At 39.9% G+C, this 72,089-nt stretch overlaps 3 protein-coding genes across 4 annotated transcripts; 2 read left to right on the forward strand and 1 right to left on the reverse strand.

Annotated features, from left to right (window-relative positions):
• Positions 1 to 2,748: 2,748 nt before the first annotated feature.
• Positions 2,749 to 27,134, forward strand: kcnk12 (potassium channel, subfamily K, member 12). The gene is made up of 2 exons (XM_088421670.1): positions 2,749 to 3,417; positions 24,697 to 27,134. The coding sequence occupies exons 1-2, from the start codon at positions 3,078 to 3,080 to the stop codon at positions 25,572 to 25,574; spliced, it is 1,218 nt and encodes a 405-aa protein (XP_088277796.1). The 5' UTR covers positions 2,749 to 3,077; the 3' UTR covers positions 25,575 to 27,134.
• Positions 27,135 to 38,385: 11,251 nt separating this feature from the next.
• msh6 (mutS homolog 6 (E. coli)) lies at positions 38,386 to 48,671 on the forward strand. The gene is made up of 10 exons (XM_088420985.1): positions 38,386 to 38,695; positions 38,915 to 39,120; positions 39,229 to 39,407; positions 40,637 to 43,196; positions 43,737 to 44,011; positions 44,081 to 44,198; positions 44,275 to 44,364; positions 44,444 to 44,598; positions 44,689 to 44,888; positions 44,971 to 48,671. Exons 1-10 carry the CDS (start codon positions 38,445 to 38,447, stop codon positions 45,050 to 45,052), a joined length of 4,116 nt encoding a protein of 1,371 aa, XP_088277111.1. The 5' UTR covers positions 38,386 to 38,444; the 3' UTR covers positions 45,053 to 48,671.
• On the reverse strand, positions 45,310 to 57,081 carry fbxo11a (F-box protein 11a). 2 transcript variants are annotated; one of them, XR_015866352.1, is made up of 22 exons: positions 56,704 to 57,081; positions 54,971 to 55,095; positions 54,814 to 54,895; positions 54,283 to 54,427; positions 53,806 to 53,935; positions 53,107 to 53,190; positions 52,873 to 53,005; positions 52,700 to 52,806; positions 52,506 to 52,617; positions 52,295 to 52,401; positions 52,088 to 52,225; positions 49,924 to 50,141; positions 49,664 to 49,844; positions 49,445 to 49,567; positions 49,181 to 49,266; positions 49,024 to 49,100; positions 48,808 to 48,951; positions 47,789 to 47,899; positions 47,602 to 47,709; positions 47,476 to 47,526; positions 47,230 to 47,328; positions 45,310 to 46,762 (listed from the first exon to the last, which is right to left on the reverse strand). XR_015866352.1 is itself a non-coding variant. In XM_088420986.1 (22 exons), exons 1-22 carry the CDS (start codon positions 56,795 to 56,797, stop codon positions 46,633 to 46,635), a joined length of 2,643 nt encoding a protein of 880 aa, XP_088277112.1. In that variant the 5' UTR covers positions 56,798 to 57,077; the 3' UTR covers positions 45,310 to 46,632. The 2 variants fall into 2 exon arrangements, 1 of the variants encoding a protein (XP_088277112.1); XM_088420986.1 differs by having other exon boundaries at positions 47,418 to 47,526; positions 56,704 to 57,077.
• Between the last annotated feature and the right edge of the window lie 15,008 nt (positions 57,082 to 72,089).

The following is a 72,089-nucleotide window of genomic DNA, read 5'->3' on the forward strand; positions in this document are numbered from 1 at the left end:
AAGCATTCACTCCTGCCGCGTCCCACTTCTCGGGGTGGTCAAAAGATGGCATCTTGGCCATCTGTACAGCCTCAAGGAATGAATTTGGTGTATTCAGCTATGCCAGCAAACGGACCTGTTACAGACACGTAAAAGACATTCCAAGGCCTTGCAAGAGGAACTTCTGAGTGAGGACAGCTTCTTTTTGGTATGAAGAGCAATTAGTGTTATTTAAAGCTGTATGGAAAAGCACTTTATTGTTTTGAGCCTTTTGCATATATGAAAATATATTTAAACATTTTAAAACCAATTGTAATACTCTATATTGGAATATTTTTGTGGTATTTTTAATGTTTGATATAAAAATCACAATATTAAAATTGGTGGCCCTGCAAAAATTCTTGGCATGAAGAAACATGTGTGCATTTGCTTGTGTTTAGGGCAGGAGTCTAGGTACACAAAAAAAGAAAAAGCACCAAGTCTTGTTATGTCACTGGTCATGTCTCAACATTGCGTCTTCATTACTTCTGGAAGTTTTAATAATCAAATAAAAGGCAGAATTTTTTACAAGCACATAACCAAATTTTAAAAGTTTGTTTGTCCCCACTTGTGGGTGCATAGTTTCTTCTGTTTCGGATGCCACCATCCTCTAACGGTCTATCCTGCGTTTCTCAATGCAGAAGGAAAACATTTTTTGTTGCGTGTTTAACAAGCCTCAAAGCGATTTATCTAGGGCATTGTGCAACACTCACCGCATATACAAATATTATGCAAATGAGCTAGCAATCACCCTGATAGAGAGGGAGGGATTGACAAATTTTGAGGTAACCAGAGCAATTCTAATTCATTATCAATCGTATTAATCCCATCAATCATCAATGCCACAAATACAACTGCTATTCTTTCAAACTTGTATAAGTTTGTTTTTAAACATTTTAACTTCCATCCATTCATTGTCTATGGCCGCGTATCCTTATTAGGGTCCCTGGCTTGCCGGTGCCTATCCCAGCTGTCTTTGGGAACTGGTTGCCAGTCAATCACAGGGCACACAGGGGCAAACATGCATGCACACAATAACACCCAAGGGCAATTTTGAGTGTCACGTATACCTCTTTTGCATGTTTTCTAAATGTAGGAGGAAGCCAGAGGAGGCGGAGAGAGCCACGTGGGCATGGGGAGAACATGCAAACTCCACACAGTAAGGCCCACAGTTAGACATGCTAACCCCTCTTCCACCCATCCTCACAATTTAACTTGCATCCATTCATTTTTCTATACAGTTTATCCTTACAAGGATTGCGGGCGAGCTGGAGCCCATGCAGCTAAATTTCAGAGAGACACCGTACAAGTGAGCATCATAATATAACTGATTTGTTTCATGCTTATATTGTTGCTCGTGTCCTGAACGTGAGAAGAGTGTTAAGTGTATTTATTCAATCCTGGAATGACCTTCCTCTCTGTGTGGGTTTGTCCCTCCATATAACCCTGAGAAAAAATTTATAGGGGACCAAGGGTGAGGATTGGGGGTGTTTATAGATTCATGTTTAACATGAAGGGTTATGTCATCCTCCATTATGCTTTGTTGTGAAACAAAAACAGGAACAGTCAAACAACAGTTTATAATAATTCTTCTAATCGAGAGCCTCATTTTGAACAAATAGCTCACACCATCAGTACTTTAAATCAATGACTTGAAATGATGGAGACGGCGATAATGCACAACAACCAAGTGTGTCACTTGCTTTACCTTCTGCTTTGATTTTTGTAAGTAAATTCATGAGATTAGAAATTTAATCCAGTCAATCTATTTATGGAATCCAATTGAGCACTCGTGTTCTCTCTTTATCCTCATCAGGAGGGACTGCTGACACATCAAAAGTATGCAGTATGCTGTTTGCACATGTGCAGGTTGTAATTTTCTAAAATATTCTAAATTCTTTCCAGTCACACAACATACTGCATTAATGATCGTTTTGTTCCTTTCTGTGTGGATGTGGCAGGTTCTTGGAACACACTTACTCACTTACACTCTTGAAAGCTGTCACCAATATTTTCGTGGCCTTCTTCATGGATCGGTAGCTTGGGGTCATCATTCATTTTGTCAGGGTTCAATTACATAAATTGTTCTTTTATATAGGGGACAGCGACACAAAATTCTCCGAACGTAAAGCTGCCTGGAAAATAACTACCATTTTTGAACACGTGGTTTTCAGGGGGAAAAAGATGAATTTAACTCATTTAAATGGTTAAATTTAATGTTTTGTCCAATTTAACCATGGTTAAATGCATTTAATGTCAGTTTTTAGCGCTTACACTAATAACTTGAATACTGGAGATTTCTGCTATCAGTGATCATGTATCCAATTAACTTTATAGCGTTCCTGCAAAACTTTTAAACATGCTTATTGAGCAAACTATACTGTACCTACCCGTTCGCCCCCCCTCCCGTTGCCATCTGAACTAACAGCGGTTCCCCTGTTTTTTTAGTAGAGAGAGCGAGAGAGAAAGAGAGAGAGAGAGCGAGAGAGAGCAAGACAGAGACAGAGAGAGAGAGCGAGAGAGAGAGAGAGAGAGAGAGAGAGAGAGAGAGAGAGAGAGAGAGAGAGAGAGAGAGAGAGAGAGAGAGCAACGTGGAGTAAGATCGCCATTTGCGCGCCAGTGAGCAAATGTGCAGTCTGCGGCTCTTGCGTTTCCCCACGCATGAGACTGTGAAACCTTTTTGGTATAGGACACACAAAGGAAAGCTCGCCTATATCCAGCCTTAGTTTGTGTTTTTGTTTTGTTTTTTTTCCCTCGTGTTTTTTTAAAACTTCATTTGGATTTGGTCAACGACCGCGTGCGGGGATCAAGCATGACATAATGCACCGGTGTCTTTTCACCGTAACTCTTGCTCCTCGGGGAGTCCATACAAAGTGGCGGATTTCCCCATGTGGATCCTCCTTGATGCCCACTCCGCCATGGGACGGGTGGCACTTGAAGGAGAGGCATCCCGTTGAAGTGTAGTGACGGCGGTGCAGTGAGCGCCCACCCGCTGTTTTGATGCCTCCTCCGACGTGGAGCTTGTCGCTGTCCAACGCGCGCGTGGTGCTGAAATTTGGATGATGCCTGGCCAGCGTCTACAAGGCTGTCGCTCCCTGCACTTGAACGAGGACAACGGCCGCTTCGCGCTGCTCGCCCTCCTTATCATCCTCTACCTGCTGTGCGGCGCTGCGGTCTTCTCTGCCATCGAGAGGCCCTCCGAGCTGCGGGCCCACGGCCGCTGGAACGGGACGCTCCGTAACTTCAGCGAGACCTTCAACATCAGCCTGGGGGACCTGAACTCTTTCCTGCGGGAGTACGAGGCAGCCATCGCCGCCGGGATTCGAGCGGACGCTCTGAGACCGCGATGGGATTTTACAGGGGCTTTTTACTTTGTTGGAACCGTGGTGTCAACCATAGGTGAGTGCTTTATGAGCTATGATTTATCATCTAACATCACGTCCTTTCCTTGACCCTGACGTTTTGAATAGTCTCTCTTCCATATCAATTGAAACACCCTTCAATAAGAAACGTGTGGTTACTATTGAGTGCTTAAGGTGCTTCTCAAACTTAATTAGGGCATAAATATATATATATATATATATATATATATATATATATATATATATATATATATATATATATATATATATATATATATATATATATATATATATATATATATATATATATATATATATATATATATATATATATGGTTTTTTTTGTTTTGTTTTGTTTTTTAATAAAAAAAAAAAACTTGGGGGAAAGTGTCAGGTGTGGTGTGTGATAGAAGAGTTTCAGCCAAAATTAAAGAGGAGGTGTATAAGACTGCAATGAAATCAGCTTGCTGTTTGGCCTGGAGACAGTGGCACTGAAGAAAGGCCAGGAGCCAGACCTGGAGACAGCAGAGATGAAGATTTTGAAGCTCTCTTCAGAAGTGACCGGGATGAATAGACTCGGGATGAATAGATCCCAGGAACAGCGCATGTTAAAGGTTTTGGAAGTAAAGTCAGAGTGGCCTGACTGAGATGGTACTGACATGTCCGGAGGAGAAATAGTGAATATACTGTATAGGTAGAAGCATGCTGAGTTTTGAATTGCCTGGCAGGAGACCTAGAGGAAGACCAAAGAGGAGGTTTACAGATGTTGTGAAACAGGACATGAAAGTAGTGTCATGTTTTCTTGGGTTTTGGTTGTGGGTTTATTTTGGGGGGTTTTGTTCTTTTCTGTTTGCATAGTTCCTTTTTCAGCGCCTCTCGTGTCACCACGCATTAGCTGCCCCTCGTGTTTCCACCAATCCACTTCCCCTGCCTATTGTTTCCTTTCCAGCTGTTGCGCATCCGAGTAACTAATGAGTGTGTGTATTTAATACCAGTTTTTGTTACAACTAGTGTCAGATCATAGTAGCTTGTCATTTGTCTCATGTCGTTAGTTTCGGTTGTGTAGTATTGGGTAGCTCGCTTCTCGTCCCTGTATCCCTGTGCATACCTGTCTGTTAGTGTTCTTTTTGTGTTACGCCAGCCCACCTGTGTCATTTGGAGTTTTTGCCATCCTGTGTTTTCCCGTTTCTGTTCTTGCCTGCCCTTTGACCATTAAACATGGACTGTTACACGCACTTCCTGCCTTGGAGCCGCTCTGCATCTGCGTCCAACATCCCTGCAATTACGCTGGCGTTTCTCCCTGCCACGCCGCCTCATGACAGGTAGTTGGTGTGATAGAAAAGGATGCATGGGACAGGCCCGGAAGGACACAATTAATTCACTGTGGCAACTCCTGAAGATGATAGCCAAAAGGAGAAGATGATTTAGAAAAAAAATAATAAAAAACTTGCATGTATGGAACGCTACAAAAAAAAAAATGGTTGCAAAACGTGAACAGCTGGTTAATTAAGTACCTTTTGCCATCAGGGGTTAAATCCTGCCAGTCAATATTCATTGCTAACATAGATAGATAAACAAAGACATATTGTTCATTGTAAATCAATACTTTCAATATTTTCTCTTCCACTGAAATGGAATGGTTAATGTAACCCATGTAATATTATTTTTAGTTTAAAGGGTGAATGAAAAGTAACTTACCATTATAAAATATTTTTACATAATTTATTCGTATGTTATATTTTTCCAAAATATGTGTATTTTCATCCCATTATGTATGAGGGTTAAATCTATGCTTGTATTGTCTTTTCAGATCAATAATTTTGTTTGGATTTTGAAAGCCTCCAAAAGTGTCTGGATGTCTTATGCATTCCAACAGACAAACCCTGGAAACACGTATACTAAGTCCATTGACTACATTCAGCAACACTAACTTGTAATGCAAAAAATATATATTCCTCATGTTACAGATGTGCTCAGCGTAACGATTGAATATCAACTATTATGAAGCCCATTTCCACTGGCTTACATGCAGAATATAACAGGTGCAAGAGTTGCATGCGCCCCCCATGGGTTACATATTGGCTGTGGAAGTCTTTTGGCAGGGGGGCGACATCTGACCGCCTGCCATTTAGAACATCACACTCATTTCTATAGGACAGCACCCATGGGTGCAGTCTTTTGCCACATTTCCATTCAAACCAACTGGAATGTCATCGAGAGCCCCCTTTTGCATTCCCTCCCAAACCACCCCCTGTAACATTTACTTGTGCAATAGGTCAGAAAAGAGCAAGTGTCCCTCCCAGGATATCCCGCGGGCCAATGCTGTGGCGATGGCCTGCATGTATAATGGCTTTTACCTTATGCCCGCTCTCCCACCCGGGGCATAAAGTTAACTGATGAACGGGGTGAGCTCAGGTGAAGGTGTGAGATAGTGAAATGCTTTCCAACATTGCTCTATACGCACAACTAAAACATTAGAGCCTCGATTCTCAAGTTTTCTTTTTTTTAAATTATGTATTCTCTTTAATATTTTTTCTTTAGCCAAGTATCTCCTAACCAGCACAGAGCAATTTTGAATAAAGAAAAAAGGCTTACAACTAAGAGCTTTGTCATCCTTGTCTGATTTGTTAAGCTTTCAATTTACACTTGATGTATTTTATTCAGCAACTCCAGAAGATATGTCATGATAAATACAAAAGTTCACAAAATAATGGCCTATGTTTTGCAAATGAGTCACTTTAACACGATTCAACAATAAGTTCCTTCATGTACTTTGCTCTTAATTCGAAAAGAAAAATGTAATGTTCCAGTCACTGCATTAAAACCACAAACCCTATTAAAATCTCATATACCTCCTGAAGTGTCTTCACATACCTCCAGGGGTACACAAATACATCAAATGATCTCCTTCACACATGTGAAAAGTTAACCAGTTAGATGTATTTACTTTTTGTGTATCTTCTTTTTGTGCACCTTCTGTTTTCCTTACATAAAACGCACAAACAGAAAGCTTCAGGGCAGTACATGCACTCATCTCACTCACTGAGAAGGAAGCTGTGTTTGTGTGTGTCTGCTTAAAATCCTTTGTGCTCCATTTGTCGCACACTTCCCCCTGATAAACAGAACCCATAAACTGACTCAGCCGCCTCTGTCTGGTGAAGGGGGAGGAGAAGGGGTGATTCGGAGGTTCTCTCCAAAGTGTGTTTCAAGCGCTTGCATGGGTTTCTGTTTGGATATCCATCTCCCTTTGATCAGCGTACAACCGCCACCCCTTTGGCTGGATCTGCAGCATGAGCTGCTGATATGAAAGGGATATGGGGCCTCCCCACTCAAAGTGTTATCACTGTGGCATCCCCCTGCAGCTCGAGACAATCCTCCCAAGCACTTCTCGATCCCACATTGTTATGGCAGAGGATGCATTTACACAGTGCTTCTCACCTTCATGTAGCACCACAGTATCGCTGTGAAGGATGAAAGTTTCCTACGTTTGGTCGGCCTACACTCGAGCTGCGTCTTGTGTGTTTGCCAAGTTGGGGGAATATCGTAGCACGCAATCCAAAGGCCATTTCTTGCTAAAACTTTCCCAACAAGGACAACAGAACCTTCTGTTGTGGTAATGGGCTGTTCGCAGTCACTCTGTGATTGGCAACCGGTCAAACATGCAGTGTGCCTTCATGGATGGATGGATGGATTTGCAGCATTGTGCCTGCATGCATCTATCCTTGAGTGGATCCGTGGCTAAAGCACAAACTCAATAGCAACACATACAACACACTCCAAACATGGCCAAAACGATGCAAGCAGGGGCTGTAGTCACGCCCACCTTTATTGAGTCAAAAACAAATCTAAGTATACAAGTCCAAGTACAGTTAAGATCAGTAGTGAACTTAAAGAAAGAGAAACATTTCTTTCATGATACATTTAGAAGTGTCACCTTAAATGGCCTGTGAGTGCAGATAACAAAAACAATTAAAAAAAAAACCCTCAACTAAACTAAGTTTGACATGCACAATTATGAGTGCACAATTATATTCTTACAGAATCTGCAGGTTGCTTTCGGATTGTTCTAAAAACATGGGCCAATGCTTTTAAAGGAGGTTGTTAATTTTCAGGAATACAAACCTAGTTGGACAAAATGTTTCACGAATCCAAAGGCCAAGACGAGTTCGAATCAAAAGCCAAAGAGTCAGAGTCAAATTTGAATATTTGGATTTGAATATTACATCCCTGGATTTAAAACAAATATCATCTGTAGTGAAAAAATTTGGTTTGGAACAAGGTACAGCGTTCAAGTTGTGAGATGCTTCCCTTTGTTGACTCACTAAGACGGCAATTGAATTTGAACAGGCAATTTCTTAGTTTTTTATAAAACAGATATTTTCAGTGCATTCTTATAAGCTATCCTTATTATAGTTTCATTTTCTACAAAAAAGGAGTGAAAAGTCTTTATATACAAAATTCCAACACAACCACAACTAGAAAAACTAGTCAGACAGTAAACTGGGAAACTAGACTTGAAAAGAAACTAGGAAGACAGCTTGACATTCTAGCTCAAGCGCATGACATGACTGTCTGAAAAAGGGTCACTGAGAAACAAAATCTTAAATATTGTCAGACATCAACCCTACATGGCAATAAAGCAAACGCCAGAACTATGGCAACTGCACAGTAACTGATATCAAGAAACAAACCAGTCACAACAGTAAATACAAGACCTTAAAGTATATGACAAAGATCATAAATACAAGAAAATGACAGAAGGTGATAAATACTTGACTATTATTGCAAAGGTAACACATGCATGACCATGCCAAATAAATACCTGATATGACAACAAGGTTAGCAACAATTATTTTTTGTGCCCCATACAAAATGTAAGAATATACCACATCACCACATGTAAAATTATCACCTGGTCCACTCTATTTTGATGCTTATCTTGATATTTTTGGCATAGTGAATTGAAACAAAAAACAGTTCAACTGGAAAGGGTTTATCTAATAGATGTCATAGACCAGTCTTAAAACAAGACGACGATTTGCTTATATGAGATACAAGCTTGATAAATGTCCTGTTTTTTGTTTTGGTTTTTTTATGATTGGTTTCTAGCAAATGATTCAGACTACTGGATGTATTGTCATGGGATTAAGTACATATTCATGGCACCCAGATTAAGCAATCTTCTGTGCAGTCAACAATTGGCTGCTTGGCAGAGAAGCTGACGTTTCCTTTAAGATGACTTCAAATATTGGCAGTCTCTCTTGTCCTTGCGGCAAATACGTTGCTTATTTTCCACAATAAAACATCAAATGACTCCATCAAGGTACCAAACGGCAACTAATATTTATGCTCCCCAGTTCTGCAAAAATCTTAAAATAACGTTGTTTTTGTTAGTTACATCACAGGAGCGAATACAAGTTAAAACACTTGTTCACCAGACTCACAGATGATGCATCAGTAGCACGCGGAAGGCCAGATAGAGCCAGATTGCTCGATCGTTGATCATACTAAAACCTCCTATGTTTGTAGCGCAGTATATGTGGTTGTAAATGTGACAAGTTTCATCTTTTGCCTATTAAATATAAGATAAAAGCAAAGTAAATCAGCCAAATGGTTCGTTCTAGTTTCTTATACAAGACGGAGTGGCAGATTAGTCGACGTTCAAGGGATTTGTTTTGCCCTGCTTTGGTTTTGTTCAAAGAGAATTCACTGTTCATTAAAAGGGGGCACTTGGTGTCTTCAGTAAACAGTCACTTCTATTAATAAATGTGCTATTTATATCCTTTGAGAGTGATTGATAGCTGATGAATGTCAATTAGAACAGCCCTCCAAATCTGTTTATGGAGCTCAAGATCTAATTTCACCTAATTTTTGTGCTTCACTGGCATCCTAGAGATGTTCTTTGTTGTTCACAAGTACTCCTGGTAGGATGCAGGTGATGAAGAGGGTCAAACCAATTAGAGTATTTTTCCATATCTATTCAACTGCAGGTTTGTACATCGAATTATTGCCCTTCTTCTTTTTTGCCCCTGGCAGTCTAATTGCTGCGGACTCTGTCACACTTAAAGCCACCCACGCACAGAAATCACAAGTGCAGACAAGGAACAAAAGCACAGTTCAAAGATTATAGAACTCACTCATTGGCTACATGCACAATTTGATACAAAAATGGTAAAAAAAAAAAAAAAAAAAAAAAAAAAAAAGAAATAAAAAAAAAGAAAGCAAAAAGCTCTGTCTTTTGTTTGGCACTGTTCAAAGTACTAAACAAAAGTCACCATTAAATTTTTTTTTAATAATTAATTTAATTAATTTAATAATTAGCAGCAGTCATTATGACTTGTGACCCATGATAGTACACTATTGACAAATGAATACAAAACTAATGACCACTAAATGTTGTCGAGGAATGGTGCATTACAGAATAACCAAATTACTTTTCAGCAACAAATTAAATTTCATTTGATTTTGATCTGAATACCGGTGCCACATGCAGCTCTTTCATCTTTATGTCGCAGCTATTCTGTGGTTTGGGAAAATAAAAGAAAATGCTTGGTTCAGATTGACAACGTGGGTGGCGTAACAAGCGACGCGTTTGAATTGGAGTCAATGAAATTTGAAGGATTTGGGTGATAGGGCAACATCTACAGTATGTGTTCTGTGCGACGGGACACGAAACGCGACGCCATCATTTTCCGAAAGGTAAAAACAGGAAACACGAATATAGCGCGGCCTTCCAAATTAAAAGCACACATTTTTAAAGTAAGATACAACCTAACATTCAAAACTAAAGTGCTTGAAGAATTCTTAAGACAAAATAAGTGTCATCTTAATGCCCCTGCGCGTAAACAAAAATGGACGTCGGGTCAATCTGCTAGTTCTTTTCTTGAAACCAAGAAGGTAACAACCTTGGTGCTAAAGTAACAACCAAACACAAACGCCACTAAAAGCTAAATGACAACAGAGAACATAAACAGGAACTACAACGTGTAGTATATATATATATATATATATATATATATATATATATATATATATATATATATATATATATATATATATATATATATATATATATATATATATATATATATATATATATATATATATATATATTTATATAAAACACTGCAGAGTTTGAATAGCACATAATAGTTGTTAATTATTTCTACATTTTGTACAAACACATATGCACGCACACACACACCAAACCTATAGTAACTGTCAAGCAGTACCAAAACAACAGTTCAGATATTCTTTAGACAGACAATACAACAAACTACAACCTATCAATTTACGTTAAAGCAATAGCCCTCTGACAGTGAACATTTAAACAGCAGAACATTTTATGCTAAGAATTTGCATTTGATCTCATCTGATAGTGCAGGTGCACCCAATGTAGCAAAGGAAGGAGGATCGTGTAAAACAAGCCCTTGTTAGGTGATGTGATGTAGCAACATAATAACGGAGCCTTTCTATCCTCCAGGTGCACTGCATGTCAGTCAGCTGAATCCAGGTGGATGCTATAATAAAGTAATTAAGGTGGTCTCATCAGGCTATCGGCTCTCGCTGTAATGTGCACTTTCTGTTCACGTGGCATGCGCGCCCCGCTGCAACTGCAGTATATAGCATTTTATGTAATGGTGATGTGCATGGAGCATTTTAATGGCGCTGATGTCAGAAGACAAAATCATACCTACTTAACAAGTAAATGTAGCTTTTCATCTCATTGCTTTGCTTTCTCGGGCTACAAAAAGCCACATTGATTGCGTTGCCCAGCATCTGGCAAAAAGAAACCAGAACAAGGAGGATTTTTACGTTCAAAGATGGATATTAAACAATTACGTGCAGTTTAGGGAAATCAGTTTCTGTCATAGCTATACAACTATTTATCATATATATTACAGTATATTCATACCAGTAATAAATATCCGGCCAAAAATCTGATATAACGCATAAAATATTGAGTGAGTGTATAATGGACCCTCATGCCAAAGAGCAACCATTTCATCGTAAAACGAATGGTGTCAAAATAAAACGGTTGCTCACTCCTACATACAATACATTCTATCATGCCAATTAATTTATCACAGACAACACAGTGAATAAACTAATAAACTAATAAACTAACTAAAAATTAATAAATAATACTAAAGTAGAGATCACGTAATGTAGATCAAGAGATCAAGTCATATAACACATTCATTGAGAAGAGATGAATTGGCCTACCTGTGACAATTATATGCTTGCATGACCCGGGTAAGAAACAACAACAAAAATGACAAAAATCATAAGATTATATAACTTCCAGCTAATGAAATGGGAGATCTGACATTCAAGCTACATAGAAATAGTGTTTGAAAAAGCAGATTACTGTAAAAACAAACATTTTCTAAAATGCCTCATCAATTACTCGCACCAACACCAATAAGCACATAGTTTGCATTATTGTCAGCAAGGAGGCACCAAACCATTCAATTTGAATTAAAAGCATTTGTCATGTGACCAGTTTAATAGCTTGATGCAAGTAAAATCAATAAAGCCAATAAAAATGAAATCTACCTACACATTGATTTTCTATAGTACATTTGCTTATTAGAGTTACAGCTCATTCTGCAAATTTGTTTATGTGATTTGTTTTGTAAAAATCCAAAGGCAAAGGCAAAGGCTCCAAAGGCTTTCTCGGAACAATTGAAAATTTGCCTGGCTCCAAAACTCCCGAGTTTTCTCAAGATGTCAAGATGTTTTTTTTCAGAGGTGGACTTTTTTTTTTTTTGGTGGTTGGTCAGTCATCTGTTCACCGCACCCCTTTCATCATCGTTGGTTCGTCAATTTTTTTCAAGACAAAAATTGTAATAACTTGTAAATAAATAAAAAAATGTCCATCTGTCATCAGCTAATCGTAAAAAAACTCTGTCAACCTGCTAAAAGTTGAAAACAACTAAACCTCAGATTAACTATTAAAGAATACAGTGGACCCCTGTGTTACAGCGTCCCTGGCTTACGTTTTTCTTTCATGTTGCGTCGTTTTCAAAACGTTTTCACCATTCTGCGAATCGTCGGCAAAACGGCAATCCTTCGTACTGACAAACTGCACACCACTGTTTTTTTTTTTCCATTCCCCAGAAAATGTAATTTACAAATAGTGGGGAGTTAGCTGCATTTGACGAAAGAGGTTTTACTGCAATTCATGTAAAAATAATCAATCATTTATATTGACCGAAATAGTCTATGTTTGTTGAGCAGTGTTGCAATCCAAGCAAATGCACTCCACTGCTCACGTCATTCTGCCCTCCTTTTTCTTTAGATGTGCCACGCTGCCCAGTGAAATGACACCGACAAAATGTCACTGTTAAAAATGGACAACAGAGGACCTGCAGTCACAGCAACAGCACTGGGGGTCTCTTTAGATAGTGTGTAGACCTGAGCTCAGCATAAAATAGCTTTGGTATAAAGGAGGCAATGAAGAAGAACCGCAACTAAGTTAAAGGAGAATTTATCAGAGTTTATCGTAATGAGTGTTCACTTGGAAGTAGGCGGATCTGAACTGAACTTTAACTGGACAGACAAATTAAATACAGAGCATTTTTATCATATAATGTATGTTCTTTCAAGAATGTATTTTAAACAAAAGGTGAGGTCATATGGTTCGGTTAACTCAAAATAGTGGAGTGTTGTATAGCAAAATAATACTATTTTTCTGTCCATTAAGTACATTACTTTTAAGTGTCTGTTATTTTGCATTTGTAACTGTGATCCTAGTTTTGTTTAACTCAAAAGTCAAATACAGTAAAACAAGTTGATTACATTACAGTGCAATTTCAAAACTTAACTGTGAAGCTTCAGGCTGTTATTTATTATTGTAACTATGACAACAAAAGTCAACTCATGGATAAGCAGTAAAAATCCAATAAAAGGGTCACAGGGCATGCCATAAAAAAAAAAAAATCCTCCTAGAAGGCCAAGTGAAAACATTCATTTTGAACAAGTGCAACCATTAGTAATTGATGGAAAATTCTGTGTACAGTGATGCAATGCAAAGCTCAGCCATAACCAAACAATCACGAATAATAACAACATCAATTTTGGCCTTTGATACATTTGCCTGGCCAATCTACCATGAGCTAACAAACTGTAGCTTATCATTTTATCCAAAGTGTTCTTAATTTGTTCATTTCAGGGATTTATGGAAGCCAAAATCTATCTCAGCCAAATTATGGCGATTAGGTTTGAAATTCTGGGAAGCCTAGCTTGGCAGAGACAAACAACAATGAACAAAAACATTCACTCCAACAACTCTCCAATATATGTACTACATGTTTTCTGATCATCACGCCAAAAGATTTGAGAATCAATGTTTCTGCTGCTCTGCATCAACATTACTAAAGTAAGATAGTAAGGTAGCAGAAGCTACAGAACAGTCAAAGCTAAGAGCACACATGGGATGCCAAAGGCAGGATATGTGCTGAATTTGAGAAAAGTATATTCAATTCAATTCCCTGACGCCACTTTAAAGGCCTTAATAATGTGTATGTTCCACAATAAAGCCCTATATGTATCTCCACATAACTCTGCAGCATCAATGCGGCGCATCAATCTTTGCTGACGAGCGAGGGCGTCCCCCTGGCCACATATTGTAACTCATAGACTCAAATCATGGCAGAGAAGGGATCCCTGGAACAGTTCAGAGGATGCAGCACATTTTTCGGAACCTCATCCTCTTGGAAATGATTAGCGTTTCACCGATTCTACTTTCTGCATCAGTAGAGCAAAAAGACCACTTTTCTCTGTGTGTCCTTTGCACCCTGCAGTCACCCGACCCATTTTGTCATCCATTATAATCTGGACAGCAAGTTGAGATGTTTTTTTTTTTCTGCTCTTTAAGATGAATCTTTCCTCTGAGTAACTAATATAATTGATGATACAATCCACATCAAAACGCTGAGTTGTACACAAGATGTTTAGCATGCTACGCTGAAATTATATTCTCTTTGTACTTAAGGACATTTTAAAGGGGTGAGATGCAAGTCAATTTCTGCATTATCTGCAGGCATCTCATTATCAAATCCACACTACTCACACACATGACATTACTTGGAAAACACTCTCATCCGACACTTCACCTAATAAGAGAAAAATGCTCATACAAAAACAAAAACAAAACTTTTGCCCAATGTACAAGAGCCTCCTCGGGTCACCCTTAATAGGTATCAGAGGTAATAAGCAAGGAGCTGTTGCCAAACAGCACCATTTGCCAGTCATCCATTTGCCCTATAATGAGAAGGACTGAGTTGCCGTGTGAATGAATGTGAAAGATACCGGCAGATGAAAACAACCATGACGGTTTAATTTACAGGGAAAAGCATACAAATTGATCTGAAATCAAGCAAATTATTACATAAACAAGAACCTTCTTTCATATGAGAAGGATTTTGGACCCAGAAGCAGAAAGGGCATCGAAGCTTGACATGCCAGCTAGAGAGCTTGGCTTGATATTCTGCCAACGTCAATGAACGAGAACCTAGAGCTTAAAACTGTCAGATATCAATCCTGTTTGACATTATTATAAAGCAGGCTAAAAAACCTTAGCAACTGACACATCAATGAACACACCAGTCATGGCAGTAAATACAAGACCTTATCTGACAAAGTTGTTAAATAAAAAAGGTGACAAATCCATGACCATGATGACAAAGGTGACAAATAGATGTCCATAGCGACTGTATCAAAAACTCTGTCAGGAGTTTTACACCCATGGCAGAAAATAGCTGCATTCATTTGTATTGCACACCTGCAAAAGGATAAACACATTTTTTGGGCAATTTCAACAACAGAAGTGGATTACATTCCATAAGATCATTACACAGACAGGAACATCTGCAACAGTACCTCATCAAAACCCTTTTACTCTGCCCGCCAAAAGTGGGATTTTTTTTGTTTGTTTGTTTGTTTTATAAACCGTAATTGCGGGGAGGGACTTTGCCTCAATATTCTGCCTTATGGTTTCGTACCAAACAAGTAACAGGTTTGTTTTTGCTTTAATAGAGGAGATTGTGGTCTGAGTTAAACAATATTAGTGCAGCTGCTGCTATAGCTGCTGCTATAGAATGTACGCGTAATTGCCTGCATCAAAACAAACATCACCTTTCAAATCAGCAATGGTATGAAAAGGTCCCTTTGTAATTTGATACTGTGCAGCTGCAGTTTCAGAAGTTTAACGTATTCTTCCGACACAGCAATTCTAATCAATTAAACCCTCTAACACTCTGCATTGACCATAAATGGATTCACAATGAAGTCATTTTAATTTTTGTAATCAAGTAGTCTGCCTGCTCTTGCGACAAATTACCAACAGGTCAAGCGAGTCGTTTAGAATTCCTTGAAAAAGTGTTTGGGTTATGTAATGGATATTGTTTGTTTGTATAGTGTGTGCTGACATTACTATTGGAAGAATTAGAACATACACATGAGAGGCACTTTGTTACCTGCCTGGTCTTTTTACTTGGTAGGGTTGTGTGCGCTGGAGCTGGAGAGGCGAGGTCCTCCTAGGATGAGCTGCCAGCAAATTGCTAGGCAATAAATGTTACCTACAACATCTACTATTAGATGTAGGTGTGAGTAGACTTAGGATTGCGGCCAATAAATCCGCTTTTGGATACCTTTTGGCACGGGAACTGAGAATAAAACAAAGTGAGTGATGAGAGAGTTAAAAATCAATTTATTGGTGAATGAGCATTGCCTTTTCATCTAACTGAGGCAGCTCACTGTTATTCACTGCTATGACATAAAATCACGTTTAAAGGTGTTTTTTACAGTTACTTTGCAGTCACTGTCCATTTCTTACATGAGCAAGATCTGACGGTCCGATTTTTCATATTGTGCAACTCTTCACATTCTATGTAGTATCACAGAGATGCTGTGTCAACGACTTTTCTGCTGAATATGATCTCAGAGTGCCAGTGTTTCAAAGGCTCCATCAGGACAGGTGTGTTTACTCTGTGGGGATAATAGTAGAAAGCTTTATGACACGGAGCTCATCTTCAAACATGGAGGGCACTGGGTGTGTCATGAAAAAGCCAAGGACAAGGCCACCGGATCACCCCGAGGGAAGCTATTAATCTAATAGTGTCATAAAGAGACATATCCATGTCCCCATTTGCAGTCTTAAATGCACCAGCGCAATCATTCAATACAAAAAGTTACAAATGTTAATTTTTTTTTAAATTATCACTCTTGTGTTCCTGTGTTACTGCCAGGGAATGGGTACAAGTCAGGGCAAAAAAAGAAAACCAAAGAACCTCAGATAGAACTTTGGGGGTCTGTTGTTATCTTGTTTCATTATGCCGAGTGTTTGGAATAACTGACTGTGATTGATTTTGGCTGTTGACACACACACACATACAGTATATATATATATATATATATATATATATATATATATATATATATATATATATATATATATATATATATATATATATATATATATATATATATATATATCATTAAGAAATACATCACCCTATATGTGACCTACTCCACAATAAGCTTGCGTAGTGTGAATGTTCCTCTTATTAAATAGAGTACAGTGCCAGGAATTTTGGCAGCTCCTCAGCAGATGGCCTGGTAATAATGTTCCTTGTCATCTCTTCCTTGGCCACTCTGTCCTGTCCCCCCCACAGACTGCCCATGACTAATGATTTCCTGTTTGTCATCGAAACGTAATCCTCAGAGCAGCGGACACGCCTGCAGTATTCCGTTCCATTTTCCTTCGGACCAATTTAGGACCATTCCCACTGGTGTGTGCAGCCAGTTGGACTGGGAGCTTTTTTTATAGAGCATTCTAATTATTAAAGACACGGGTCACCAATGGAAGACACACTTTGGACAGTTGCGAAAGCTTTGGATGGGGACTGTGGGTTTCATTCCCTTCTATATGGAGATGTTCACAATAACAGACTCTGACCTTAAGATTCTATGCTACTTCAAAAGATGGGAACGTAAACACACCACTTGCTCTAAGAGCTATCAGTAAGAGTATAGTTGGTCTAGCTATATGTTTGATCTGTCATGTCTGACAAACACACTTAGCTCAATGATGGTTGCCCTTGAGAGGCTATTTTTCATCCAGTAGAATCAATGCAGTGGCTGGGGGTGGGGTTAGCACACATCCCTGTTTGTTGATAGACCAAATTTTCAAGACATTATCATGTCCAAATACATTTGAAATTACCGTGCTGCTATTTGTTGAAGCGCAGAGTCTATGCATTCAAATATTGTCACAGTACTCCTCATCCAATCCCACATGAATACACAAAGCTGCCTCTATAGATAGTTTTCGATCACGTGATCAGTATTTGTTTGTCTGCCAAGTTTGCAGTTACGATCGGGAGGATTCTGTCAAACACCTAATAAGCACTGCATCAAGATAATAATGTTCAATTTTCATTAGGTCTGTCTTTTTCAACTCTGAAAATGGCTTTTGATCACTAAGATGTTTGACTGTAGTCAACCTTTATTTAAATAAATTGTATCCCTACCACCTACCATGCTTAATACTGTCAAGGGATTAAAATTTAAGGGATTGTTTAATTAAGACCTGTAAATATTTAATCTAAGTACTTGAGCATCCTTCATTCTGTCTATATTTTAAAATCTGCTGTTGATTTTAACTTTATCAGACAGTGGCAAGACTTATAAACTTTAAAATTCAAAAATAAAAACTTTAAAATCTTAAAATTTCTAAGAAGTGTTACCTGACATGTTTCGGCGTTATCTCTCGGCCTTCTCCAGAGGTAAAACCTCTTAGAAATTTAAAAAAAAATTAAGTTTAAATTTTTGAATTTTAAATGCAAATGCAATGTGCAATGTGTCGTTTTCATGTCTTCATTCTGCCCTCCCACCCACAACAGGAACCTAGCAGGTTATGCCAAACATACAGTAATGACAGCCAATCAGTGTCCACTTCAGGGTGTGATTGCTGTTTGTGATCCAACCCCCAAACAACTTTAACTGACTTTATCTGACATCCCTGACAATATTGAAAGAGTACTTCCAACCGTTGCTTGGTTGCTTGTTGTTTTTAAAGTTGATTAACAAATGACCTGTTTTCAAAGTTTCCATAAGAGAATGAATTGAAACGCACTTCTGGCATTAAAGTGCCCCTTTGAAAGACATTTTGACTGTTTTCATGACCAGCGCAAGCCCTGCATGAGGCATGATGTAAATCTGCCCAGGGCTAGAATTTGGTTTGGTGTTTATGAGGATGTGCAGCTTGACACATTTTAAAACCTATTTGGAGTCTATGCGGGAGGTCAAAGTACACTTATGAGGAACTGAAAGCCAACCTAAATGGGCAGATGAAGTAAAGTTGGCCAGGGAGATCACAGTTGTGTGGTGGGCACAGTATGTGTCCGTGTCTTTCAGTCATGGTCCCTTAGAATCATCCTTACTTTCCCGCTTACCATTCTATCATTGTGATGCTATCGTTTTGGATACAGCTAAGTGATTTCTATTTCTTTGCATTTGCAAACTTATCACCTGGAATGCAAGTTGTGAAATATAGCGTCAGGCAACAAAACGTTTATCACGAGGAATAGAAACTAACTAATTTATATTTTCATGCTTTTAATCAGCTTGTGTTACAAAAAACAGTTTTCAGAAGCTAATTGCAAAAAAAAGAAATTTGAGAATCCAAGAACTTTTTCCTAAAGCCCAATATTGTGTGATGTAAAAACAAAATTGTTTTTTTGTTGTTGTTGTTTTGTTTCACTTCTTTAGGGAGCCAATGAATATAATTTTCTCGTATTGTACATGAGGGAAACATCTGGGTTTTAACCTTCTATGCACACCACCACTAGTTAATGTTTTGCACTTGCGCTTCTCTATTTGGCGCATTAAGGCGCAGCGGGTTCTGCAGCACCATTTTTACACTAAAGAGCTCCCTGCTGGTTAAGAAAATAAACATAAATGGAAGAGAGAGGGAACTAAAACACTAAAGTTTCAAGCTCAATAAATCCAAATGAGAAAACAGTTGATCAATTTGTTACCTTGCATGATATGAAATGTTTCCTTTGGTTATATTCAGGCACATATGCAGTAACTTTACAGTTGGTTGTCATTGATAAAAAAATAATTTGTGATATTAAATATTGCATTTTTTTCAGACAATACCAGTAAAAGGACTCAACACTTGAGTAGTCGCCTTTATCATTTTCAGGTACCAATGCCACTTCAATACACAAAATTCCCCAAATAATAGTCAAATGTGGTCAAATCTTTATATCTCAATATATCACTTTCCTTTCATAAGATTAATTTTCTGGTTTATTTTCCTATCTATTTAAAAGTTCTTTGTGAACGCAAAAGGGCTCTAAGAAGGTGACACTAGTATCAGCTGCAATTGCTGTCATGATCTGTTTTTCGTTGTGGGTTTTTGGGTTGTGTAGTTTCAGTTATAGGTCCTCTGTGTTCCCCTCGTCTGTCATCACTAATTAACCTCACCTGTCGCCCGCGTGTTCCCTCCAGTAAGTTTCCCCGCCCATTGTTGTCCCCAGGTGTCTTGCGTCTTAATTAGTTCGGTTAGTACTTAAGCCCCAGTGTTTTGCCGCGTCCCTTTGTCGGGTCATTGTTCGTCGTCCCCCCGCTGCCTCGTCTCACGCTCCTTGTACGTCTTCCCCTCGCCGTCTTGCCTCGCGTTGCCCTCCTTCCCGTGCTGCCTCCCGTTCATTGTCGCCCCCCGTTCCTTGTCGCCCCCAGTCAGCTTCAGTTCAACGTTTTGGTTTGCACTTTGTATTTTTTCAATTCCTTCAACCCTGCCTGTGTTATTAAATCACCTTACTCGAACCTACCCCAGTCAGCCCTGCATTTTTTGGTTCCGCCTTTCCAACATCCCGCACCTCCTCAACCCGCCATGCCCCAACGTGACAATTGCAAGTACCAACATTTTGAAATAAGGTCAGGCATAGGCCTGATAAAGATATTTGGTGTTGGGACTGAATTTTTATTATTATTATTATTATTATTATGCAAGTATAATGAAGTTTGTGAGGTTTTTTTTTTTTTTTTATCCTGTTGGCAGATGAATGCAAGTTTGCATAATACAGTATCCCGCGATCACTTTGATTTATTTTATCTGCACCGGATGCAGTAATTATGCATTGCTGTTGGAACAACATTGTACTTTATCAGCCTCCCGTTGCTCCAGATAATCTCCATGTATGTTTTGAAACGAAATTTTATGCCTGTGTATCACCCAAGACATTTGTTTTAGACTTAAAGATGATTGATTATTTGGTCTGGGTCAAAATAAATCGAGTTAATCAACACCTCCATCACTATTGCTCTGACATTGATGAAGCATTGTAATTTGTCCATTTGAGTGTAGCAAGTGAGAGCTGCTGTAAACAGTGTCCTCCCTCTAATTGCTGCTGAGCACGTCTGATGATCAAATCATTACAGTCCAGAAATGTGCTTTATTTTGCTACACCGCATTTTCGCCTCGCTTTGCCTGCACAGCATCTTCTTTTGCTCTTAAATCCCTCAAATGGTAAATTATTGATACAAATGGTCCTATCTCCGTTCCCTCTTGAATCTCTGGTGTGTGATTACATTTGCAAGAATCATTAGCTATTAACACCATTCTCATGTGGAGACGAGCATAGTTAATGGTGATGAATAAATATGTTTCTGTGGGCTCTGGTGGCACTAGCACACATGTTTTTCTCATCAGGTTCTGCTGAGTTAAGCGGTTCCTTGTGGCCGACGCAGAGATTATGTTATCAGCAAGGTCTTCAGCATCATTAGTCTCTGCTGTCGACTTCCACATCTAATCAGTGGTCTTGGCGAATAAAGTCATCCTGAAGCATCCAGGTGTCGTTGTGGCATGCTTGTCCTTTGCGTTCCGTTTTTGTTCTGTAGTCACTAATCCATCTTGACACTCTGCTCCAGAGTAATAGCTCTGTAATGCTACGCTCAATCGATGCCTGGTGCCTTTGACTCTCTTAGGTCATTTGCTTGGTAATGAGAGACGGTGCGCAAGGCGGTCTCTGCTCGTTTAGAAGAAGACGTTAAGTTTTCACTTGGGCTGAAAGAGAATTGGCCCACTAATTAATTAAATGTGAAACTCAAAGGTTTTTTGCTGTCAGAGGTTAATTTGCGGAATAGCTCGCCATTACTTTCCCTTGTTGTCCGTTGGTGGACTTTGCCAGTAAAATAATGCTGGCTGGAGCACAGCTGTTGCTTTTGTGCAATAAGTCTACTTGACCCATGTATTCTGACTGAGTGAGGTTTTACTCTCTGCTGTATCTTTGAAACCATCTGTGTCAATCAGTACTGATCTAAATGACCCAGCATATCAACAGCGCTCACGAGAGTGCTTTTCAGTAAGCAAGATAAGGTTGAAAAGGCCATTTTGGCTATCATAAAGGAAATACTGTCTCAATATTGAAGTCATTTACGCCCGGCCAAGGTTTGTGATAAAGGTACTCAATACCAAAAGTAAAGAGTTTCCCTAAAGGAGACATAAATGAAAGGTCACTGTCATGGGAAAAAAAAATCACTTGACATTGGCCCGGAAGTGAAAAGGAACTAGGAAATGCTGATTTTTTACATCATTAGTCTATTTTTTGGACAAAAATACTGTGTGCTGTTTAATGAATAGTCTCAGGCTCACTATGTGTGTGGGTGTACACTCTAAAAATGAATTGGTTAAAAAATTTAAAAAGCGGATGGGTAAATTTCAGTTACATTAACCCATTGCTTCACAATTATATTTTGCCAAGCCCTACAAGAAAGATAACCCCCCCAACACACACACACACTCGACGTACTAACAATAAATAAGAATATCTAAAAAAATTGTATAAGTAAGCAGGTACGGTCAGTCAGGATGGGGGATCAGGGATTGGAATAGGGGCATAAGGTTAACTCAGTTTTATGTGAGTCTGTCTTCGATGTTGGTTGTGTGTCATTTTTCATTCATTTATTTTATCTTTTCCTTTTCCTATTTTTCCCCCCAGGGACATTGATTACAAAAATTAACAACTAATGCTTGTCACTTTCAATTGTATTGTGGTTATTGTTATGATTACATTTCATTTGTGGCTCCTTGTGAAAAACCAATAGATCCATGCCATGTATGTTTTTTTTGTTTTTTTTTTATTAATGTATGTGTGTGCTTAGTTGTTTGTTGTATTCAATAAAATATGACAAAAAAATTGTATAAGTATACTTAAAAATTTATCCTTCTTAACATTTAAAAATGCAAAGAGCAACATAAATCAATTTTAAACCACTGGTCATTATTTTTTACAGTGTTCATACATGTTACAGGTTGGTCTAAAAATGGAAAAAACAACCAAGTGCATCAAAGTGCCTGGAATTAAAAAAAGAAATGATCAAAGTTCTTGTTTTATTGCAATTACACTTCACATGACAAAACCGAAGCACCCCCCCCCCCCCCCCCCCCCCCCGTCCAACTATTTGAACATTTGTCAATGTGGAGAGTACAAAAGTGTGATGTTAGTTTTTATTACATTTCCAAATACTGTATATAATTTCTAATATTATAAAAAAAAACATTGTAACAGCGCATGTTGTCTTTTTTAATTCAAGCTAAATGTTCATCCTTTTGATGGTTGTGGGTGATTTTTGTTTTTTTTTGCACCTTAAGTATGGTACACACATCCCAACAATTGGCTTTTTCCCCTCCGTTGCAATGATGTTTTTGTGTGGGGTATGTTAAGAGTAATTTTTGCTCTTTCTGTCCAAAAACCGCATAGTGCTAACTATAAACATTAAAGCACTTCAATATAACCAATTCAAATCCTGACGTACTGCATATGATCAACACCTATCTTGGCAGACAACCAAACTCTGTAATTGTGACATGAACTACAGCAATAGCCAATTATAAAGTCTCATTGCATACCACGTTTTGCAGACACAATTAGATAAGCATTTGATTGTGTGTAGTGTCTGTATAACATGTCTCAAAAGGTTTTCACCACAGTAAAAATAACAGTTTGCAGCCACAATATACATTTTTTACCGGATAAACCAACAGTAAGGTTGGCACAATGTTGTTGCTCACAGGTCAGTCTGCTACATTTCGCCCCTTAACATGTGCCGAAGCTAGCAATGTCCTGGAATTTTACACGACAAGGAACATTTCTGCACTTAACAACATCAGTCACATAGAGGTTACCTGAGAGCCGCACCTGTAACACTTTAAAATGTCAAGCACGCCTCGCTGCCTCTGCTTGAACACTTAATGTAATTGACGACAAAATCAGATGATAGTAGGGAGCCATACTTTAAAACGGGGCAAAATAAGCTTAGCTAAGATGTTTTGCAGACATTCTTGTCCCTCCTATTTGACCCTTTGTCCTTGAATTTTGCCTTCCCATCAATTGTAAAAGCATACATTCAGCAGGCGCAACATTATCTATTGAGTCATTTGTCAGACATAGGAGAGCTGAAAAGACCACATGAAAGTAAAAAATACTAGACAAGGAATAATGTCAGATGGAGATGCTTCATTCCAATCATCCTATGTCTCACCCATTTCCAGACAAGAGTCCCCTTTCCCTAGAACCATAAAACATAGAGCCTCATAGTTAATAGTCATACATTTCTGAGGAGTAATTAAGTGGAAATGGTTTAATTGTGTTGAAATCCCCAATGCAATATTTACAACCCTTTTAGTGTATTTTTCCCATAAGCATATGAAGTGTATTTTGGGATGTTCATTTACTTGTATTAATTTCTTTAGTATATTTCCTAAGTATTTTACTAAATTCTCATTGTGGTAGTTTTTAAGTGTAACTTCTGAGTTAGATAACAGAGAACAAAGGCAATCCTCTTGGGCCATCCCTGGGGGCTGGGGGTTGCCGGACTCCTCACCATCTCACCTCATCTAACCGTTGAACAAATGAACATTTGCCAGAACATGTCATTTGAATAGTATTGTGAGAGAGAGATGGTTTTGAAGAAAGGAAAAAAAGGGCCATCTTGACCTCATGAGCGAGCCTGCTCTGACATTAGCAGTATGAAACTATGGAATAAATCTTTTTCCAACCAAGATGCCTGAGTCCAAGAGGTCTTCATTTTCATCACCAACCAGCATTGCCTGGTGGCAGATTACAGAAACACAGCTGAGCCAGAACAACTACAAGCTTTAAAGAAATTCACCACACATACATATCTTAATTCATTTTAACACTATTTCTAACCTATGATAAGACTCTCCAAAACTTTCCAGAAGTCAAAGCACAGTAAGAATCAGACTAATGCGGATTTTTTTTCTCTCCCTCTGCAGGTTTTGGGATGACAACACCCGTGACAGTTGCAGGCAAAGTGTTCTTGATCTTCTACGGGCTCCTGGGATGCGCTGCCACAATCCTTTTCTTTAATCTCTTCCTGGAGCGCATAATCACGCTACTGGCCGTTGTCATGAAGGCTGTGAGGGAGAGGAGGATCAGAAACAGTGGCCTCCTTCCACCAGGGGTTCACCGGGACTTCTCGGCTTTCTGTCTCCCCGGATGGAAGCCCTCCGTTTACCATGTGATGCTGATTCTAGGCCTATCAGCTATCACCATCTCCTGCTGCGCTTCGGCGATGTACACTCCCGTGGAGGGTTGGACCTACTTAGATTCACTGTACTTCTGCTTCGTGACCTTCAGTACCATCGGCTTTGGGGATTTTGTTAGCAGCCAAACGGCAGCTTATGAATACCAAGGCCTCTACCGGGTGGCCAACTTCCTTTTCATGTTAACAGGAGTCTGCTGCATCTACTCTCTCTTCAATGTCATCTCTATTGTTATCAAGCAGGTGCTCAACTGGATGCTGGAGAAGATGAGCTGCTTGTTTTGCCAGCGTTGCAATAAGGCCAGCACCTTCCTGGGCAGACGCAATGCTATTCGGCCAGGTTCCAAGGGTCGCCATCCGCCATACATGGACGGACCGTGTGATAGTGACACCGAGGGCCGCAGAATGTCCGGGGAGATGATCTCTATGAAAGACTTGGCTGCATCCAACAAGGTGTCGCTGGCCATCATGCAGAAGCAGCTTTCTGAGTCGGCCAACGGATTTCCCAGGACGGTTTGTAGCAGCTCACGTCACAACGGTTTCTCTGGAGGAGTGGGTGCCCTGGGCATCATGAACAACAGACTGGCGGAGACCAGTAACTCCAGATAGAAGATTAGCACGACACTGTGAGAGCAGATGCGGTGGAAGAAATTCGGTTGTGAAGTCAAAATATAAACCCCAATATCCAGGACAGCTCAGATTAGTGTGGTTTGAATTTCCACTGTGATGGCAGGGATCCTTGACTATTAAATGTTGATGGCATAAAGACATCAAGCAGCAGAGTAAATTACTCTGGATGAATGACAACCAGCAAACACCCAAAATGGAAATCTGCATGCTCTGTTTATGAGACTGACATGCAATAGAGCCAAGGGAAGCATATGGGGCAATGCCTATTGTTTGTTTGTAGAATATAACATATACAGTATATGAATGTCCATAATCAGTGGTGATAGTAACATTTAAGACAGAATATAAAATCTGAATGAAACAGCACATACCAATCTATGCATACATCTCCTGCATTATTTTTGCACCCTGACTACACCATCTTGACTTTACGTGTTATCTTGACATAAGAACGGCAGGAAAGGAATGTATGGGCATGATGTAGCAGATTTGTTAGGGCTTCACTGGGAGGGGCTTACAGTATGGTACCTAAGAGACATCTTTCTTTTTTGTCTTGTTCGGAGTGGTTAAAAAAAAAAAGTCAGTTTCTCGAGAGAGTCACCGGCCTGCTTATCAGCTCTAAACATGTTTCTGCGGCCAGTGACTTTGACTTGAAGGGTAAGAGAGGTACCGTCCAATGTTTCCCCTCTTAGCTCACAGCTTTGTGTGGAAAGGAAAACTTGCAATGCATTAATCATTCTTTGTACTAAGGAAATGTACATGTAAACAAGAATAAATGAGATGTAAGTTTTTGTTTGGCTGAAGGGGATTACGAAGAGGGAAGTGGGTTTATACTGTTGGCACATTGTATTCTGAATGATGCAGATGGAAAGAAGCTGGGCCATTCCAAAGTGGGAAACAAAACCCTGAAGGATCCTCTAAAGCGCATTGATTTCTCTTTTTCTGGGTATTTGCTGCTTTCGTCAAGGGAGGTATCATTGCAGATGCATGTCTCTCTCCCTCTGCCTCTCTCTCCCTCTAAAACAAAGATGACCCAAAAGCCTGCAGAGCTTTATTTTCCTGCTGATTTCAGTGTAAATGTGCTGGTAAGGATTAATGGCTAAGGATGTTTGGAGAGTATATTGTGCCACCTTGTCAGACTTCACGATCAATGTCCTTATTGCCGGTGAGTGTCTTTTCCAAGGCACCCGTGATTTAAAGCTGCGTGATTATGTTTGATGTCCGCATACAGACACAGTGGAGGTTTACAGAGAAGGGGTGGGGGTGGGCAGTGGCAGCAGGGGCCAATAGTGCAGTAAAAGATTCTGTCAGATCTAGATTCATGCCCACTGCAAATCAACAGCCACAGGCTTGGATTTTTCCCAGGTACATTTGGGCTCTATAAAATCCCAGGCCACATGCATCACTACATTCATTTACACATAACACCAGACAGTAAATAGCTGCTTCCTGCATGCTCATCTGCCTCACTGCGAACAGAAGAGCATCCGGTAGACCAACTGTTGATCGAGCATAAGCACATTTCACAGCCTGATTAGATTCACATAAATAAAGGCATCTGAACATTTAAAATAGCTTGGTTTCAAGTCATATTTCAATTTCTATCTAGAACAACAATTTATTGATAAAACGACAGCTAACCGATGATCAACGTAACGGGTGGTTTTTGTGAACCGATCATACATTTGAATACCTTTTTTAATGTATACTTCTCTAAATGCTCTGAACTTCTGCTTCTAAACAAGTAAAAATCTGATTACCTTAGTCCTCCATGAATGCAGACTGATTAGGTCCAATTCTTGTACTGTGGCACTTGTTTGTGCGGTCTATTACCCTGCATAACTTCATTTTTGTCCAGGCACAAGCCTACTTTTCTGTGTTTTGGAACGGACAGAGATGACATTCCCCTAATACATCTGACATTTTGGTATCAAAAAGTGGTCAGCAAAACGTTGCCATTAACCCTCTTCAGGCAGGCATTGGAAACTTTTGAGTCCCCTAAGTATTGCTAAGTTAATATTGATTGAGGCATTTTTTTTTTTTTTTTTTTAGAAGTTTGAAAAAAAAAATTAATAATTTGAGCATGAAAGGGTTAAAAAAAATACCGATAAATTTATGAGCATCATTGTCATCACTTACCATGGTTTTAAGCAACATTTGCATTTGTATGGGTCAGGTATGAATCAGCTACTGTTATTATTGAAACAATTGTAAAATAACCTGCGTTTTAAACAACAAATTTGATGTAGTGACGCGATGACAAACTGCTCCTGCCAATGGAGATTCACATTTTCCTTTTCGTCCTTGTTATCACTAGTTCCCTTTTGTGGGTATTTTTTCCAAAGTATTGACGCAACTGCTGTTTTGCGAAACTCCACTGTGCATAAATATATTTTATTATCGATCATTATTACGTACAAGAATTTGAGAATGCAGAAAACGACTCAGGTGGCAAAAGTATCAGGCTTGTCAAATGTTTTCCATGCTGTGATGTTTAAGCCATACAAACATACAGTACACTGTAAAAGAGTAAAAGATGACATTAGATATACAGTATTTTTATACTTGTTAAATTTAACTACAGGTCTTTGTCATTTCAATAGCAAATGAAAATAACCCTGGTTTAATTGTGATATTTATGAATTATTTCGTCAATATGATTCGGGTTGAAGGTAAATGTGAGCACTGAGTTCAACACAAAAGAAAGTAAAAGGATGCATTTAACTAAATTTTGATTTCCAAACAAATCTCATAAGATGTGGCATACGGTGTACTATGTTGTAATTATATGTGCTGTTGGGTGGGCTGGGGTCATATTTGTGTTGACATATCTTTGAGGGATGTGACCTTGCCCATGGAAAAGTGACATGTCTTGGAGGCTTTTAAACTGGAAAATTGCCATAGTATAGCATCCATGATCTCCTTCATGCCCTTGAACAAGTCAGTATTAGACTGTAAAAGGCAGCCTTGTTCCTCCCCAATGAGGCTTAAGTCTATAGGGCCAGAGGTTTTAGATTACAAGCTATCCACAGAGCTTTTGGATTCAGTCCGTCATTAACCTTCAGCAAGACGCATGAGTGGGAAAATGGCTGGAAGGGGGAATAGAAGTACAGTACTGTGAAACAATGGAATGTGCTCCCATAGGTCATTTGATTCAATAAAACACATCAAGCTTTTTAAATATAAAATATAACAAGACTGACTTTTCAGCTCAGGATGTATTTACTGTAGGGATTAAAATCAACTGCCTTATTTAGTTCGAGCATTTAAAAAAATGGGTTTTCATCCCATGTGTTGCATTCTGCAAGATGCTGCAATTTACAAAATGTCTCTCAAATTATTGCAATCTATCTGTAAAAGGAGACACATCTATTAGCGTCCATGTGTATTTCTCAATGAAAATTTGAGAGATGCAGCTAAAATGTGATTTGTTTTACTGGTTATAAACAATGTCCTCTCATTTTCTTCATTCATTTTAAACAGCATACTGTACATGATAAAAAAAAAAAAAAAGCAAAAGGGAACAATGAAGGCTAACATTTCACCACAGCTCAATTCTTTATCCTCCTCTCATCATAGGTTGTTAGAGTCACACCTCCAGTTTGTCTTTTACTCATGATATAGCAGACAGAAATCTCAAGAAAAAGCACTCCAACATACAGTATTAGAAAGTAACCCACTCCCAAATCAAAGAAGTAGTATCTGCGGTTAAGTTTTCTTCCCGAGTGTGGTTCACATTTTGATCAACTCAATAAAAATGTGATTTCTTTATGACCACAGCATGATACATGGCCTTGTGAAAAGACTTGCATGCACTTATTTCAGAATTCATTTGGTTGAAGCACTTTGAAAGCAGCAGGCAGCGAAACATTTGAGTAACATAGTGATGTATGACTTACTTGATGTGTGACTGTGATCTCAACATTAGCTTTTGACTTGGAACTTCACTTACAGAGCCACAAATGCTGGTACCGAGACAGTGAAAACAGGCAAGAGAGACTCTTCCAGGTAAATGTGTGAGTCCTTTTGGCTCTATTGACATGAAAATTACACCTCATTACATGTCAAGCCCTATACTTTGGGGTTCCATTCAGCAATACTACCAAGTGAGGGTTCTTTGATTTGTCACGTAATTGGAATCTTGAGAAATATGCGAGTAAAATCATTTATTGTTGGCCAAAAAAATCTAAGGGAATATCTAAACTCTAAAAAGCAAAAATCCATGACCAATGAGTCCATACTTGAATCATCTTTTAATATGAACAGAACGGCTTAAAAAGCAAAATGTGAGCATTAATCACGTTTTTGCTTAATGACACTGAACAATTGATCTTCATCTATCTGAAGCTTTACTATTTACAGTATTTGCTTTTCTGGCACCTCTATTTGCATCATCAGTGATGTTTTTATGCCAGGCATGTTTACTGACTAATCACTCAGAAATGACTTGATGTGGCATAACGTTTATTAATGAAATCTTCCTTGCATCGTTTTTTAATGATCTTGTGATGGACGGTATGAGATGTTGAAAATAAATCATTTTGTCATACACTGATACTCAAGAAAATATTGTTGGTCAATATCTCTGTGGAACCTGGTACCAGATGGCCAGTAGATTAAAATGTAACAAGAATATTCATTCATTTATAAAACAATCTTTGTTGCTTCTTTCCATTATTTCTGGCTAAGATACCATAAAATACATATAAAAAAATATATAGTCAATTTTACTCTGCATTTCGCCAAGATATGATTTACTGCATGTTTTAGTGGAATGTGCATCAAATTTCTATAGAGCTGTACACCAGATACACACTGTGTTATCATTTCTGAATTTACATTTCGAACAAAAAGTATGTTGAATGGGAAACGGCTTTCTTCAGTAATGGACCAGTTTGAATTATAGTCATAAAGAAGGGATCTGTAGTTGCATTCATTAATCAAATCAGTCTAATCTCTGCAACTAATGTGGACGAGAATACATTATCATAATGCTTAAGGTGGTTAAAAGAAGTCTGCAGATGAAGTGTCTGACAATGTCACTGTGATCATCAAAGATTCCGAGTGGACGTTTTCAAAGAATAAACACTTTGACGCTCTCTGACGTTTTCCAGTGGTATCATTTTCCAGAACCTGATTATTAATCTAGTTTTTCCGCACCATGTTCCTCATTGAAAGAGGTGAATTAAGGTGGAAATATAGATATAGATATCTACTTAAAATGTCTTCTTTGTTTCCTACCTGTGTCCTCATTATAAAGTAGTCCTTGGGTTCCAGCTGTTATATGCCATTTCTATTCCCAATGTGTTATTGCATTGCCAATGCTAGTTTTGCGCCAATATTCAAAGGAGATAGTTCACAATACTATACAAAATGTACCACACATTCTTGTAGCCTAATACATCTTCATTTTAAGATTGTCGCAAGTGATTAGGACGCTAAGCTGTTAAGAACTATGTCCTCTTAAGAAAAGTTTATCAAGCTGAACAGATCTGTCCAAGCATTACAGCACTTCAATTGGATTTGGGGGTGCCGGCAAGAGTCACTTAAGAGCTCTTTTAGCACTGTCTGCTTTTAAAAATGGGGGACAAAATTGACTCGGCATAATATCAGAGCTGTGAAGCTACTTTTACACTTTAATCGACACACGCTTGATTTGTAAAAGCAGGAAATAGTGGACAAAATTAGACGTGTTAATTTTTCTCCAGCAATCAGCAGTCCTAGCAGAGCAGGGTTGTGTGAAGATGAATGTTTTCAGCATTTCTGTCAGAACCTTGAATGTCAGTGGGTCTACATTGAGTTTTTGCTTGAAGAAAAATCCAGTGTTTTAAATGTAAACAATGTAAAAAAGGCATACCTATAACCAGAGACATGACACACACTCAAAATTGCTAAGTTAATATAAAATAACTCAGTGGGTTTGTTTTTGACCACTCTTGGGTTCATATAAACCAGTGGAGTCAAACATGCGACCCGTTGGCCGGTTCTGGCCCGCAAACGGGTTTAATCCCCTCTGTGAGATTATTTTGTAAAGTATACAATGAATTAAAAAAAAATCTCAATAAATGAAAAACTAGTAATGGTTGTAATAATGTTTTGTGATTGATAGTGAAGTTGCACTAGTACTATTTTTGACAGTATTAAAAAGAATAATTAATTTGAAGTTGTTGTTTTAAAGTTATATAAATATAAACTGTGATTTTATTGGTCCGGGCACTTGAAATTGATTTTTCTCCGTGCGGCCCGCAAGCGAAAATGAGTTTGGCACCCCTGATTTAAGCAGTTTTAGAGGTGTGGGTCACTAGCACTGATTTGCACAATGTGATGATACGCACCACTGCCATTGTATACTAAAACAAGTCCAACAAGCAAGCAGTAATTTCTTGAGTTATATTAAACTAACGGACCCTTTTTAAGTCTCATAGTCATAGGCTATTTTTTTTTTTTTCAATTTTCACTCCATCATGCAGATTGCTGAAGGCCTTTTGAAGTACAGTGGAAGTTCTGAAGTTGAATTTCCTAAAGAGTTTAGCTAAAATTGACGTAGGAGCTCTGCCTTGAAAGTCATACATAAAGAGTTCGTCAAACTGCCTAAAGCAACATCTAAGCATACTGTATCTCATGAAGACTGCAGGATGGATCTCCTTATGCACTTCTGTACAGGTAGCCATTACAGTAGGGTTAGTTGGGAAGTTTAAAAATCGTGAGCTATTATGCTGTTCTTGATGAAGTTGCGCATTATTAAGTTTTCAACTTTCCCCCTGATTATTGGCCCCTTACGGTTCTCATGGTAGTAGCAGTGCTCATTCGCAAGCAAAACAGCCACTTAGAGTGAAGATGGTTCCGACGCCACCTACCCTACTTAACATGCTGAATCAGCCCAAAACCCTTTTCCGACACCCCCTGAAAAATTCAGGCGTTCCGACTGTGTATTCTCACACCAAGTTGACGGTGCACGATGAGTTTCGACTTTCCAAGCATCGGCTTGGTGTGTAGAGACATCCAAATCAACAAAAAAAAAAAACAACAAACTACATTCTGATGTTTGCTTACCTTGTTGCCTGACTTTCGCTGAGTATAACTCAAGATTTTCCACTTTGCTGCTGTGGTCTTCAGTCTCCTGTGAAATTAATAATAAATAATCTAGGTACTGTGGCCAACAGCCGCATGCCACCAAAAAGGAAATACATGATGAGCGCATTTATATTTATTGTTTGCTTTCCCTCTTGCTGGCACTATAGCATCATTTGGGAGTGACTCATCTGGACAAGATTCTTTCGGCATCTTATTAACAGTGGTTTTCTTACAAACCTCAATTTAAAATTCAGTTGTAGGATTGTGTAAAATGTAAATAAAAACTGAATACAATCATTCACAAACCCTTTTCGGCCGATGGTCAACCAAACACACTGGCGCTTTGCGCCACCGGGAAAAACTAAAGTGACTGGATCCAACAGACACTGAACACAAAGTATCAAATAAAGAAGAAGTTTAATAATACAATGAGCATGAAACCTGCAACTGGAAGTAGAATAACAATAGAAACGAAACATGACAAGGACCTGGGCGAGAACAAAACGGCATTGACAGAAAGCGTCAATGCGTACAGAACACGTGTCAAACAAGCAACTCGAGGAGCGGAGGCCGACGACGTCTAAACCGGACAAAAGTAACAAAGTAATGCGCTCGGAGGAAAACTCGAGGAACCAACAAAAAGAGATGCGGAAAAAACTCACAGAGTCCAAAGTGACAACTGAGGGGAACAACAAGGAGAATAACAAAATAAATTACTCGAGAGTAGCTCAGAAAAACTCAGAATGCGTGAAACGTGTGGATGGTCTGACAAATATCCAGAGAATAATCCGACGTTTTTGCCCTGCCCTGACTGCGCTTAAATAGTAGGTGATGAACATTATGAACAGGTGCGCAGTTGGTACTTCTGCCAGTCACACAACGACCGGCCCGTCCTGCAATAATAAAGAGCACCACCGGGGGAAGCAGAACAGATTACCACACACACTCCGTGTTAATATCCTACCATGCAAAAAGCGGGTATGGTAAGCCTAATTTTCTTTGTGTCCGTCTGATGGTCCATATTTCAAATTGCTTTGGGAAATCATGGGCATCATGTCCCTTGGGTCAAAGAGGAAAAAGACCACCTATATCGTTATCAGCACAAAGTTCAAAAGCAAGCATCTGTGATAGGATTGAGGTGTGTTTGTGTCCATGTCATGGGCAAGTTACTAGCTATCTATTATTTCTGATAGGAATTTATAGGTTTCAGAGCAACATACACTGCCATCTATGCAACGTCAATCCCAGCGATGTCCTTACTTATTTCTGCAAGACAATACCAAGCCACTTTTTTGCACGCTACCATAGTGTGGCTTTGTCGTAAAAAAAAAAGAAAAAAAAAGAATAAAAAGGTATTTCTTTTTAAGTGCATTCAATCGTATATACTTTGTATTCTGTTTTTTCTGTTTTGCATTTGTCTGACAGTTAAGACATGAACATGTTACTTAAAGCATTGCATTTATGCATGACGGTTTTAGGATGACGATCGTTTGCTCAAGGAACAGACTATTATCGGTACAATGTATTAGCCTGGCAAGCCACACCCACTTGAGAGAAAGACAGTGGGTCTGGAAAGCCTACCTTTGAGCGCTGTTCAGCCTGGTTCAAAATGAACCAGCCAATCAAATTTGTTTATTTGCTATGAAGTATTCTTCATGAACGTCAGTCTTCTGTGCAGGAACCAAGTCCACCCTCCTCATAACATTCAAAGTGGCGTGCTGGAGAACTGATAATTTGTTTCATACATAGTTAAACTCAGTGTTTAATGAAAAAGACGCTTATGACACATCGTCACATTTTTAAGTCAATAACAAAATAAATAACGTATTATTTCTCTTTGAGTAGCCATGGATAATTGACTCCCTCTTCATCGCTTTACTATTTCTTCCTTGCATAACTTTTCTGATGTCACTCTTTCCTTTCCATCTGGTCAGATTTGCCTGTCCTCAGAAATGCACTTCATATTGACTGTGCCCGGACTCATTCGTTGGTATAGCGACAAGTCTGACTTGCCATCAATAGATAAAATGTGTTTTGAAATTAGAGTAAACCGAAACTCAACCAAGGATACGGAACAGATTGCGTTCAATTTTGGTGGTTTCTACTGCTGGTGTCTGGTAAGAGCACATATTGTACAGTATGTGAGTTAAAGTGAAAATGTGAAGTCATGTGGACACAGAACATTTACATGAAAACACTGAGCAGCCCGAGTGATGAGCCAATTACTTTATAACATCTGCTCTCTCTTACCAAAGGGATAGATAGGGAGGAGAGAGGGGTTAATAGATAAGGGAAACTCACCAATTCAGTTAACGAGGTACATTATGATCTCTCCCTCTGATCAGCATACAGGGGTATTTACTATTGCATAAATTCCTCAATGACAGCCAACTTCAAATGCAATAAAATAGCAGAGCAGCTTGCATCAGATAAAGTCAAATGAATACTGATCAGGCTGGAGAGGAAAAGCTGCAGCTCTGGACAGTTCTCTCACATGAAATGGAACATTTAACTACATTTCAATTGGTTTGTCGTTATCGCTGGCAAAAAAAAAAAAAACAAAAACAAAAAAAAAAGGCTTGGGAACATGTCCATTAAAAGCCATCCAGGATAATGCCATGAAAAATCTTCAAGAAATTGCCATGGAATTTTTGCAATATTGCTCATTTTTCTGCTTTGTGTGGGTGGCATAACGTTTTTCTCCAAACACTCTGTAGCAAAATGTGTTTCCAAATGTGTCAAAATGCCTATTCAGCATTGCTGAGAAGCGAGTATATATCATTACTTATCTCTATCTGTATCTACTCAAAGGAGCAGTTTTTTTCTGCTGGTGTCTGCAGACTATACCATAACTCCACTAAGGGTGTCTTTCCCTACTTTGGCATTGAATTGAGGTGGCCGAACCTCATTCACATTATGTCAAGTTCAGCTAAGAAATTGGAAAATGATTGGTTACAACAATATCCACTAATTAGACTCTCAATTTTAATGTAGACATAAAATTCTAGCTCAAAACAATATGTGCTAGTCGAACCCAGGGTTACTAATTAACTGGTTTATGAATAAATTGGGTTCAGCACAGATATTTAGAAGAAAAATTTCCTTGGCATAAAACGATTTTATTTTTTATTCGGACCAATTTAGAGCTCCCGCACTCACAGTCTGTTCTCAATGACTTGAAAATTTGGGTTGAATTTTTGGCACACCTATTGCATTCAATAATTTCTGGTAGCTCTAGTGAGGGTAAGAAGTTTGGAAAATGGCTGGATAGGATGTTATTTTAATGCTTTTGCGTCGCTCTGTGTTCCCTCATCAGCTTTATTGCTTTTGCTCCATAGAGATGTGATCTTTCAGCAAGGGTTTCAAAAGCTCCAATAAGTCACACGTGAACTAGGGTGCACACTAGTCCACATTATGTCAGTGAGAGAGGCAAGGAATTTAAATTGCCTTCTGTAAATCTCATTCATGTTGTATGTTACTGACAGCTTTTGCATGCAAATATGACTTGGGGCAACTTGATTGAACACATTTAAGATGAACCGAGGCTTTCCTTTGTCTTGCGTACCCACTTCATTTAAATCATTTGACACGGTTTGTGGACCTCTGGAAATAATGACTGTGTGCTCTGAGTATAAATACTTAATTCAGCTTGGGTGCATTGGTCCCTACAGTCGCTTTTGTATGAGATGGCAATAAAGAGTGAGGAGAATTAGCACATGAACAGTGATTACTAACGAGCATTTTTTTTTTTTTTAACTTTCCAAATAAGTACAGCAGGAGCACAGAATTACCCATACATAGACTGAGTAAATGTTGCCCTTTCAGACGAATGATGCAGTCATTTAGGACTGTGCACTGGCACTCGGCTAATCCATGCTATTAAGATTAGTGATGACTATTATTTTACTGGATGTAATTCTTCCGGTATTGTATCACAATGTCCAACAAAACAAAACACAAACACATAAGCACAGAAAATCCTACCACCACTCAGAAGCTACTTTCTTTTACAAAACACAGTGACTAGCAGTTCTTAGATTTACAGTATTTATGTTGTTATTTTATATATACTTCATATGAACAGCTGTATTATCAGTGTTATTCAGTCTGCATAACTTTAAAAAATTAATTAGCACTCTTTGTTTTGTGTGACATAAGGCAGTCATTAATGTTTACGCCTAACATGAAAGCAATGAGATAGTGAGACTTTAAAGTGCCTTTAAAAAAAAAAAAAAAGGAAATGCGACCAAACATAGCCTCATGAAAAAATTTATACGTAAAAGGCTCCATAATCCCTTCTTAATTGGATGCTTTTTTAATCGCCCAGACACACCAAATTATGAGTGAAAGGAACACTTGTGTCTGCTATACAGTAAGACCCAAAGTAGCTATCAGACTTGTCCACCGAATGTTCGTTGTTCCGATTACCCTCAAAAAGTTGTGGTTATACTTCGGGAAATAATCCAAAGTAAATTGCTTGACAGTTAATTTGTAACAAGCATTTTATCAAACTGAAGTTCATCGTTTAGTTTATTATGCTGCCCTCTTCTGGATGTCGGTTATTAACACAGTTTAGGCGCAAAAAGTACAGCACTGTACTGTGGGCCACTGTTGGTCTTTATTTTTATTTATCAGTGTTTATATTGGTGTTTTATTTTATTTGCTTATTAAAACAATCAAGGGTAAAAACATTTTGCCCTCTGCTGTACTGCATATTATTTTTACACAACACACAGAGAACCACTGAATGTACACAAATAGAGTTGGCACGCAAGGACAAATATCTGAGTGAATTTTGTCAGGTGCTGAACCACTTGAGTTGTAGGGTTGAGGGCAATGCCTTGCTCATCGGTGCATTGACAGAAGTCGGGAATCAAACTAGCATCCCTCTCCATCACCTAGTGAGAAGTATTTTGGCTGACTCGAACCTTACAACTTTGTTTTAAATCCCAAGTCTACACCGATGAGCTAGATTTGAAATGTCATTGTTGTGTTTGATCGATTTGATGATTGGAAGGGGCCTTCCATTTTCTCATATAAAATATAAAACTAAGAAAAAATAGACCAACCTGTCCTCCTGCTGCAACAACTGGCTGGTTGAAGTGATGAAACAATCAGCAAGGTCCGCACAAGTTGCTAGCGATCATGATCATTTTGAATCAGGTGTCTTATAGCAGGCAGACAAATAAAAAAAGATAAAACATAGTTGTCAAACTCCGGTCCTCGAGGGCCGGTATCCTGCATGTTTTCCAGGTTCCTCTCCTCCAACACATCTGATTCTATTGATTTGCTAACCAGCAAGCTCTGTGGGAGCTTCAAAATGATGCTAATCACTTGACCCAGGTGTGTTTGAGAGAGAAAGATCGACAAAAATATGCAAGATACCGGCCCGAAGTTTGAAACCTAAACAAAAACATTCAGGACACCAACCAGCCCTCGAGGACAAGAACTGAAAACCCCCGAGTCGTATTTAGTTTGTAGACTTTTTGCAGGCGACAAATAAAAAGACGCCGTGCTTGCATTTCCCGTTTGTGACCACTGAATCAAGCAAGGCGCTCTTGGTTCGGTGATTCAGCTACGTCATTGAGAGATCACGGTGATGTTTGTATCACGTGATACACCATTTCTCCAATACTCGTTTGTCATTGGGTGACAATGTTGTCGCCCAACCCACTTGCTGACGCGCGCTTGATTCCCGCGAAGATAGGCGGCTCATGCTGCGTGTTTACGGAGTAGCAAGCTGAAGTTAGCAGTAGCTTAAATTTATTACCAACAATGTCGAAGCAAAGCTCACTTTTCAATTTCTTCTCCAAATCTCCACCACCGGTGTCCAAGCCGAAGCCCAGTTCTCACCCGGCAGAGGCAGACGTTCCGTCCTCCGTCAACAAGTCCAATTCGTTTCCGAAAGAAGAAGCTAAACTACCTCGTAGCAAGGCTACCAAAATCAAGTCAGAAAGTACCCCAAAGAATTCTAAAAGAGGATTCAACAAGCTGTTCGGTGACAAGGTTTCAACATCAAAACATGAGTGAGTTAATCATGTTTTTTTGTGTTGATCCTGTGCCATTCCTGATAAGCTTTTGCATGCACTGTGCGCAATTGCTAATGGATGTTGTAAGCGAGGTTATGTTTTACAAGCGTGCCGCAGGGCCTTAGTTATTGATCATATTTAGGAATATGGCATCTTCATTTTTACAGTGATTCACACTCAATTGCCAGAGGTCTGATTTTTTTGTTTTGCTTTCAGTAACTCCACATGCTCGTTTACTGCTGGTTCACTTGTTTGGACAAAGCTGGAGGGGCACCCATGGTGGCCATGCATGGTGGTGCCTCAACCTCTGACAGGACAGCAGATGCGTGGTCGTGGTAGGGCCCAGCGCTTACATGTCCATTTTTTTGATGACCCGCCCACACGGGGATGGGTCAGCACCAAAAACGTCAGAGCATACCAAGGTCAGAAATAACTAGAATATTAATATTTTATGAATCTTGGTATTCTTGCTAAGCAAGATAATTGTCATTGATGTGGGACGTCTTTTTCTCATTTTATTTTTGTTGCAGGTTCTGACAGTAGTGATGCTAAAACGGGAGGATTGTTTTTCAGTGGAAGGCCTGAAATCCGCCATGCAATGGAGCTTGCAGACAAAGTCTTGTTTGATACCCCAGAAAAACGCTTAAAGATGCCGCTCTGTATGGATCCATCTGATGAGGAAGAAGATGAGGAGGAAGAAGAAATGGAGGTGATGTAATTGAATTACTGTATTTTCATGGTCAAAAGGCGCACCATATTTAAAGGCACAGTCTCACTGAGGGTACTTTTTCTGTCTTAAACACACACACAAAAAAGGCACTAAATACTTAGGCATAAGCCTAAAACATCTGGCAGCATGCATGCACGCTGTCAAATGTTTTTTAAAAAGGCAGCAAGAGCAAAACTGTATTTGGTTTTACTTTACTACAGTATTTACTGTACTCACGTGACTTTTGATCAGTCAACATCCAAAAAGCCATCAAAGTCTTCCATCTTCTGTATCCAATATGAACAACTCTGCAAGTTTTGCATCTAACACACCATGTTCTCTCTCGTCAATGTAAGAGTCCGTCTCCTTGCCGTGTGGCTCCTCAGAAACGATGACAGCAGCGAAGGGCGATTTCTTGTGGCCTCTTGTGCATATTGCCACCGTGTTGGTCCCTCTTTTTTTCTACAGTGTGTCTCATTGGGACATCAGACGTGAGCGGCACCTCGTCTATGTTGGTGATGTGGTTGGGCTGGATCTTTTTGTTGCCTTTTTATTTATTTCTTGTTTTTGCTGCAGTAAAAGCATAAAGGGCCAGCTTTTCCTTGGAATCTGCTGGAAGTTGCTGCGCTACAGTAGTCCTTTCCCGGATTAATAAATAGTGCCGTTTTATAAAATGAAAGCGCCAAGACAGGCTTCCTTGAAAATTTCTGATTTTCAATTCTTTGGCATGCATTTATTTTTGCATTTTAGCTTGCAGTTTAAACTGTGTTTCACAAGCATGTCTCTTTATAGCTTTCATTTTCAAAGGTTTTACTCTGTATCCAAACCAATGTTTTGCCCAACACACACATCGCCACTGTATAACTGGGGGCATGCCTTAAGTTTCTGCTTTCACACCCACTCTTCTCCCTTTAACGTCTGCATCCTGTCCTCTATAAGGTCTTCTTTTTTTTTATATATATATATATATATACAAGCAGCGTGTCGGCAGGAAATGTTTTCAGTCGAGCGTCACTCAGCAACATTTACAGATTTTGGAACTTAGTCCACACATACAGTACGACACACCTCGTAAGACGCCTCGTTGATTTTGGCAATGATTGAAGACTTTTGAATGTGCCTTATGGCTGTGAAAATACGGTCATTTTATTTTCCAATTGGTTTTAAATAGACCAACAGCCATCATGTCTAAAAGTTTAATAATGTGTATTTTTTTTTATTAATATCAGCTGGATAAATCAACATTGAGTGACGATGAGGTCAGCGATGAGGAAAATGAGGAATTTAAGTCATCCAAGGTCAATCCACATTCAACCTCGTCCAAAGGGCAAAAAGCCAAGCGCCGTCGCATAATCGTGGCCTCAGATAGTGAGGAATCTGATGACGAATTCAAACCAGAGCAAGCTGCAAGCAGCAGTGAGGATGAAGACGAGGAAGCCACGGTGAGCAGCGAGGTCGAAGAAGCAGAGAGCACTCAGGAGTCAGAAGCGGAAAGCCCGGTTAAGCCTGTAAAGCGTAAACGTGCCGTGGAGAAGCCTGCCACGGCAAAGCCAAAGATAAGCAGTACTCCTTCCAGTGCATCAAAACGACCTCGAGCATCTATATCTGTTGACACCAAGTCCCGTTTATCTGCCTTTTTAGCCCCTGACAGCTTTGAGAGCCAGGCCACCGCATCAAGCACAAGTGGAGGATCCACAATTTGGGACCACGAGAAGCTTGAGTGGTTGAAGGATCATCAGAGGAAAGATGCTAAAAGGCGGAAAGTGACGGATGAAGGATATGATCCTACCACGCTTTATGTGCCAGAAGACTTCAACAACCGAAACACTCCTGGTATGCGTCAGTGGTGGCTTATCAAATCACAGATGTTCGACACGGTCATTTTCTATAAGGTTGGAAAGTTCTACGAGCTCTACCACATGGATGCTGTGATCGGAGTGAATGAGCTTGGTCTGACTTTTATGAAAGGGACATGGGCGCACTCTGGCTTTCCGGAAATCGGCTTTGGTCGCTTCTCAGACAGCCTGGTCCAAAAGGGCTACAAGGTGGCACGTGTGGAGCAGACTGAAACCCCAGAGATGATGGAAGCGCGATGTAAGACTCTGCTCAAGCCCACCAAGTTTGACCGTGTCGTGAAAAGAGAAGTGTGCAGGATCATAACGCGAGGCACCAGAACCTACAGCGTGCTGGACGGTACTCCTGCTGAGAGTCAGAGCAAGTTTCTGCTAAGTTTAAAGGAGAAACCCGAAGATGAAGGAAAGGGTGGCTGTTGCCGCACCTACGGAGTCTGCTTTGTCGATACCTCCGTTGGCGTCTTCCACGTTGGCCAATTTCCAGACGACCGGCACTGTTCACGTCTGCGCACCCTAATCGCTCATTTTGCACCCGCTGAAGTGCTGTTTGAAAAGGGGAACCCATCCATTGAAACGCGCAAAATACTCAAGGCTTCTCTGTCCTCAGCACTGCAGGAGGGACTGAATGCAAGCACTCAGTTCTGGGATGCTCAGAAGACTCTGAAACACCTCTCAGAGGAAGATTACTTTCGAGAGATTGCAGGCGAGGACCAGGGGACGGGGAGAAGTTTTCTACCTGCCGTTCTTAAAAAAATGACATCCAAGCACGATTCGCTCTGTCTTACCCCCAAGGAGGGCTACGAACTGGCACTCTCGTCATTGGGTGGCTGCATCTACTACTTGAAGAAGTGTCTTGTGGACCAGGAGCTGCTTTCCATGGGCAACTTTGAAGAGTACATCCCAGTCGATGTTGAAATGGAGAAAGCCGGCGGACGGCAAAGTTTTTTTGCTCAGACTCGGCAGCGCATGGTCATGGATGGAGTGACTCTGGCCAATCTTGAGATATTTCAGAATGGCTCCGGAGGTACAGAGGGAACGCTGCTAGAGCGGTTAGACACCTGCTCCAGCCCCTTTGGCAAGCGGCTGCTCAAGCAGTGGCTGTGTGCTCCTCTCTGTAACCCGGAATCCATCAGGGACAGGCTGGATGCGCTGGAAGACCTGATGGCTGCTCAAGCGCAAGTGCCCGAAGTTTCTGACTTGCTTAAGAAGCTCCCAGATTTGGAGCGCCTCCTGAGTAAAATTCACAGCATTGGCACACCACTGAAGGGTCAGGACCACCCGGACAGCAGGGCGGTTCTCTACGAGGAGGTCACCTACAGCAAGAGGAAAATAGCAGACTTCCTCTCGGCACTCGAAGGTTTCCAAATAATGCAGGAGATCATCGATCTTTTCGCATCGGTCACCGGTGGCTTTCAGTCCAAGTTACTCTGCCAAGTGGTCAGTCTTAAGGGGGACAAGGGGGGTCTCTTTCCTGACCTTTCTGCCGAACTCAAGCGCTGGGCAAAGGCCTTTGACCACCAAAAAGCACGTAACACCGGTGTCATTACTCCTAAGGAGGGCTTTGACCCAGAGTATGACCAGGCTCTAACGGGCATCCAGAATTGCAGTCGAAAACTATGCGACTATCTGGACCGACAGAAAAAGAGAATCGGTTGCAAGAGCATGGCGTACTGGGGCACCGGGCGAAATCGCTTTCAGATGGAGGTGCCGGACAGCGTCTCGGAGAGGAACATTCCTCAGGAGTATGAGGTGAAGTCGACAAAGAAAGGCTGTAAGCGTTATGTGACGGCCGAGTCTGAGCAGCTGTTTAACGAGTTGCAAGGATTTGAGGAGAAGAGAGATGCTGCCCTGAAAGACTGCATGAGGAGGCTCTTCTACAACTTTGACAAGAACTACGGCGACTGGAAGACTGCGGTGGAATGCATGGCTGTGCTCGGTATGAACGTTTATTTCATTAACTCACTCACTGCCATTGATGACGATGGATGTCAAAAATCCGATTGAGCTTTTTTAGCCTTTTGCCACGTCCGCTTTCAACTAAGATATAAAACTCTCAACGGGTGAGCCATTAATGGTACCTTAACACAGTCCTTCTTAAATAGTGTGGTGCGGGGCGAAGCGATTCAGGAGGGGTGTGGGTGACCCCAGGGAAAAGGGCTGTGTTTTGCCATGTGAAAGACAATAATCTCGTTTACAGTCGGCATGACAAGTTGGGGTGTGGGGGCGCAAAAAGTTTTCTCTCTTCTAAGGGGGGTTTGTAATAGTATAATTGAGAAGCACCGCCTTAACAGCTGTGAAGTTACTTTCAGTCAAAGCCAAGTGATAATGTGGTCGCCCAGCGATAGATATAAATTGATTTGTTTTGTTGCTTATTTTATATTCTGCAAACACGGATTTACACTCATGTACGAGATTTGACTGCAATGATGAACTTTTTTTTTTTTTTTAAACTAACCCAACTGCAATTTGTTTTCAGACGTCCTGTTGGCCTTAACACGCTACAGCCAGGGGGGAGATGGACCCATGACTAGGCCGCGGGTCGTTCTCCCAGATGGCGATGAGAAAGTAACGCCCTTCCTTGAGCTCGTCGGTTCTCGGCACCCGTGTGTTACCAAGACATTTTTTGGAGACGACTTCATCCCTAATGACATCTACATCGGCTGCCCAGGTGGCGATGAGCAAAAGAATAATGCCTCGTGTGTCCTGGTCACGGGGCCCAACATGGGCGGAAAGTCTACTCTTATGAGACAGGTGGGACACTCAGGGCAGCCGTGTTGTTGCCTGACAATGAATAAATGATCTATGTGTGCTTTGCTGCAGTGTGGACTTGTGATTGTGCTGGCTCAGCTGGGTTGCTTTGTTCCTGCTGAAAGTCTGCGCCTGACGCCAGTCGATCGAGTCTTCACTCGGCTCGGCGCTTCGGATCGCATCATGGCTGGTAAAGTAGCGAAAACGGAACGTGTTTTCTCCCCTCCTCCCGGATGAGTTTGATTGAATCATCTTGTCCAATTAAGGAGAGAGCACCTTCTTCGTTGAGTTGAGCGAGACTGCGTGTATTCTACATCATGCCACCAAACACTCACTTGTGCTTCTTGATGAATTAGGTACACGTTCACTCGTCACGGTGCGTTAATGTCGGCAGGCATTTGTGTAACCGTTCAGTTGTGAACTGCGTGTGGGCAGGTAGGGGCACGGCCACCTATGATGGCACAGCCATCGCCTGCGCTGTTGTGAAGGAACTTGCTGAAAAGATCTGCTGCCGCACACTCTTCTCCACACACTACCACTCTCTGGTAGAGGACTATTCCAACAATCCAGCCGTGCGCCTCGGTCACATGGTGAGCGTCCACTGCGACATGCAGTCGTACCGTAAATTTCAATCACGTGCATGTAATTGAGGTATATTATCTGCAATGAATCACATTCAGGCGTGCATGGTGGAAAACGAATGTGAGGATCCAAGCCAAGAGACCATCACGTTCCTCTACAAGTTCATTTCTGGGGCGTGTCCCAAGAGCTATGGCTTCAATGCTGCTCGACTTGCCAGCCTACCGGAAGAGGTCATCCAGTCAGGACACAGAAAGGCCAGAGAGTTTGAGAAGAGCACTATCAGCCTTCGACTCTTCAAGTATGTTCTTATGAATGTGATGTATCGATATCATTTTTTCTTCTTAAAATTAATTAGTGTCTTCTCTCTCTACGCTTCACAGGAAGCTCTGCCAGTTTGCTGAAGACACCACACAGGACAAGGGCCACTTTACTGCACTTGTGCAGATGATCAAAACCATGTAATTTGGAATGGGTTTTTTTTTTCTTTCACACACACTGGGCCACTTATGTCACTGTATTTCAAGACAACCCCAAACTCGCGTTACACAGCCCTCCGTTGGTGCATTGATCACATTTTCATCTGCAGTAATGTCATTTTTCTGACATTAAGATTTGAGACAGTGTTCACATTTATAAAACCAATCACTTGACCAGTTTGAAGGGTCAAGTGTTAGCGTGTTCTTCGATAATTCTGTACGAGGGGAAAAAAAACACTACTGTTGTGATCTAATAAAGTTTATTTTTTTTTTAAAAAGGACAATGTTCACCTAGGAAAGTAAACCCTTTTAATTCAAGCTAGTGCCTACATAACGGTTATTGAATACTTCACAATATATTAAGTCTAGATGTTATGATACATGCATACATTTCAGTCTGAATTAGAACCCACAATCACCAGTACACATGAATTGGGGAGGGATAATGAAATTATATAGTGCTGTATGTAGATACTGGTCTCAGCTTCAATGGAGCAAAAGCCTATTGGGTTTTCCTGCAACATTGACAAATGTGGCAAAAAAACTGAAAAGTAATTCACAAGACTTGGAAGTCTGGGACTCAATGAAGCTGTTAAGTGTAAAAATTGGGACCTTTGGTCCCGTAAATGCCTCTCACTTCACTGCAATAAATGTCAGCCATTTATTGGTCAATACAAAAACATAGACTTTGTCGCCAAATAGGGTGCTTTAAGCAACATTTACACACTCCAAAAAAAACTTGTTATAGACGTAACTCATTTCATCTAATTGAACTCTTTCAGTGCTAGCCATTTTCAGACCTTTACTCGCACTTGAAACAGTTCGGAAACTATACAAATAAGTAGCTGGGATCGAACATCTGGACTGTGAAGACATTAAAATCTGTCATATACACAGACACGTCTTGTGGAAGTACATTTCAGTCTTTGTGTGTTGCAAATGCGCCAGCCAGTGTTGCAGGAGAAACTGCTTAGTGTTTCCCTCTCATTTCTCAAATCTCTTTCACAGAAAGAAGTTAGATACTGCGACATGAGTATAATTACAGCGATTCGGGGGTGTATAATAAAACAAAAAAAAAACACATTTAATAAAATAAAGACATTCAAGTACAGTAAGATTTTTGCATGAAAATACAAAACTACACAAAAAGCATTAAAATAAAATGAACAGTTGAGTTTGATGTTGGGGGATGTGGAAGTGCTAGCTCATATATTCTCATACGTACTGTATGAGCAGCCCGGTCACTCAGCAATGGAAGCATTGTGAAGAACCAGCGTGTCAGCCATGTTCCTACATGACTTTTTTTTTTTTTTTTTCCCCCTCCTCACCTCCAAACCACATGGCCCACTCCCCCAGTTAGCATCAATGGACAATTTGACATGCCCAAAACCCCTCTACATATAAGGGCCAGAAAAGCTACGCATGTTTTACGTCGTCTTTTTTTTTTTTCGTTAATGCTCTGTGAGAGTCTGTCTTTAACTTATTTAAATTTGGGCTTCCTTTTCCATCACTGCAGTCCCAAGCTTCCGTAACTGTTGAGGCGTGACTGGACTCGTGGTCTGGGGCTCAGTTGTGCTGCAGCGTATTGGACTCTATAGGAGGCGCAGAATCGTAGAGGGTGTCTGTGTCATGTGTTGGCTCTCCGGCTAATGTGCAAGGATTTGACAGCGTCCCTGCACCGCAGTCACAGAAGAACCTACGTGTGGCGAGATGGGAAAAGAATGAAAATCACACCAACTGAATGATTTAGCTAGTCAACTATAGAAGTTAAAATGATAGTGTGGTCATACCACAGGTTTGAACCTAAGGGGAAATCCAATTCAGTGTGACACCTTGACCTGAGGTTGGGTCACGAGTCATGACTAACCTTGTAAATTTTGCAAATTAGTATGTTTCAGAGAGAGTTTAAATGTTATTAATGTTATGTAGACCCTATATATATATATATATATATATATATATATATATATATATATATATGTGTGTGTGTGTGTGTGCGTGCATTTGTCTGTACAGTTACAATACAGCTTGTGACTAAAAGCTGGCAAGTCAGTAAGACAAGAATTTGCTTTATATTGTAGCTAAAAATAGCTAATTTAATACAATGACGTGAGTGTGTGAGGTGTTTCAAGGTGAAAAAACGTGTTGGGTGGACACACTGACCGATCATGTCTGATGAACTCCACATCGTGTCCTTGGTGGCACTTCTTAATGCAGTTCACACAGATGGCGTTGCGGTCTGTTGTGTTACAGGTGTGGCACCTGTGGCGAGCCAAATGGGAGCCGTGAAAAATCAACAAAACAAAAACAGTGGGTGACATCGTTATCGCTTTCTCTTAACAGGAAATTACCTGTAAAAATCGTGCATTGGATAGCTGGTGTAACTTGAAATCTTGTACAGGCACTGACCTCTGCTCACAGCCTTTTCAATGGCATCTTGATTGTTCATTATTTTGTTATCTGCAGGATAGTAAAGATGACCAGTTGTCATTTGATCACAGTTGATCGTGAAAGTTGGTCAGGCCAAGCTTGTACCTTTCATTGTCACGTTGACACCAGATGCTAGAAAAAGACCTCCGAAGCGATTATTGAAGATTTGATTGCCTTCTAATGTTGCTGTGGCATGATTGGTGATCTCGATACCTGGTGAAAACAAAGATATATATTGTCTTAAGTTATGTCTCAGTGATTACACTGGATCCTGAAGTTCACATGAACTGACCAGCGGCAAAGCCGTCAAATATTCTATTTTTCCTCAAGACGGGGTGACTGTTGGTGCTGATGAGGACACCGGCTTGGGCATTTCTGAATATGTCATTTTCCTCAAGCAAACCTATAAAGAAGAAAGACATACATTTCAATTTACATACTTTTGAAAATACCAAACCAGCTATTCCTTTTAACTGTCCAGGTAGGAAATATATTACATAAAAAAAAAAAATTAAAAAAATCTAAACAATGGCAGCCTTGTGTCAAAGAAATTTTCAGTATAATTTCTACATTTCTTACAAAGATTAGGGTCCAACAGATGAATTGCATTTGCAATATGATCGGAATGTGATCTAATTGCAAAAGCTGCGAATGTCTTGACACATAGCAAAGAGCAGAGGTGTGAGACAGACGACGTCGTCATACCAACTAAAGCCTGCGCTCCAGGTGCATGTAACTTTTGGTGAGTTAAAAAAAAAAAAATACAAACTCACTGTGTTGTATGGGTAATGTGCGAGACGCCACAATAGTTTGATGTGGATTATACATATAATTAAAAAAATGATTTTCCTGTCAAAATTATTTGAAAACAAAAGCACCCTGCTTAGTTGTAACATTAATTATATATATTTAGGTGAAATTTAGCTCTTTTCAATAAACAAATATTTTTGGCACAGCTCTGCATGTATCAACTCAACTTCTGCTTTTCTCACCCAAATATCTTATTTGTGAAATGGTGTTGACTTTATTTGACCCCCAATAGTTAGCTATTGTTGCCCTGTGTGTTTTTGCCATTTGTATTATGATTTACTTTATTTTAGTTTATTGTTATTTATAAGTATCAAGCCTTGTTCATATACTGCTACTACAGCAATAAATAGACATGTTTGAGCAAACATGATGGATAATCGTGATTTCAATATTGACCCAAATAATTGTGATTATTATTTTGGACATAATTGTGCAGCCCTACCAGCCATGCTTTACCGTAACGTCCAACTATACTATAGTGATTCATGTCAACGCAGTTACCTCTTCCTCCATTAAATATACAGATTCCGCCATCTCTTCCATCATGGATCTTATTCCTTCGCAAGGTGGGGTTGCTGTCTGTCTTAATCCATACTCCTGCCATAGCATTATCAAAGATCTCATTGTCCTCAATAAAGCCTAAGCCTGAAAAAATAGAAAGATTCAGCTCCAAGCAAATTTTGGGTCATACCATTAAATAAAAAGTTCCCTTCTCACCTGAGTTGTAAACCAAAATGCCGCCATTCTGACCTCCCCATATTTTGTTTCGTCTGATCTTGGGATTGCTGCCAGTTCTATGGGAGGAAGGGGACAGTTGGGACACAGGCTCACTTCCACAACACATTTCAGCAGAAGCATTTATCTTCATACATACCGTATTTGAACTCCAGAATACATGTGATTGTATATGTCATTGTCTTCCAAAACGCCATGGCCGTTGTCGTAAAAGTATACCCCGACCTGTCAGAATCAGCGGTGATGAACCTCAATATTGTCACACCTTTACAAAATCCTTATGATTCAAAGCATACGCTCCACTGAATCAAACCTTTTAAAGCCTTGACTTTATTTTTAAAATCTTCAAATCGAAGACTTAAAAACACATCGGAAAGGCTGTATAAGTGTGTTATAGGGCTACCTGCTTGCCGCTGTGTATCCTGTTCCTCCGCAGTACCGGCGTGCTGCCCGTTGTGACCCACACTCCAGCCAGCGTGTTGCTGTACACCTCATTCTCCTCAATAACACCTTGTCCTTTCTCATGCTGTGCAATGTAAAAAACAATGCATGAGCCTCAAAAAATTAAATGCAAGATACAAATGCAGAGGCTCTGGTGGATTTAGTCAATTTTTTATCTTACCACATAAATGCCGCCATGCTGACCGTCGTGAATCTTGTTGTGTCTGACAATAGGGCAGCTATTTGTCCGGATCTGTATCCCAGCCAAGGCATTCCCATAGATGTCATTTCCTTCAATGAGACCTCGGCCATCACCAAAAATATACACTCCACCTTGGTTGCCGTTAAATATAGCATTTCCCCTGTGTTAAAACACATTAAATGTCAGTATGTAATACAAAGTAGATATGTAAAACATTTGAACTGAGTAGCCATACTGACCGTATTGTGGGGTCGCTGTTAGAGGTGATCCACACGCCAGCAAAGTTATTTGCATAAATCTTATTTTCAATGAACTGTCCGCGGCCCTTCTCATGCACGTAGATGCCCCCCGTCTGGCCATGATGGATCTCACAGCGCACCACTGTGGGGTTGGCGTACGCCTTCACCTCAAACCCAGCGATGCGGTTCCTATGGATGTTGCAGCTCTCAAAGTAACCCTGGAAACAGACCAGAAATTTGACTTGGGCAACCACAGCGGGGTAATGTAGTACTCTCCTTTCCCTGCGTACCAGACGCATAGTTTTTTACTGTGACGCAAACTTTCAAATCGACATGCGTCACAAAATATTAATCATCGTCCGTCTACTCTTTCATTCAACAAAACTTGATTTACCTTTTTTTTTTTTTTTAACCACTTCACCCACCATCTTTGTTTTGATCTTGTGGAGAAAAAAAATGTGACACGAGAAAAGAACACATCTTTGTTTATATAAATGCTGCTCATGGGGTGGGCCTCACGCCATAACGTAATGATCAAGTAGATGACAATGAGATCGTTGTCACAACCATGCTTCCGGGATATAAAATAAAATAGTCCCAATGCCGTTCGTTTCTTACATTACTTGATATCTCACATTTTATTTTGAAGCATTGTCTGGCTTCCTTTTACAAGCAGCCGCATTGCAAGATAGAGTCATGTCAGAGCACACATGCCACATACTATTTAGTATATTAACTCATTGCTACTGTATTCCCTTCACATAAACAATGCGCACGTAGCTGATTAATATGGTAATTGCGTCTACTGGTTTTTCATTGCATGCATTGATTTTAATTCCGTGAGCGTGCAAAGGAGCGCAGATGATGAGGATCCCTCCAAGAAATTGTTAAGTTTAGCTGACAACAAGTTAAAAATATTATTTTGAATGGACTAAAAGTGAGAAAGTTATTCCAGCCCAGTACATATAAAGCAGCAAGAAATGAGGGCGGTAGATGAAGTCCTAGCTAGCTAGGCAACATAAGCCTGTCTTAAGTTTATGCTAAGTTAGCTAACATTATTCCTTGTGTCAAGCCAACCATATTAATTTGCTGTAGGAGCTGTCGGGGGAATTTGCAGCGAGTTTCATCAGCATGAAACATAATGCTGCTTACGGTCTTTTGGCTCTGCGTAGATAATAATTTAAGCTTGTTTCAGTTGACCGATATAGCCTCTGGCTCAGCGGTGTCAAACATACAGGCCATGGCCCGGTTCTGGCCCACAAATGACTTAATCTGCCTGCGAGTTGATTTTGTAAAAAGTACAAATTAGCTGTTTTTTTTGTTTGTTTTTTTTTATAAATGAAAAACTTGGAATCTTTTATGATTAATAGCAATGTTAATATTGTATTAATAATAGTGATGTTGTTCTTATTTTATTTTGGACAGTATTAAGAAAGAATAATCAATTTGAAGTTGTTGTTTTAAAGTTATATAAATACTGTATATACCATGATTTTATCGGTCCGGCTCACTTGGGAATAGATTTTCCTCCGTGTGGCCTGTAAGCTTAAATGAGTTTGGAAGGTGCAGTGGTTCTATAATGGTTTATCTTCAGGAGGAAAAACATTTTTCCTGATCATCAAGTTGTGGGCCAAATTTTTAAACCATTTAGAATTATTTCACAAAAAAATTGCACAATGGATTTGTTTGTATTTACATCGATTCTTGAAACAAATAATACAAAAATCAGGTAACAATGAGCCAGAAAGTAAAGAGGCGAAAATAAATTGCTTCAGAAGCGCAAGGGAAACAAAATAGACACATTGACATTAAATAAACACTCAAAGTAAAAAGCAAACTTTTCCACCAAAATGTACTGTTTTATCAGTGGTTGCGATATGAAGATGATGACGATGGATACTACATGTAAGTTCATTCTATTTTAATACATTTTACTGTGACATTTGTTAACTGTTGTTGGTTTTTGCTCACGTCTTATGAATGCAGTTTCAAACTTTAACTTACTTTGTCCTTTTTAATTGCACAAATTTTGGGACTTCAAACATTTCTTTTGGGAATAATAGTTTTTTAATACTGCGAGTCCTGTGGCCACAACAGTTTTCAGAGGTAAAATGAGCATTAGAAAATGGCAGGAGACTATGTTGTTTGAAAATGTCTAACTTACCATGCCGTGGTCAAAAGTAAAAACACCGACATCTCTGCCATGGTGAATGTGATTCCTTCTGATGATCGGGTTGCCATGATTTTTCACCCAGATACCAGCCAGGGCATTGTTTGAGATCTCATTGTCCTCATATATTCCCTGTAAAGACAATAAACAGTTTACAGAGAAATTCATTCCTTGACTTGTGTGAATGAGGGCACATTGTACCTGTGCATGGTCAGTGATGTAAAGTCCAACATTTTCACAGTCACTGATGTTGCAGTGCTTGATTGTGGGACAAGCACCCTGGCCACTAACACACACTGCCGACCCCACTGGGGCAGAAAAAAAAAAAGAAGACGACGCATTGTTTCACACCAAAGTGTATTATTGTATAAGCACACACAAAGCAGAAATAAGTAGCTGAAGGTTTAATTACCTGTACATGTGCTGCGTATGATGCAGTGGTCAATAATTGGGCTGCAGTTGACAGTAATTTCCAAGCAATGGTGTGCATTATGGTGCTGGGCGGATTTATCGTCAGGATTGAACTACAGGGGACACATGAGTCTAGATTGCCACCTTGTCTTTGAGTTAAGGAAACATGACAATAAATAAAGAAAGCAAACTCACCCTTATGGTCATGTATCCGACATAAGCGTCTTCTGAACCTTCCATGAAGACAAAAGTAGAGTCTCTGGTATTCTCAATGATGACTTTCTCTGCCACTTTTCCAGGAGCTACAGAGAAGACATGTCAAACTGGAGTGCAGTCACAAAAAATAAAAAGTGAAAAGGTACACATACCTGCACCAATCATTGTGATAGGCGACTCAATGTAGATCCACTCATCCGTGTAAATACCCGTGTGAACGAATATGAGGCCGTCAAAGTGGGGCTCCTGGCCCCCTCCAAGGGCATCCTCTATGGTGTCATAGTACTGGGGGGGGGGGGGGGGGGGGGGGGGGGGGGGGGCAAAGGGGTCAGATAAATTGCTGCATACAGAAAAGAAACGAGAAAATTTGAAGTGAAGTCACTTACAAACATGTTATCTCTCCCTTTGTACCTTGCAGGATTGCTGTAGAAGTGTTCCGCAAAACCTGGCTTAACATGAGCACCTTTATACTGCAAAAAAATACAAAATAAAATAAAATCACACGGTTAGCCATTTATGGCATGAGGAATTCTAACAGACATTGTCGAGATATGCCAGTATTAAGATTGAGTGAGGGTACAGCTGTCATGAAAATATTTCAGAAATGTTTGTATTCAAGGAAACCTTGAAGTTTAATATAACCCAAAGGAACTCAAATTAAACAATGTGCCTCTAATATCCTGTAAATAGAAGGTCACAGTTATGGCCGATGGCATTGCCCTTTCATGTGACGTTCGCCATTAAAACACAGACAACTTAATGCATCACAAGAGAGACAAAATGTTTCAAGAGATAAGAAGAAAAAAAAAGACATCTGCCATTTCTTTCACAGTATGTTCTGTTTTGAGCCAGTAGATCCAACTTTGACTACTGGATGAGGTGAAACACCTCAACAGTTTCAGTTGATTCGATCACTGAAAATTTTCAGATTAGGTCGCTGTACCAAATGTTGCAACAGATGCAATGAAAAAGAAAATGGATGTCAATTTAAAAAACAAACCATTCTACGATGCTACATTAAAATTTTTTTAAAAACTCACCAAAAATAGAATAAGATTTAAAAACATCATGAAATTATACCATACCAGTTGCTGAAAACTTTCCTTCCAGGGATTTGGCTGCTCATATTCTTCTGGATTAATTTGGTAGAACTTCCCTGCCTCTGGGTGCATCATGGGCCGTGTGTACTCAAAAACCTCCATGTACAGTCTTTTCCTGAATCAACATATGTAATTGTTTCAGGACAGCCACAAGGCATAGGGTTGCATAGTGCACAGGGACTATTTTATTAATACTCCCCAAATTGTCTATTATGTGGTGATATACCACCAAGAACTATTTTCCATGAAAGACTAGGGTTGGCTCTGTACCCAAAAACAAAAACAACTCAGTTTAATTATTATTTAAAACAATATTACAAATGTAAAAAATGGTGGCAGTAACATGTGCACAAATGATTAAAACATTAACAAAACCCGGTAAACATATTTTCTTAACACACACGATATCAAAAAATCCTATCAAAATGAGCCCTAAATGATTGAACACCATCAGAAACTCACCAAAGGATAGGGTCATTTGCCAGCTCACTGAAGCGCTTGCACACGCATGCTGAGCGGCACAAGTCCTGCTCCAATAGGTAGGAGAAGATCTTTAGTACCACCTCGTCCGGAAGCTTCTCCTGCAAATACTGCTCAGCTGGAGCTGCTGAAAGGAGATGATATGATCCCATTTTACTTACAGGTGTTTTGGTTTAGAATGTTTAATTTATCACAGTTGGAAATTTGGACAATGTTTGAGCGTGAATTAAAGAGTAGAAAAACGTCATTTATGCTAGAAAACAAAACAACCCAGAAAATCCTACATTGTATGTTCTGTTTCTCACGTTATCACACCATCTTCCTTTTTTTCACTCAACACACTAATATTATTGTCTTGTTGAATTCTCCATATTACAATAGGAGGTCTTTCATACTTATTTCACATCAAGTTCAAGTGGAAACAACATAAATCTGTGGATTATCAGTTGCCCCAGATATATATTTGCCACATTCAAATGTCAACACAAAAACTTAAGAAGTGTTTATAGTTACATGGTATGTCATGACATTTGCCGGAAACCCTAGGTCGCTTGGGACGGTGACCAAAGTTTTCTGTGGTTGAAGTGGAAGCACCCTATGAGAACAAATAAAAGAAAATATTAGTAAAGCTATCCTTAAGAGGCATGCATAGTCATTTTCCTGATTGTACCTCCATGTTTGTCTTTGTCGGACACACTGTTCTCTTGGGTAGAGACTTTCTTCTAAGTTGGTATGGACTGTTCTGAGCTCCTGGACCAGATTCTTCTGCAACCATATCTGCAGGAACGTCCTCATCTGGTAATGGTAGAGATACAGCTTAATCAAATGATTAAACAACACGTGCAAGGCATTGACAGTGAATATTGATGCTCCGACTAATTGGCCAGAAACCATCATTGTCCGATTTTGGTGGAAAAGTACATGATTGGCATACGTTGATAAATGCAGCAGCTCATCTTTTGCAGCCTGCAGCCAACTAGAGACAAGTCTGAGTGCAGTGTCACATCCCCTCCCCCTTTCTGAAACACTGCATGGGCGTGCAGCAAACTAAATAAACATGCTGTGTGGCGCTTTTATGTGATTTGACAATGTGCAGCTAAGCCATGTGATTGGTATCAAAATCAGTATTAGCCCATTTAACTCATGGTTAATTTGAATCAGAAGCTTAAAACTAATTTGAGCACTGCTTAATATGGGCAGATATAAAGTACTTGTAGAACAACATTTATATAAATGTTTAACGTAAGACAAGTGGGCTAACATTTGACAGAACAAAAATAAAGTGAAACATAGGTACACAAAGATTTAATTACCTATTCGGTGTGCTCCAGAAACCAATACAGATCCCATCAAGAAGGGGATTCAATCAAGCCTAAATAGAGCATTCACCCAGAGCTATATGCTAAGCAGGTCGTTGGCTACCCCTGGAGGGAGATGCAAAGCCTTTTCTGATTGTGGCTCTGGTTGCAGACGACTCTTCTACCAGTGAGCCAGTAAGCATCAAAAAAACAGTGCAATAATCAGGGTCAGTTAAAGCAGCTCTAAAACTGCAAAATCCAAGCTGCAAATACCTTGTTACAGTGGTTAATGGGCAACAAATGGCCGTCGATATATTTTATGAGATCACATAATGACACCAGCCAAGCCGAGATGACGTGAAATGATACCCACTAGCACCTAATTACTATATTACTGCCGAATATGGCCTCTAGGTTTCTATCAAACGTATTTCAGCTATAACAATATAAGACTTGTGAACATAACCAGCTAATGTTTACGTTTAACAATCGCGGCACGTACTCCGCCACACTACGCAGTAAGCGAATGTTATTGTAAATTAAAGTCAAACCATAGTAGGTAAAACATAAAATCCCAAAGTTGTATTCCTTCATTGAAATGACAGAGTTTGATACGGAAACACTTGGTCTCAACTAGTTAGCTAAACCCGCTAATAATAGCATCTGGTACGGTTGGGTTCATTGAGTGCTACGACAACCACTTTGTGTACCATTTCCTACGTTTGACACTCGTGAGGCAAGCAACCTCCGCAGAAAGGTCGTCATTTTACCGTCACAACAAACGTTCGTCGGTGGGAAAACACACTTCTCAACATCGGTCATACAAGGAATGTCTAATTAATGCCCACGCAGGGGGAAAAATGCAGCAAAACAAAGCGCGGCCTGAATGCTAACGCGGAATACAAAAGCCTCGGCGTTTCCTGACATTACAAGCCGACGTATACGCCTGGTATATGGTACCTGTCGTTTAAACGCCAACCAACATTTTGTAGATCTGAAACTACAGTGACGAACGCACCCCGCAATTAAATAAATATACGTACACATCTGTATTATTCTAAAGGCAGAACTATGCTAAGGCTTCACAGGTCAATTCTGAGGTTACCTCTTTCTTGGGGGTTCCTCTCCGGCTGCACCGGGCGCGGCCTCGACACTCGCCTTGGTCTTCTGCTAACGTTACTTGCTCTGACGGAGTTCATTTGGGGTGTTGGTAATCGGGAAGAAATGTCGAAGCCTTCACAGCAGAAGAGGCGACGTCGAGCGCATTGTCGAGACCTCTTCCAGGAACATTGTGAGATCTGTCATCTTCCGCGACGGACTCCGGAAAATTGCACGCTGGTCGGCTTATTCCTGGTCCCCTGCGCTAGCGTTACGTCTCGGCCTAACAACTATGGCAGGAGGAGCCATAACAGACTAGCACCGTCCACCAGGAATCAGTCGCATCACATGGGACAACCTCTACTTGTCACATGGTCCTCTCACATCCAGCCCAAACATTCAATTACGATTGCACCAACTACACGCAAGTTGAAACCAACGCTCAAGTGATGCTCCCGTCTGAAGGTAAGATGCCTTGCTCAAAGACAAATGGTTCTTTGAAGTAAACATCCACAATTTAAATACAGCCAAATACAAAAGTGAATTGCTGAGCCGTTACAAAGAAAAACCTCACGTAGCCAAATCTAGAACTACTGCGATGTGCTCATGTAGTCAAATAAAATTAAAGTATATATTAAATTATTATCAACGTAAAGGGATTTTACGGAATCGTGTAGATGCCAATGTGGGGTAAACACATTTTTAGATTGAAAACACCATATTTTTCAAGTATGAAAGTTTGAAAGTACTTCCAACGTACTTGCAAATACGTGAAAACCTACCTGAAGCCTGAACGTTAAATACATAAACATAACATTTCCATTTAAATCCACGTTAGGTGTTTTGGAAACTCCAAATTACCCTTAAGTGTGACTATGAGTGTGAATGGTTGTTTGTCTCTGACTGGCAACTAGTCCAGGGTATCACCCGCCTGCTTGTCCGAAGACTGCTGGGATAAGCCCCAGCAAGCCAGCAATGTTAAAAGGATGGATTTGCTCCTATATGTGTGCATGTGCAACTTTATTATTATTATTATTATTATTATTATTATTATTATTATTATTATTGTTATTATTATTAATATTATCAATGATAATTGCCCTTTGGCCTGGCTTACGGGTACAGAATGTTTCCAAATGTTCACAAGATCATTGGAATGTACTTAAAAATACGTTTGAATGTATTTTTCAAGTTTGTACCAATGTACATCCATGTACAGAGTGCTTTACAGAATATATAACATAAAATTATTATTATTATTACTTACTGCATTTTGGGGTAGGGTCGTGTGGTCAACACCATTAGCAGAATAGTCCAGACGTCCCTCTCTCTCCCCATCCGTTTTTTCCAACTCCTCCTTGGGGAGCCCCAGACATTCCCAGGCCAGCCGAGAGACTGTCTCAACAGCATGTCCTGGCTCATCCCTGGGGTCTCTTCCCAGTGGGACATACCCATAACACCTCATGAAGGAATCGCCCAGGAGGCATCCTAACCAGTTGCTCGAACCACCTCAACTGGCTCCTCTCAACGTGGAAGAGCATTGGCTCTTGGATGACCAAGCTTATCACTCTATCTCTAAGGGAAAGCCCTGACACCCTGCAGAGGAAACTCATTCTGGCCGCTTCTATTTGCGATCTCGTTCTCCGAGACTCCTCCACTTGGGGCAAGACCTCATCCCTAACCTGGAGAAGGCAAGTCATGTTTTTCCAACTGAAGACCATAATCTCAGATTTGGAGTGCTGGTCCTCATCACAACCGCTTCACACTCGGCTCCTAACCACTCTAGTGAGTGTTTAAGATTACGACCTGAAGAAGCCAACACCACCACATCATACGCAAAAAGCGGAGATGCGATGCTGAGACCACCAAACTGAACCCTTTCAATGCTTCCGCTGCTCCTAGAAATTCTGGCCGCAAATGTAATGAACAGAATCAGTCGCAAAAGGCAGCCTTGGCAAAGGGGTCATTCCGGAAATGTAGGACACTTTAGGTCGCATCCACCAAATTTTAAATATTGTACATACAAAATACTAAAACATGCAGTTTCTGAGTAAATTGACTTGTCCTGAGACCAAATCTTAAAAAAAGAGAAGAATTCTTGAAAATACTAAATAAGTCTGGAGTACTCCCTAAAATGACATTTTCTCTTGTTTCACACCCTGTAATGACCAAATTGAATCTCAATTGAAACTGTTCAAATTGAATTTAAATGTCTTTTTTTGTCTATTTGTTTCATTGTTTTTTCTTGCATCTGTGGGAACATTTGTTTTAATAAACATAACATTTCAAATAATAATTGTTATTCATGGAATGTGTTTCCCAAATCATGCATGCAACCCCGTTAAGATAACTTTTTGACATGTTAGAAGAGGAAGAAAATCGTGAATCGCATGATAGGCTACACTTGACATCATCAGTTTTCCAAAAGAATAGCTAGAACAATGCTATGTCCTCTATTCTATTGATCATATTTTTCTAAAATAGTTAGCCTTACTTGAATGTCTCACACTATGTGACACAACCTGTTATGCATATACTGTACTCAGAATATGACAATGTTTGTTTTTTCTTATTTACATAAGTAAGTTTGTCCTCATGGCAGTTATAGCTAGCTAAACATATAGTTTCTCCTCCTGAGAATAAGCTAACATTAGTGCACATTTTCAACCCTGTTACCTGCAAACCTGTTACTGTGATTAGAATAAATGTATTTATTCATTTGTAATGTATGTAACAAAAAGTTTAGCAATGATCCGTAAGCCGTACTAATCGAGCCTATGATGGTCGATTACCTACTACTGATGAATTTGCAGCAGAAAGAAATAATTTTGAATTTTGAAACCAAAATGTCCTCCAATTCTGGAATGACCCTTAACCCTCACTAGAAACAAATTTGATTTACTGTCAGCAATGCGAACCTAACTCTGACATCGGTGGTACAGACACCGAACAGCCCCTATCAGGATATGGTACCCCCGAAGCATCCTTGATAGACCTCACGAGGAACACCTTCTCCAAGTCCACAAAACACATGTAGACTTGTCTGGGCGAACTCCCATGCACCCTCGAAGCCACGGCTCCAGAGTGAGCCCACTTCTCGTCTCAAAGTCAATTGGAAGAGGTTTTAGTTTTGCTTAATGTCTTGGCTACGTGACATGTGATGTGAGTGACATTTTCATTAATCTACGAATATTTTATTGATTTGACCATCATGTCAAGCTCAAAATTCGTGTTGTTTAGTGGAAGGTGTCGACTGGTGAGTTGGGAAAACCGTCTGCTTACATTGAATCCGAGGGCGGGTTTTCCTGGAGGTGGTACTCTTGAGCCTGAGCACATGGCAAAGTACAGGTGTCACCAACGTGGTGCCCGCGGGCACTGGGTAGCCCCCGTGTATCAAATGAGTAGCCCGCAGACCTGTTCTGCAAACAGTTTACAAGTGATAGAACATTGTGATTTTCTGGAAATTTTCCCAACAATTATTCATATATGACATATGCATTACATACACTTAAACTTGATTTACATATTTACTACAGCTGTTTCTTAATTATTGTGAGAAATCAATAACATGTCTTCACATAAACTGGTAGCCCTTCGTATTACTCAGTAGCCTACCAAAGAAGTCGCCCTCGGTTTCAAAAAAGTTGGTGACTCCTGGCATAGTATAACCAAGAGCTAAGTAGACACTCACTAAATAACATAGTATACGTTCTTTTATTCATGGTGTGTTATTGAACTTTCTGTTTTTAGGTTTTAGTTTGGAAACTTTTTTAAAGTGTGCTGTTTTCAATGTACCCGTTTATTTTACTTGAGGGAGTGAAACTTAATTATGTCTCTCTAACTAGAGTCTGTATTATGCTTGCCCACAGGACACTATTAGATTTGTTTTTGTGTTTGTTTTTTAATGCTGGATGACATTGGAAGCTATATTTCGTGGTGGCATAGCAACTGAGTACCTATTTTAACCTATTCTGTTAAAACTAAAAAGATGATCTATTGAAATACTTGTGACCATATTAAATATAGCATTTTAAGGGGATGTGTTATCTTACAAAAATCTTTTACGTAAGATACTTGAGTTATTGTATGATTAAGATATAAACATGGAAATGAAACACTAACTGACACCGGTGGCTCTATTTCTTCCCTCTAGCTCATTTCAGGTGCGCTGGTTGCCCACTAGATGTCTCCTTTCACTTTTCATCAGCTGTTGTGAGTGGAATGAGTGTCACATGGTATATGTGATCCATACAAACAACGTATTTGTCGCCAGCTCGTCACACTGAGGCTATTGTCTGGAAGATGCTTCATCTTACTCAGTTCGTGTCTTTCTTTTGCATTCCATATATGGAATGATACCCTGCTCGGTAAAAACTTTTAATATATTTCCTATTTCATTTTAATTTTATTGTCAGCTCAAGAATATGAAAGACGAATCCGGATAACTGATTAATTTTAATGTGTACGATTGTACTAGTCACTTTATTACCATTATAGTAAAAAACAAAACAAAAAATTTTGATCTAAAATTAGCCTGTTTAATTACTTTATTACATTACATTGTCACATTACATTGTTGCATTATTATACACCTGATGACTCACGCCACTGAGCTGCAAATGTAACCATCTTATTGGAGCATCTTAATTACAACCAATCAAATACTATGATTTTTTTTGTATAGAGCAATCAGGGTCCATGGAAGAAAAAAAACTTGTAAGCTCTCACAGTTTTTTTTCTCCAACATTTTTTTTCTTTCGTTCATTATCTTTCATTGTCTAATTTGGTCCTCTGTACTCGTCTTCATTTGTTTATTAACATTGCCTCCACCAGGATAACTGCTTTTGGGTCACTGACCTATCAATGCATTTGTCTTTGTGGCTTTGTGGCAAGGTTACCGTGGTTGACCTTGTAAAGGCAGGAATCAAGAGTTCGCTGGAAATATTATTTTTGCTGCTGGTATTATACAAAGCCTCTCTTTGTTTTTACTGGAATGGTCCTCTCTGTGAAATCATTCTTCGTGTTATAGATAGCAGTCAGCTGAGAACAAATTAAGCATGAAAGATTTTATTTTTGTGTGTGACACAAGCGATGCCTTTAAAATCATTTGTTAGAACTCACTGTTGCAACGATTACGATGACCAGGACATAGTCTTTATTTAGCCATGTAAACTTGAGAAAAGATGAGCAGTTTTCTTGCAAAAAGACATTTTCTTCTTGAGCAATCTATTTGCGTTATGACAGTGCAGCACATGTGTTGGCTTGGTAACCAATCTAGTATCCAGTGGCAACAGAGGTCTATTGAACGCTCTGTATTGGCTGATGTGACCAGCGCTATCATGTCACCAAGTCACCAGGGCACATCCATACAGCAGCATGGCTCAGTTGTCAAAACTGTGTCCACAGTATGTGCAAGATTGGGGAGGGAACATTGTTGGGCTAACATTTGTCATTGCCTTTGCGGTAAAACACTTCATGTGTACTGATTTTTGATCTTGTCACTTTGTGTGTAAGATACACAGATAAATCATTTGATTCATTCCTTCACTTTAAATACTTTGCATTGTCCACAACACATATTTCTGTTTAATCATTATTTATCCGAATTAGTAACCGACGGCATCCACTGGGGCAGAGTCAGACACAACAGGATAAGCGTCTTTGTCTCAGACGCTTGCCCATCAGAGACCCCTCCTTCCATCCCCTCCTCTTTTTGGGCGGCTGTTACAGAGAGGGCAGATGGCTCATTACCATAAATAGGACAAGGAGAGAGTGAGTGAGGGGGCCATGCACACCGACCAAGAGGACCATACCGCCTAAAACCGAGGAAATGGGAGACCGTTGCTAGGAGAGAAGGAAGACAGCTTTATGGTAACACAAAGCCCCCCCCCCATCACCACCACCACCTAAACTCATCTCATTCCCATCTCCTTTTCACCCTGATCCCTGAGTCTGCTGGTTGGAGACAGATGGCTGTTGGGCCCCACCGTCTCTACAGCTGGACATGGCCCACAACAACACAGTGGGACCTGGCACGAGTGAAACTCACCTCATCCTGTCCAACCTCAAAGAAATGAGAGCAGCACGTGCTGAAATCCTGGCCAGCAGCTAAGAATAGCTCCACACTTGTTGCCCACAGGAAACGTATGGTATCACAATAGGTAGTCTTTTGAGGTAGTTTAATACACTCTGTGGGAGGCCCTAACCAAACATAATACACTTTTTCACTTTAGACGTTGATGCTGATTTCTAGGGAGTTGTTTTTTTTAGTCAGCAAGCACTGTTATTTTTAATCCTCCTCTTAAGTCACTGACCTTGTTTCAAAGGGTTTGGGGAATGCATTAATTCGTATGCAAATTATATACTCGCCAAATTATGGAATATATTTCGAGGATAGGTGAGGAATTACATCCTCCCTATTTAAGTCTGTCCGTCAAGTCAACATGTCAGACCCAGTAGCATATCTGTCCTCAGTGGACCTTTGATTGGAGCCGCGGAAAAAAAGAAAAGCAGTCCTAAAGATGAATGTTAGACATTAATACTTAACTAGGGGTAATTATTGAGCTGTTAATATAATATGATTAGAAGCAACACACCAACTTCAAATGATAATACTGTTGTCATCCCTCATGAAAAGTAATTATCTGTGATGGGTTGCATGACAGGATAACATTTGTATTTCGGGATCAGAGAATGGGAAAGGGAAGATGGCGAAGAGGTGGTCCTGCATTACCTAGCCATCCGCCTTGGTTGCATAGGAACACGAGAGCCATGCCTACCCTGCAGACACACTCCTTTCCTCTCTTTTCTGCCATGCTTCATTACCCCGTGCTCAGCCAGGCACGGAGGCACTGCGCCACTTTCTCTAGTCTACAGCCGCGTGCCCTGTTACAGCCATGCAGTCAGGCTCTCTGTAGTCTCGGGCTGGATAGACACTTGCCCTCAGGCATCGGGTCACTCGCTTTTTATGCACTGTGCAGAGACATAACTGGTAGAGTGGCATTTGTAGCCATTTTTCAGGCAAGTCACCATATTAATGACCATAGGGCATTGAACCATTTTTGGTGCCTTAAACTTGGGAAAAAATAGACACCCGCTATAGTGTTCATTTGATCTTCTTTTGAATATATTAACTTTTAGATTTTATTAAAGTCTTTTACATTGCTGGCAGTTTTGCCTGTCATTCCAGTCTTCGTCAGGACTTTATGTTGTCATGTGTCATCAGATGAGCTAGGTACAGTAGATGACCTAGCTCATGCCCAAAGAAAATAATTGTCAGATTTCTCTGACATTGCTTATAACATTACAGGACACTTCACTACAATTTAAATCTAATGATATATTGCTCCTGTGGATAAAACTGTTGCTTCTCAACAAAATGCTTTTAGGATTACATCATCATTGGCTTGGGCCTTTCTGTTGGCACTTCTCCTTGTGCTTGCTTGGGTTTTACACTGTGCCCTCATATCTTTATTTGTCAACCTTGTGATTGGCAAGTGATCTTTCTACTGCTGAGCGATTTGGACAACATTTAATCACCTAATATTGGTAATTTTACATTCCAATAAAGCATTTTTCCTAAAAATATTTTTTTCTCTTATCATTAATCTGTTGATTTTTAAAACTAATTTTATTTAGTTAACAAAGTATTTCTTTTTTTTTAAAGACCGCAATGATGGACAAATAATTAGAATACAGTATATAAGTGCTTCAAATAAGTATGTTCACAATTTGATCAGTGTAAAAGTGAACCATTTCAGAGGTTAGGTTTTATGATCTTAAGATTCACTCTGATTTACCTGAACATTTTGGGCACTTTACAAAGGCGAGGGAAATCTAACTCATATATCAAACTATGATATAGATATTTATGTAGCACAATAGGGCTCCAACCAAAGATACTTATAAGAATTGATTGTGATGATAAGCGACTATAGCAAATGGATGGATGGACAATTTAGAGTGCCCGATATAAGTCCATGCATGTTTTTGGAAAGTATAAAAAAAAAAAAAAAAAAAAACATGCAGGCATGGGGAGATCATGCAAATTCCACACTGGAAGGCCGGAGCTGGAAACGAACACGTGACATCCAAATTTTGAGGTGGACGAACTAACCGGTCTTCAACGTGCTACTCCATGTCGCAGAATGATATAAGCAAAAACACTGATCATTGTTTTTCCAAGCAAAAACAAATGAATTGCTTTGCAGTTTGATTCAACGCAAGATATTCAAAAGAATGTTTATTGTTGAGAAGCGACAAATGGTTGTGGATTCCCCTGTGGCATTTGAGGAGTCAGTTGAGGTGGCTCGGGCATCTGGTTAGATGCCTCCTGGCCTCTTCTCCAGTAAGGTGTTCCAGGCATGTCCCACCGGGAGGGCAACAACCTAGGAAACACTGGAGAGATTTTGACCCCAGCCAATAGACATAGTGCTGGCCTTTGGATTCCTCCGGAGAAGCTGAACAAAGTGGCTGTTTTGGGGTTGAACCTAAATGTACTGCATACAGTAAAGTGGCCCATAAAGGGTAAACAGTATGTTCACAACAAATGGTTGTGGATTCATCTGTGGCGTTCACAGCTGCATTATTAATTGAGGCTCTACATAAAAGTTAGAATACTTTTTCTGATTAACCAATTACCACAAGCAGTTAAAACTCTGAACTTACGTGCATGAATACTTTATAATGTTGCAGAAACATTAGCAAGGCATAACATTGGCAGTGCCAGCTAACGCTGCTGGGCATAAGACCACGATTGTTCACAAAGATACAGTGTGTTTGTGGCCGAGGAAGGGTGGAAGCTCTGCAAATCTATGCGGGTGTCAAAAGAACAAAAGCTTTTGATGTCGTTTTGTTGTGACAATTAAACCATCAGCCAGATGTCTTGCAGACATCATGACTTTGGCATCGTTGATGAAGCATTTTAAACTGAAGGCTTCGTGTGAGATGTGGGTTCTTTTTTCCTTCATATGGCTGCTGCACTGTTAATTGACTGCAAGTGTTCATTTGTCTGTAAGGAGCAGTCATTAAGGGCCAATAACCAAATTTGGTTTGGCAATAGAGCGGCCAGGGATCAATGGGTTCATTCAATCACCCCTGCATGTACTGTCAGATCTGTTTCAGTGTGCTTAAAAATTCAACAAGATAGCAATGCTCTATAAAGAGAGAAAAGCGACACACTTGCGGTGATGAAATAAAAAGATGACCAGAAAAAGATGACTGAAAAAACAGTGAGTGGGTCAAAAAAGAAGCCTTCGCTTGTTCTAATCAAATTGTAGAAATCACTGTCTTTGTAAAGAGTACAATCACTTACAGTGTATTGATTGCTTCCCTTAGCCTGTAATCAGTGAAATACACAGGAGAACATGTAAATCGTGGAGTTTGTTGGACTTGACTATTTTTTCCGAAATTAATATCAGCCAAATTTTATGTACTGTACTGTATGGCTAGTTTAATGTACTCTAGTTAACAAGAAGAATGCTATGAGTGTGAAATTAACTGATTGCAATTAATTACAGTCATAGTTATTTCTTTTTTTTGTTAATTCATGTGAATCTCATTTTTAATCTCTAATTTTGTGCTTTCTGTATGCTGATTAGATGGGGGATTTTGTTGTTGTTTTTTTCTCTGATTAAATTGTTTTTTTATATCTGATTAGATTGTTTTTCGGGCTTCTTGTGCTTGCATTTTTGGGGGGTTGCAAAACAAAGGTCACTTATACCCTGAAGAGGACACTGATATGCTGTCATTCTGTTTGACTTAGCTTGATAGGCTTCTGTTTGCGTGGTTAGGCAAGTTCATGAGCAGAAGAAGCGCGTGGAAATGGAAAGCATGTGAGAGTTATCAGTCTGATAAATGGTAAATTTAACTTTACAAAAAAAAAGCTCTAATAGCATGTTTGATAAAGGTAGAGTGGTATGCATGACGGCACAACTGAAGACAAAACATACTCAATGTTGTGAAGCCAACTGTTCATTTTGTGCTTTGCAGAAAGGTGTTTGAGGGTTCCATTTGAAATGCTTTCCTAGCAACTGATTATCAGTTACATAGTAAAATTGTAAAAAAAAAAACATATAATCAGCCTCTACGCAGCTAGTTAGAGGTCATTTAAGTGTTGGATTTGTTTTCAATTAAGCCCTTGTTAAATTTAATTTACTCACCGTAATGATAGCATGCTTAATCCACCAAAGGAACAAATAGATACATGTGCTCACTCAGTAATACAGCATGTTCCCGCTGTAACCTGAATAAACAGAATCAATACAGAATTGCAGGATATTTGTTTGACTATTGAAAGGATCATTCCGCTGCCCTCCACATGAGCACTTTATTGCCGGCGCCTGAAAGAAGGCACTTATCTCTTGACAGATAACAGACAATCAGCAAGTGCTGACACAATTCATAAAACTGGGTTAACAGAAAGGATTGTCAAACAAAGACTTCTGTAGGCAAACACGCTCTTCAACCAAGGACGACTGCAGGCAAAGGTGGGAGAGCCAACCTCCAGGGAACGAAACCTCAAGAACAAAGCAAGTGTTGCATTTGAAACAAATTGACCACACCTGGTTCACTCGAACAGTTAGTTTGGGAGGGTAATATATACACTACATTCACAGCAAAGATCACACTTCTAAGCTTGTGAGTATACAATTAGGATACATTGTTGCAGAGATAAAATGATGTTGGACGCTCATTTAACATCTGACTCAAGCAAGTAGGCCCAGGCAGGTTTACAGTTATCTTGGGTAAAGCCTCATCTTTAGTTAAATCTAAGTACAGTGCTAATAATTTTGCAGCCACTGTGACTATACAATGTAATTACGCAAAAGTGATCGCGGTGTACATTTTTTGTTTCTGCATGAATACCTTTGCGTGCTATACACAATTGCCTACACCATGGCTCTAATTTATATAGACAAAGAGCTATTAGAGGTGGGAATCTTTGAATTCCTCACGATTGGATTCAGTTCTGATTTTTGGGTCTACAATTAGATTCAAGATTAATTTTTGATTCAAAATGATTTGAAAGGGCTGCTCGGTGGAGCAGTGTTTAGTACGTCCGCCTCACAGTTCTGGGACCCGAGTTCAAATCCACCTTGCTCCAGCCTTCCTTTGTGGATGCATGTTCTCCCAAGCCTGCGTGGGTTCTCTCCAGGTACTCTGGCTTCTTCCCATACTCCAAAAAACATGCATGGTGGGTGTATTGGACATGCTAAATTGTCCTTAGGTGTGATTGGGTGCTTGAATGATTGTATACTGCCCAAAGTCAGCTGGGATAGACACCAGCAAGACTGCACCTTTTGAGGATGAGCGGCTCTAGAAAATGGATGGACGGTTTGATTGACAAACATTTCTGCTTCAATCTATAGCTGTGCAAATGATTCATCTAATCCAGTCTGTTTTGAAAGACAGAACTCTGGTGTCATTAAAGTGTTTTTTTTTTTAAATCTTTTAATAAGTTTTGAATTTTAGTTTTCCACAAAAACAGCAAGTTGTGGTCATATCAACCACTAGAATGGAAGATGGAAGCCCTTTTATTAGGTATTGTAAGTGACTACTGACTAGATGGAACATTTATTGTAATTACACAAAATACTAATGTAATGTCAACCTCAATATTCTTCTTGAAATATGTCAGCTTTTATAGATTGATTAAAACAGGGGTGTCCAAAGTTGGTCCTCGAGGGCCGCTGTCCTACATGTTTTCCAGGTTTCTTTTCCTGAAACACCTGATTCAAATGATCAGCTCATCAGCAAGCTCAGCAGAAACCTGATAACGATCCTGATCATTTGAATCAGGTGTGTCAGGAAAAGAAACCTGGAAAACATGCAGGACAGCGGCCCTCGAGGACAGACTTTGGACATCCCTGGATTAAAAACTCACATTGTCTTGATATTTGCTGTGTTAGAAGCTAGCAATAACGATGTAAACCTATGCCATATTGTACAATGACAGCTAAATTGACCAGCGCTTTCATAGCATCCATAATCAGTGGTTGAATATGATTTTTTTTTTTTTTAATGGTGGTGTGTTGATGTTGTTAGGGATGTGCAATGATGGCAATAAAAATGAAGTCGCAAGGAGGAGTAAAGACAGCTGTTGTTCATACAGTCCTGCGCAAGTGTCCTTAGAAAGGGTGACCCATATGTCCTGTTTCACCAACACAGTACCTGTTTTGAGCCTTGTGCCCTGCGTCGCAGTGCATTTTGCCTACCCCATTGGTTTTTTTCCTACTTTTACGGCAATTCCATCCCGGCATTCTTTTTTTTTTTTTTTTTGTCCGGTCAGCAGATGTGTGTGTGTGTGTCACACAGTTGTGATAAGTGTGATCGTGATAAGTGATTAATATGATAAACCGATTAGATAGGAATTCAGTGATTGAATTCCTTCCCATTTACTTTCATTTTCACGTTTGTGTTCACGTTTGCAATATATGTACTGGCAAACAAACTAGGTCCTGCTTCTGTGTTTAAGATTCATGCTAAACGTAGTCAAGCCGTAAGTGAACTAAGCATTTCTGGCAAGCATGCTTCCACCTTTGCAACATACAGTCTGAACAATAACACATTTGTTCGATTGTTTGATTTTCAGGTTTATAAACAAGGTTTTAGGGAAAAAAAGTTATCGTGTTCATACTTGTGTTTTTAATGACCACTCACAGAGGACATCTCAAATATTTAAAAAAAATACCCATTCAATACATCAAACAGCAATGACAACTGTAGTATGTTAACACTTTCCAGGGGTAACATTTTACAATTTATTTGACACAACATAGTCAGAAAATCTGTATGACAACTCAAGTTGCAGTTGATACAATTTTTGGGGGGGTAATTATATGCAAGGACCAAAAACCAAGCAACAAAGGTTAGATATGGGGGAGTGCATTGAATTAAGCGCTGTTGAACTGTCAACCCAGATCATATTAGCTAAATTACTAACACAACCAATAGTCATCGTTGACGATCAGTTATAAATTGTTTCTGGTCTTGATTTTCAACTAAATTGTATTGTTCAGGTTTTAACTTATGAAAATCTGGTGGCCGTAGTCTAAGGCCATACGATCACAAACTTTGTTGTTTATACCAGACTACGTTCCATCTCAAGGAGTATCACATACTTGAGCTTCCCTTGTAAGTTCAAGCCAGACATTCTGGGGAGGAGGGTCCATCGGGATGTTGAATCCAAGATTCATGAGGAGCAGGGTCCTTTCTGTCCTGGCTGTTGAACAGTGGACCAGTCCTCCACCCTCAACAGGGTCATTGAGGGTACAAGTTTGCCAATGGGTGTTCCTTGAATTGTATTCAGTTATTTAAATATTTTGTAATAGCTGTAATAGCCTTCTACCCTCGCTTGCACCTTCATGTTGGGGCAGGAGTCTTTAGCAAATGAGATTAGGCGGACTGGGCACCAAGTGTCAACTGCAGTGTTCCCATCCCAAAGCTTCCTGAAAGGAGAAGGAAAAAAAAAGAAAATAGAGACCGTGCAACAAAGGCAAGAGGACAGAGGGAATATAGTGCAGTATACAAACAAGGTTTGTCACTGGTAGACAGGTTTATGAGCTCCAGACCTGCTGAAATTGAGTAGCGCGTGTGTGCAGCGCCTCTTATCGCCTCGCTGGCAGTAAGAGAGGGCAAGAGGCTCAACACTTGGCGCTCCGTAAAAATGGTCTGATTCATTTTCCGCCTGAGAGGGTCTCACTGGGGCAGCATCAGAGCAGCCAGCCCACACAGATTTATGGACCATTAAAGCAGCGGGGCTCCTGACCACTCTGCCACCATAGGCCGGCTTGCAAAGCACACCGCGCCCTCATTCATGCTCAGTCACTACTCTACAGGATAGGGTAGATTCCATTCCTCATTGTTCATCCCCTCACTTTTACTGCCTCATATGAACTCCTCTCAAAGTCTGTAATCCTGCACTGCTTCACCCCACTCCCTTTTATATGAAAGATATGGTTACTCTTAATTGTGTTCAACCACTTTGAGCTTAACAGAAAACTTTTAAGATGTTTCACATAAAAGTGGACATGAGCAAAGTCTGGCACGAGGGCGTAATGTGGACTGTGTTCAAATTTCTGCTGGGCCGTAGCCTCTGGCCTAAAATTAATCATTTGTGGCCTGACAAGCACAGTTAACCCTTTCAGGCTCAAAATAAGTTTTTTGTTTTTTTTTTTCAAACTTGCCTCAATCAATATTAATGTGGAATACCTAGGGAACTCTCATATTATTGTTGCAAATTTGCAACGCCTGCCTGGAGAGGCTTAACCACATTAGATAATGCACATGTACAAAAAAGCTTTTACTGTATACATCTCACCTGAAGTGTGTTCAAAAATATGCTCTGTCTCCTTGAACAAACCACGAGATTCATGTCAATTGCATGGCCTGGTGGCCAGGGACGAACAAGGCATAAACTTGTTCCCCCCAACTTTGCCGACCAAGGAGGTTAGGGGGTCGGACAATGAACTCCAATTATTGAATGGTATTTATGCCAATTATTATTCATTATCATTTCACTAAACCATGAAACAACAAGGAATTCAATTCTGGAAGGGCTACCAGACGGACCATGTAAACTACGACTTGGTGACGAGAAATGAGCATTGTGAAAATATATAGCAAAAGATAACGGAAGTGGCCTCACACATTTTCACTTGACTTAATTTGGCTCTCGGCTAAACTCCTCTGTTATAAAGAGTTTTTTTTTTTTTTTTTAATTTGTTTGTTTTTTTTTTAACTGTAGGACCCAGAGTGCTGCATATGTTATACAACCCAGGATATGTGCTCCACTACCGTTATGCTTAACATTTCTGATGGTAGGTAATGGGGCATGTTGTTTTAGCCTAACCGTTTAACAATCAGATTAGCACCATTTTAGGCACATCAGCTAATGGTTCTGTCTTTTCAAGGCATCCTCTATCAACAGTTTCCCTGGTGATTAATGCTATTCCTCTGTCTCCCTCACTAGCTTTGCAACTTCATCCCTGACAGTGACGCTGGGAGGGAAAATGGGACACAGTCTACGCAGCTTGCTGTCCCTAAGAATAGCTTTGTTGCGCAAGGAAATGATGTCAGCATAGGCCTTAAAAACATGAATGGTTATAACATGACAATAAAAACGCTTAGCTCACCCTTAACTATTTCTATATGCGATATGTACCTGTTTCAAATCGCCAGCCATTAAAAATTACTTCACTGACAGGTCTGATACCCGGTGATGAAAACAAATATTTCAAGTCAATTATTTGCTGTAGCATACAACAAACACAGAGAAACCTGTTTGGCAAGTTAAAACAAGGCCAAAGAAACGTGTGCATCAACGACAGACAGTGCATACTCCATGACTGCATGACTGGTATGTGGGCTCATGCACAATAAAGGCACACAGGG

The sequence above is a fragment of the Hippichthys cyanospilos genome, chromosome 8, assembly GCF_059441005.1.
Source record: "Hippichthys cyanospilos isolate Australia breed blue-spotted pipefish chromosome 8, RoL_Hcya_1.0, whole genome shotgun sequence".
In the NCBI taxonomy this organism is placed as follows: Eukaryota; Metazoa; Chordata; class Actinopteri; order Syngnathiformes; family Syngnathidae; genus Hippichthys; species Hippichthys cyanospilos.

Coding starts and splice junctions, on each gene's coding strand:
- kcnk12 (XM_088421670.1), top strand. CDS start 3,078: ATGATGCCTGGCCAGCGTCTACAAGGCTGTCGCTCCCTGCACTTGAAC. Junction 3,418..24,696: donor AACCGTGGTGTCAACCATAG/GTGAGTGCTTTA, acceptor CTCCCTCTGCAG/GTTTTGGGATGACAACACCC.
- msh6 (XM_088420985.1), top strand. CDS start 38,445: ATGTCGAAGCAAAGCTCACTTTTCAATTTCTTCTCCAAATCTCCACCA. Junction 39,408..40,636: donor AGGAGGAAGAAGAAATGGAG/GTGATGTAATTG, acceptor TATTAATATCAG/CTGGATAAATCAACATTGAG. Junction 44,889..44,970: donor ATCAGCCTTCGACTCTTCAA/GTATGTTCTTAT, acceptor TACGCTTCACAG/GAAGCTCTGCCAGTTTGCTG.
- fbxo11a (XM_088420986.1), bottom strand. CDS start 56,797: ATGAACTCCGTCAGAGCAAGTAACGTTAGCAGAAGACCAAGGCGAGTG. Junction 54,896..54,970: donor CGACAAAGACAAACATGGAG/GTACAATCAGGA, acceptor TTGTTCTCATAG/GGTGCTTCCACTTCAACCAC. Junction 52,226..52,294: donor ACATCACTGACCATGCACAG/GTACAATGTGCC, acceptor TTGTCTTTACAG/GGAATATATGAGGACAATGA.